Below are 72,089 nucleotides of genomic sequence, written 5' to 3'. Positions count from 1 at the left end.
AATATGCGACCAAAGCTTTTATTAAAGAAAGCAAGTTTTTTTTTAATTATTTTCATTGCATTTAAAAGCTTGTTTGTGTTAATTATAAAAAAAAATTAATATTTGTTTTAAAACCTTTCTAGGACCCATCTACCCGCACACAATTACACCCAAAACGTCATCACCATATTGTGCTCAAGATACATGGAGCCGCACGACATATTATAATACTTTATAAACTTTTTTAAATCCTGAAATCACATCACTTCAGATAATTTAGCTTGTTACATCTCTAGTTATAAATTAAGGGCAGTGCTTTATACCAGCCTCTATTCCATATGACACAACGGTAAAAAATTACAATCCCCCTGTGTAATATTATAATCAATACCAACCCACATTAAAATTTGTTAATGCAAATATAGGCCTTAACCACCTGGATCGTTATACTTGTGTCCGTCTTTCTGGAAGTTTCTAATGCCCCTCCCCCTCTCCTCACACTTGAAGAAAAATATCTGAAAGAGAACCTGTCGAAAAGCTACTTCTTAGAATGACAGATAAATAAAGTAACCGATAGAAACAATACTTGAGCACCCAGAACCTGTATATTTTGACAGTGATAACGAAAGAAGAAATATACCAAGGAGTACGCAGGATGTGGACTAAGAGACTTTTAAATAAGTCCCGAGAAAAAAATGTCTCAATGCTGATGACGCAGGTTCTGGCTCTATAACTTTAAACAAATCCAGTTAGACACGTAGCGCCCTTGGCGGGAGACTAGTCACTTCCGATCAGTGACATAGTTTGCCGGCAAAAGACCGGTCACTCACGGCCAGTGGCACAGTTTGGAAGACCACGTGATTTACTGTTTACTTAAAAAATGCCTGAGTCAGCGAAAATGGACAAAGTTTGAGAAGCTATCGATCTATCTCGCTGAGATAAAATTGATAAGCTTACCTCACTATCGCTATAACAACCGGGTGATCGGCGTATCAAGGTTCTAAAGATGTATTGGGGTATTGGGCAGAGTTTCTTCCAGGCATCTACCGCCCCCCCCCCCCCCACCCGAACGAAATGGAATTTATATAGAAAATATATACTTTTAACAGTGTCCGCCCCCCCCCCCCCCCGAGAAAAAAGTCTGGAAGAAACACTGATATTGGGGGCTGGGGGGTAGGTTATTATCATTCCCACAATGACTACCAGAACGACAGTGGTGTAAAACATTATTCTGAAATTTCTCTATAACGGTAGACAGCGCAGAGTTCTCTCGATTTGTTAGTTAGTATGAAGAAGATGACGTGGAATTTAAATGAAATTGGGAACAGTAGTGTACCTTGCCAGCGTTAGTTCATGGGCAGGACCAAGATTACGGGGCGGGAGAAACAACTGGTCGCTATAGGTGACCGGAAGTCATATTTATATGAACATGCGATGCTTTACAATATATATATATATATATATATATATATATATATATATATATATATATATATATATATATATATATATATATATATAATTGATCTCCATTAATTGATGGCTAAACTTGTATGCTCTCAAACAGGTATTTTTATAGGTTATTATGTTAATGGCAGCTCACAACATAATAAAATGAACAAGACATGAGATAAGTTGAAATGTTTCGACTTTACTTTTCATAATTATATGAAATATATGACTCATTTTTCCTCATGAGACATGGATGCACCTTCAGAAGTGGAATCCTAGACGCGTACCAGGGCACTAGATGAAGAGATCATGGGTTGCTAATGCTACCTCTCGACCTTTGCCGCTACAGTCCAAAGGTATGTAACGCAATATGTTTGCTACCAGAGGCTGCCAAAAGGAAACCAGAGTTGCTAATCCTATCGCTTAAGGGGCGCCACTCCTGTTTGATTTCGGAGTTTTCTTTCCAGCATGCTGTACCCAACCAACGAGTCTCATCTACCGGGGGGTTCCAACCAGAGTTTTTTCCAGGCATCTCTTCGGGGGGCAGAGCCCCCCCCCCCCCTTCCGAAGAAAGTCTACCGCCCCCCCCCCCCCGCTCCCACCCCCCGAACGAGATGGAATTTATATAGTAAAAAATATTTTTACTAGTGTCCGCCCCCCCCCCCCCCCGAAAATATCAAGTGACCCCCCCCCCCCTTCCCCGGAGAAAAAAGTCTGGAAGAAACACTGGTTCCAACTCTGGAATTTCGAGTTTTCCCACCCAATATACAATATTGAACTACTTGTGATTAATGGTTTTAATTACGTAACATTATGTGATTAAAACTATAATTAAACAAGTCTAATTTTAAGAACCATCTTGTCCTTACATTTCATTAAAGCCCAATTCCGATAGAAGGGTGCCCTATAATCGACATCACTGTAGATCAGTGGGTTCAATCAACGGTCAATGGTAGTCAAGTGGTTTGTCGCATGTACATAGACCTAAATGACTGGAGTTCCTGGTCGATTTTCTCAAGCTTAAATTTGAAGTGTTTTGTTTGGTTACCTCAACACTAATCACGGGACATGTTTGAAGAAGGCCTTTGGTCAGCTCTTCGTCTATGTTGTGTCCCTTGACAACTGGACAACAGTTTTATGTCAGCTACAGAATCAGGGGATCGCTTGAAACCACGTGGGGCGTATAATGTAAAAGTATATAATTTTATGTTATATTTTCTATTTCGTCCAGGGACAACTCAAGTCCCTGACGTGCTCTACCCAGTGTTTCTTCCAGACTTTTTTCTCCGGGGGGGGGGGGGCACTTGAAATTTGGGGGGGGGGGGGGGAGACACTGTTACAAGTATATATTTTCTATATAAATTATATAAATTTCATTTCATTCGGGGGGGGGGGCGGTAGAATTTTTTGGGGGCGAAGCCCCCCCCCCGAAGAGATGCCTGGAAGAAACTCTGGCTCTACCTTGAGCCTCTATAGATATAGCGATGTATTGTAAACAATATTTAACATTGCAATAGGGGTCAGCATTGTCGGTATAGCTAAAGATGGTCGTTAGCTGGGGACAGCAACCCCAGGGGCGTAGCGACCCTTCCGGCGCCCGGGGACAAACTTTCGATTCGCACCCCCCCCCCCCCCCTCAAAATTTCGATTTGCACCCTCCTCAAGCTTTCATATTTATTTTTCCAACCCATTTTGGCGCCCCTAAGGTCGGCGCCCGGGGACATATGTCCCCCCCCCCCTACCTACGCTACTGAGCAACCCATCCGGAGAGAAAACTCCAAAATCAAACAACTACTGCCTTGCAGACTGTTCTTGGGTGGATAGTTAAAGGCTATGGAAGCAAATCCAAAATGAAAATCAGTCTGAAATAGACAGCAATACTTAATTGTGTTGGAGGAAATCATTACAATTAAGAACGAAGAAGTAAAAAGAACTTGTTACTGTTGCCTACTATTTCCAACTATTTTAAATTGTGAATGAACTCAATAACATAGTAACAGGTGCGGGCTGGTTGTGCCCAAGAGATTCAAGAAATTTTTGAAAGGGGTACCAATCGTGATTGAAATTTTATCCATTGTGCATTTTTTCTCTACATCAAAGCCTGAATTGTAAGCCTTGGTATAAATACTAATACTAGCATAGAAATACTAATGAACGTGTTTGTCAGTTCAAATGAAAATAAATTTAGCTAAATTTGAGAATGGTATTACAAAAGATTCAAATCGTTTTAGTTAAGTTGGCACTGAGTAGAAGGTTGAGACTTCTTTTAATATATTTTTAGGTTGCATTAAAAAAAAACAATTTTATTTATTATTATTGTCAAGACGTAGATTATTTGTTTGATCGCACACACTTGAACCAACAGAGTCTTAGTGTGTGTGGTAGTCGGTCAAGAGACGGCGGCATTAAACTATTAGTGCAGCAATCAATGAAACTGATGGTGCATCCATCAATGGAAAGTTTAAAAGCGCGGTTATTGTCACAAGATCAGCGTCACAACCTCGCTAGATACCAGCTGACGATAAGATTGGCTGATTCTATCTGGCTGGCTATTGTCACGCCACTGTCTGCTTTTGGCTATCGTCACGACAGCCACTCGTGCTCAGGATTCATATCATGGTCATCAATACGTGCTAGTAAAATTTATTAATAGTCTCTTTCAGACCAGACGATCCATGTGTCAGGTGAAGTAGATTTCACTTAGTTCTATGATAATGGCACACGAAGGAAGAGTAAGGTCATTGCTCTAGCCAAATGTCTTTACTTTCTCCGGCTAGTTTACCAGTATTTGGTACTTTCAGACATTTCGGTGGTGGGGAGACGCGACGGCAACGCCACTCTAATAAAATGTTCCTAAACGCAACAATTTTATATTAATACCCCCCCCCCTCCCAAACCCTGAAAGAGACTGGTTATACATAGTTATATCATTTCAATTACGAGTCAAAGTGAGTCAATGACGTCATATTGCCCAGCTGGGAACTTAACTCCAGACTTTCGGATTATCAACAGTGCACTGGACTTCACTAACCCTTAGATTTTCTTTAGGCTCTTTAAAAACTAACCTTTACAATGGCAGCTTTCTTTTAATACTAATATATGCTTACATCTTTAAGCTACGAACATTCTAGTATTTATTGTACAAAGTGAAAGTTTTTTAACTGTGCAGATTGGTAAACAGTGAATGGAAGATGTGAGAGGGCCAATTGATGCCCACCATCCAAGTGATGTGGGCTTAGGATCTCTACAAAACCCAACTAGACAATGGATGTCCACCATCCAAGTGATGTGGGCTTAGGATCTCTACAAAACCCAACTAGATAATGGATGTCCACCATACAAGTGATGTGGGCTTAGGATCTCTACAAAACCCAACTAGATAATGGATGTCCACCATACAAGTGATGTGGGCTTAGGATCTCTACACAACCCAACTAGACAATGGATGTCCACCATCCAAGTGATGTGGGCTTAGGATCTCTACACAACTCAACTAGACAATGGATGTCCACCATACAAGTGATGTGGGCTTAGGATCTCTACACAACCCAACTAGACCATGGATGTCCACCATACAAGTGATGTGGGCTTAGGATCTCTACACAACCCAACTAGACCATGGATGTCCACCATACAAGTGATGTGGGCTTAGGATCTCTACACAACACAACTAGACAATGGATGTCCACCATCCAAGTGATGTGGGCTTAGGATCTCTACACAACACAACTAGACAATGGATGTCCACCATACAAGTGATGTGGGCTTAGGATCTCTACAAAACCCAACTAGACAATGGATGTCCACCATCCAAGTGATGTAGGCTTAGGATCTCTACAAAACCCAACTAGACAATGGATGTCCACCATACAAGTGATGTGGGCTTAGGATCTCTACACAACACAACTAGACAATGGATGTCCACCATCCAAGTGATGTGGGCTTAGGATCTCTACAAAACCCAACTAGACAATGGATGTCCACCATCCAAGTGATGTGGGCTTAGGATCTCTACACAACCCAACTAGACAATGGATGTCCACCATACAAGTGATGTGGGCTTAGGATCTCTACACAACCCAACTAGACAATGGATGTCCACCATACAAGTGATGTGGGCTTAAGATCTCTACACAACACAACTAGACAATGGATGTCCACCATCCAAGTGATGTGGGCTTAGGATCTCTACACAACTCAACTAGACAATGGACATCCACCATACAAGTGATGTGGGCTTAGGATCTCTACACAACTCAACTAGACAATGGATGTCCACCATACAAGTGATGTGGGCTTAGGATCTCTACACAACTCAACTAGACAATGGATATCCACCATCCAAGTGATGTGGGCTTAGGATCTCTACACAACTCAACTAGACAATGGATGTCCACCATACAAGTGATGTGGGCTTAGGATCTCTACACAACTCAACTAGACAATGGATATCCACCATACAAGTGATGTGGGCTTAGGATCTCTACACAACTCAACTAGACAATGGATGTCCACCATACAAGTGATGTGGGCTTAGGATCTCCACAAAACCCAACTAGACAATGGATGTCCACCATCCAAGTGATGTGGGCTTAGGATCTCTACAAAACCCAACTAGACAATGGATGTCCACCATCCCAGTGATGTGGGCTTAGGATCTCTACACAACACAACTAGACAATGGATGTCCACCATCCAAGTGATGTGGGCTTAGGATCTCTACAAAACCCAACTAGACAATGGATGTCCACCATCCAAGTGATGTGGGCTTAGGATCTCTACACAACACAACTAGACAATGGATGTCCACCATCCCAGTGATGTGGGCTTAGGATCTCTACACAACACAACTAGACAATGGATATCCACCATACAAGTGATGTGGGCTTAGGATCTCTACACAACACAACTAGACAATGGATGTCCACCATCCAAGTGATGTGGGCTTAGGATCTCTACAAAACCCAACTAGACAATGGATGTCCACCATCCCAGTGATGTGGGCTTAGGATCTCTACACAACTCAACTAGACAATGGATGTCCACCATCCAAGTGATGTGGGCTTAGGATCTCTACACAACCCAACTAGACAAATGGATGTCCACCATACAAGTGATGTGGGCTTAGGATCACACAACATAATAAAATAAACAGGACATGAGATAAATTGAAATGTTTCGACTTTACTGTTCATAATTATATGAAACTAAACAACTTGACATTAGTTCATTTCAAAATAAAATTAATTTCATCATGTCAAATTAAGAATCAATTCACATGGATCTATATATCATCATGAAAATAAAACACGCACAAAAGATAATCCATTACAACAAATTTCAGATTTCTTTGTTACTTCATTTTGAAAACATAATGAATAAGCCTTTTAATATAGGATTAAATAAATACAATTGACCAGTTTCACTTGAACTGGCTATGTCAAACAATGTTTTTGTAAATTTACCAAGACATACAAGAAAATCTTTAAAGACGATTACTCTAAGGACTGAATCAAATCTTGAAGTCTACGTCGAGCTAGCTGAACACGTTGTTCTTGTCTATGGATGTCATCAGATGATACCAAAACCTAAAACAAAACACATCAAAAGTATAACATTACAGCTGAACTGACTATATTTTTAGAGATAATGCACTAATGTGTTTTCATTTGATTTTAACAAACAAATTAAGTCAATTAAGATATTTAACTATATAATTGTGATCACTATGTATTAATAATAATACAATGTCCACTGATTACTTGTTGTCACTGAACATTAGTTGTGTTTAGATAACAGAGAAAAAACAATTTGTTTACTTCTATTAAGCTAGATATCAGGTACTAATAGATAACTCAAATTTTCTATGAGACATTTTTAATAGCTATTTCTTAGGTCACTGTGTCCTGATGTCTGTCTGTGAGTTTGTGGTCAAACTTCATAATGGAAATTAGACCAATTTCTAATGCAGCTATTTCTTTCAAGCTTACAATTTAAGTTGACTTCTATAGACAGCACAAAAACTTATTATTTTCAGTCGAACTGAACCCTGAATATTAAATTAGTCATTAAAGTTTATTTTAAAGACTTAAAAGATAATTTCTAATAGCCAAAGGGGAGATAATATCAAGTAATAGCCATCACTGGATAAGATGGTGAGTTGTATTCCCAGGTATTTTTAAACTAGAGAGACAATCATGAGGCAAAAAAATTGTTATTGATCAAGTTTTGAAGAAAATATTTCAAATTTTTATTCCTGTAGGGTGTCAACTAAATTAAGAATAAACAGAACAGAAAAAATAAATAGGAGATTAATAGGATATTAAAATATAATTGTTTTTATAACTAAAACATGAGCTTACTACCCTTATATTGTTATAATATTTAGATATTAAAACGTGTGAGTTAAATCAGGGCAAAATGTAATCAGCTGTGATAGTGAAAGATTGCACAGTTCTAACAAAAGAAATCAACTAGATCTAGTTACATCAAACAACAATCTCAAGCTATACAACATATTGATGTTTTGAAATTGCAGAAAGTACTTTGGTCATGCCTACTAAAATCCCAAATATCAGTTAAAAATAGGTTGATTACCCCAAATAGCTGCACTTTTTAGCCTATGTTTGCACTAAATATAAAGCTACAATTTTAACAAAGCTTAATAAATATCTCTTACACACTACACTAAAAAAAGATTATTATATCCAAACACTTTCCACACACACTCATATCCTATCTATACTTACTTCCTAAATTCTAATCTGCTAATGGGAGATAACTAAGAATAATATTCAAGTGGTTCTCATGGTAATCTACTCCTAAAGTAATGTAGTACTGACTAACCTGCTGAATGTGGGGTTGCTGAGTGTCCATGTTGATGCTTGGATTCTTCATGATGGCTTGTTTGCTGGCACCCTGCCCAACCACAGGTCCTGTGTTTATATGTAACGCTGCAGAAATACTCTGTAAAACATTCTCTGTGGACAGCTCTGGACCAACACCTGAAACAGAAAAGCTATTTATTATCATAAACAAATTATGTACATTAGTACTTGTGGTCTATGTGGCAGATAAAAAAAGGCAGGCTGTTTATGTTTTATTCACCAATACATATGAAGAAAGTTGATGATGAGCGATATGCCCCGCCAGCCTGCCACTTTTACTTTCCCTGTCTCATCAGGTAAAAGTTTCCCTTTCAAACCTGACGGTCTATGGGGCAAGTGAAGTAGAGTTCACTTGTTTCTGTGATGAAGAGATAGTGTGGTCAGCACTATGCCCACCCGCCTTTACTCTCCCTAATGTGAGTTAGGTACCCATCAGAGTTGGGTGGACTCAGGGACGGTCTACTGACTTGAACCCGGATTCGAACTCGAGACTTGAGGGTTAGCAGTCCAGCTCTCTACCACTAGACCACTCCGCCCCATGTCTCATCAGGTACCCATCTCATACCAGCTTAGTTGAAAGAGGTCAAGGCTAGTTAATAGAATACAAATACAATAGAATGCTGTATGGTTTACCACTAGACAAACCATCATATTCGAGGGACTTCATATTAATTTTAAATTAATAAAAAAACATGAAAAAAAACACCAAAATAAATAAATACAATGTATTAATATAGACAAAGAAAACATCGCAAAACATGCATTGGAATTTGGATTGGAATCCCCAGGGGAGGAGGAGGGTGGGCCGGCCAAGGAGAACGTGGAAGAGAACGGTTGAGGAAGAGGCAAAAACAGCTGGGCTCTCATGGGCACAGATTAGAGGAGCAGCCCAAAACCGAGTCCGCTGGAGATGTGTGGTTGCAGCCCTTTGCTCCCCAGGGGCCATAAAGGAGTGATGATGATGATGAATATAGACAAAAATTTAAATAATAGTTTACGTAACTTTTCAACATTGGAGTGAAAAAAACAATAATTCTTTCATTGGGTACAAACTAAAGTAAAAACATAGTCTTGGAATATTTTTTAACACAAGATGCTAGGTTTACAGAAAACACCAAAATTTGTATAGTTCATGATTGCTGGTTGAACCAATGCTTAATTGTTAAATTTAGTTTTTGCAACATTAGCCATTGATTTTTTAAATAACTAATATCATACACATGGAAAAAATTTAATCTCATGAGTTGTGAATTTAAAAATCTGCATTGACCTAAAAAAAAGCATCGGTGAAATTAGTCATGTTTATCTATATCATGGGGAACCATCCTGTGATTAGATATCAAGAAAAATTAATGAGTAAATTTTTGTTGAAATAATTAAACTTACTCTGCATTTGTTTGGGTAGTTCCATAGATGGTATAACTTCTTCACTACTGTCACAAGCATGAAGACCGTGGAGACGTTTCTCCCAAAATATCTATAAAAAAATTAAGATACACATATACATTGTTAGTCATATAGAAATTCTTAAAACTAATAGCTCAATGAATAATAACAACAACAAAAATCATCTTCATAATTATAAACATGATTTTCATTTAAATTGTATATTTGATTTCCTTTTTTTTAAAAAAAAGAAAAATGCATAATTAATCTGAAGATGTAAAACTAACCTGCTTGGGCTGATCCTGAATTCCATGCTTGAGTTCACCTTTAGATTTACTCTCTTGTCTGTTCCTTATAACTGTGACAGGTTGTTTGAAAATGGAAGCTGTTTGTCTAATAGGTAGTACAAGACTGGCATCATGGCGCACACCTAGAATGTAGTTAGTTTGTTATTCTATATGCTTGTATCTAGTCACCACAGCTTATAAATATTTTACAAATAGAAAAACTTTAATATAGCTTTGAATAGGTTCTTTTTAACTTTATTTAAACATTAGGTCTACCAAAGATGTATGGTAAATAACTAAAGAATTAAAAGATGGAAAATTTATTTTTCAGGCAAAAAAAAAGATGCCTGGCCCAAGCTCATCATCATCTTTTCAAATTTGTGCCCAAGACACATGGGGCAGATAGAGTTCCTCTGTTACAATGATCTCAGCATACAGGGGATAATGTGGTCAGCATTATGCCCAGCCGTCTTTGTTTCCCTAATCAGAGCTGGGTGGACTCCTCACGGATGTTCGACTGACTTGAACCCGGATATGGGTTAGCAGCCTAGTGCTCTACAGCTAGGCCATGCCATTCCCGTGATTCCCTGGCCCAAATTACCAGTTACTGAACTATGTAAGGTTTAATTCATTATTCTCTTATAATGAAAAATGGGATTTACTTAAAATTTATAAATGTAAATAATTCACATTTCTGGACTATTAAAAAAAAAACCTTGGAAGATAATAAACTTGGCCAACTTTTTTAACACAACTGTTTGTCCTAAATTTGTATGTGGTTTTGTTTTATTGTATTAAACAACATGTACCTACCTCTAGCAAAGTCATAGGAGGAACCTTTTTGACGTTTACTTTTTCTACAAGCACTGTACACTGTACGTCCAGTACGGAAATCAAATGCACTTAAATCAAAGGCTTCACCAAGAATTCTGGCTAACTGTGGTTTACTCCGAATCTTTTTACCATCTGGCCTAGAAAAATTAATTGTGATTTCAAGTATAAGCCAATTAATCAATATGCAGGTACTGATTTTTTTAATTACATGTAAAAATGCATGCACTGAAACTATTAGGTTAATTACTTAATACGGATAACTATCGCCTATAGATCTATGTATGTATAGACTAGAACCAATTATGTTAACCATTGTTACAGCACTTAGTAATTTTATAATAGATTTTGATTTGTATTGAATTGCCCTTCTTGCTGTTTAGATTTTTAAGAAACTCCACCCATTTTTTAATAAAATAAAAAACTGATCTAATTAAATTTAAATAAAAGCATAGCCTAGAGAGCTTGAGATGATTAGAGTAGAGAAATAGCAAAGTTTTGCAGAACTGAGAAAAAAAAAAGGCTACCAATGAGATATAGAGTAGAGTCTAGCTAGATTCTAGTTCAGTGGTTCAAAACTGTGGTTTTGTTTAATTGAACCCTAGATCTAGCAGAGGCGTAGCGACCCTTCCCGGCAAACTTTCAATTTGGCGCCCCCTTGGGAGCAAATTTTCAATTTGCACCCCCTCCCTCAACTTTTTGATTTACACCCCCCCCCCTCAAACTTTTGATTTGCACCCCTCCCCCTGCAAAAATGCAGCTAAATTGACATTTTTATTTGTTTTTACAACCCATTTTGGCACCCCCTTAGGTCGGCGCCCGGGGACAAAAGTCCCCCCCCTGCCCCACCATCGCTACGCCTCTGAGATCTAGTAGGTTCACACCGAGTATCATACTCATAGGATTCACATTTGATTTCGCCAATGCCTATGGACAGCCTATTGGACTATTATTATTAAGATGGATTCTGTGAACGCATCATCATATGAAACTGGGGGGGGGGGGGGGGGGGGTTGGTATCTCGTTTGTCTAAAAGATTAAGAACCGCTGTTCTAGATCTAGCTGATCTAGTAAATCTTGAATCGTTCTGGATTTAGATCTAGATCTAGTAAAAGTAAAAAACTAAAAAGTAGTGAGTACAACAAGAGGACTCGCGTGAGGCCGTGAGGAGAGCTGAACACTCAGCCTGAACACTCTGAGTGACACTCGTACAACAGCGTAGATGAGTGATAACTCAACATTCCAAACTACTAGATCTATATCTACTACATCTAGATCTACTAAATAGAACTCTTAAACTACAATAATCTCACGTGAAATAATAAACATCTGTTTTTCCGGCAGATAAACCCGACTGTCTTACAACTTCTTCTCTTTTCCATCCCGGAGGCAAAGCCATGTTTAGGAAATATCAACAAAATTTTGGTTTACACATTACAAATGGGTTATTGCAATACTAAATCTAGTATCGATACTTGTTACATACAATGAATTTAAAACTAAAATATAAAATAACAAAATTGTATTAGTACATGAAGATTATTTGTGATTATATATATTATAATAACTTTCAAAACATGTACTCGCTACACATCATATAGTATTGTAAATGAGAAGCTCACGTTGATTGAAGTATTGTTACTTCATTATCGTTAATTAGCTTGCAGATTCGGCCACCGACGAGCTCGCTAAAAATAAAAATCTCAAACAAAGGTTCAAATGGTTCCGATAAAGATTATGATTAGGCCTAGATCTAAATCTAGATAGATTCTACATTTTAGATCTATTTTTTTAACATTTTCAAAATAGCAAAAGACCTGAATAAAATACAAATATGTACCATATAAGAAATAAAATATGCTTTATATTAAATATGTATGCTTTCAAATGTCAAAACAATGCTAAATCAATGTTGTTTATTTTTTTTTTAAACTAGAATCTAGATCAAACCCTAACCCAAAATATTTTTTAAGAAAACGCAGTAAGAGTAATGATTTTTTTTTTTACATTTATTAAAAAGCTAACATTTATATGAGTATAAAGTTGGAAAATTCTGTTTTTAGATTCTTATTACCGAGGAAAGCCATTGCTAAAAATAAACGCTGTTTGATTGGCATTTATAAATAGATTTCCTAACAGTTATAATATTAACCAAAACGAATCGAAATGTACGGTAGTTTAAACTAGACCTAATAGGAGCTTGGGTACATTAAACTTACTAGATTAACTATCATTTTTAAAATGTTTTGGTTCATTAGTATTCAAATGTTTAAAATAAGAAAAAAAAGTTTTAAAAACGTTAACCACATAGTTAAACTGATAATATCAAAAGAGGGTTTTAATAAGTTTATCATTTGTAACTGTGCACTCAATGCATCTACTTCAATTTCTGTTATTCTATTAAGAAATAAATTACACTCTTGGCTTTATTGATAGGTCAACTTCTAAAATGTTTTAATTTTTGTAAAAAAAAAATATATATTTCTCAGCAGAAAATGGCATCTAATACAATCGATGTGTATGTCAAGCTGCCCTCTGGGCGAAACACTTTTTATTCGACTGTTGGCTCTGCTAATCTTCACTCTATTTGTGAATTGATAGCCAAAGAAGAACATATTAAAAGTAGCCAAGTCATTTTAAAATACCAAGGTAAAATACTGGACAACAACAAATCGTTAAATGAATATGGAATAAGAGCGGAAACTATTCTGAAAGTTGAGGTAAGATATGTTAATTCGAGTATTTTGCTTTCCATATTTAAATAAGAAAACTTGTTTTTAAAAAAAAATAATTAAAAAAAAATAATATGCTTATTCGATGAGTTGTAGTTTACCAATTTGCACTTTAGTGCCTAAACAATAAAAGCCTGACGTACGTAAATGGAAAATAGGCCTAAAAAGTTTTTAAAGTAACACTGCGGTCAACCGTTATATGCCTTAAGTTTCAGCATGTATTGGCCTCAATTGTTATTAATATGATATTTAACGCACTTACTTAAGTACATGATGATTAAACTTAGCAGTACGAATCTGACGAGTGTCCCTATAAATTGTCTCGTAAACGCGTCTAGGCACATTTAGCCTCCATATGCATGAACTCTACTTCATCTTCCCTATTTGCGCCCTTGTCTAGTAGTTGTTTTCCAGCTTTTCGTACAGATAATCTCAATTGCGCGTTCAACTGATCACCGGAAAGTCTCCTCGAGTCCGTGAAGGTCCATGAGCCCACACAGATCTGATGGGTACCTGCTCACGTTAGGAAAGTAAAAGCTGATGGGCATATTGCTGACCACATCCTCCCTTTACATGCCGAGGTCACTGAAGTAGATAAACTCTAATTCCCCTCCTAATTAGATTTAAGGTTCGAAAGAAGGGTTCTTTACTTACTAATACTATGTGCTGTCACAACGAAAAAACAAAAGCGTAATGTATATCATTCTCTCAGATCTTGGTGCCACAAATGCTCGACATTCTCGTCAGTTTTCCCGAAGGCACGGAACAAGTTGCAATATCCAACCTAGAGCCTGTGTCGGCGCTGTATGATGCTGTGGCGACCAAATTATGTTCTTCTAGGTCACAGGTAGAAATCAAGGTACGTGATTTTAATGGTAAAATAAGGGACAGACACAGGCGTTGGTATAATGTCTGGCTGGGGTATAGTAGACTCTTGAGAGCAGAGGCGTAGCGAGGGGGGAGGGGGAATATGTCCCCGGGCGCCGACCTCAGGGGGAGGCGCCAAATTGAAAGTTTGAGGGGGGTGCAAATGAAAAGTTCGAAGGGGGGGGGGTGCAAATCGAAAGTTTGAGGAGGTGCAAATAGAAAGTTTGAGGGCGGGTGTAAATCAAAAGTTCGAGGGGGGGGGGGGGGTGCAAATCGAAAGTTTGTCCCCGGGCGCCGGGAAGGGTCGCTTCGCCTCTGCTTGAGAGTAATATACTGGACAAGGTTGTTGTGGTGAAAGAAGACCCGTAACTTCAAAATGTTAACTTCATTTTTGTGGTTTTAGGTCGAAGGAAGACTGGTAACTCCTTCCTCTTACACGCTACACAAGACGGGTTTTACACATGGGACCTGCGTCACAGCCGCGATAAAGAAAGGTAAAGTCTCAAGGGAACATTGACGCTATCTCATCTTCTTTCTTTATCGGCAGCCATCATTTTACCTTTATGTTATACTGCAGGCATGTTTGAAAAAATAAAACCTCAATACAAAGTGGGGTACACGTCCCCAATTCTTAAAGTTAATACATCCACATAGATAGATGAGATCGAGTGGGAAGTCACTCAGTCCACGAAGTTCTGATGATGTGTGGCCATGAGTCTGTTCAGAAACTCTGGGTACCTGGAGTTAGTTGGGGGTTGGGAAATGTCTAGACAAAGTGCTGCCTTAACTGAAGTAGCCACAAATATAGCTCACAGCTAACTACACGTCATCTTCTCCACACCTCACGGTCGCATTTGGAATAATATTTGCGTGTTCCATTTCTTGAATTTCAGAAGTTCCTAAAGCAACGAGTTGTGGGGACCAACCTGCGCCAGTAATTGACGATGAAACAAAACAGGTATTTAAAAATTAGTTAGTAAGCTTTATAGAATTCATTATTGAAAGTGTTGTCTAAATCTTTTAAATGTTGAAACTGTTGTGTTAAATATTTTTATTTTAATCTGATGGTAGATGATAAGAATAAAGAATCAACAATGTAATGTATAGCTTATTTTAAATAAATATCTTTTTTTTTATTACACTTACGCTGCGCTTTAGCTGAGTTGCGTTAGTATTTTGTTTTAATACTTGTCTGTCGTGACATGTGACACATGTCCTGCTAACCAGTGTTTCTTCCAGACTTTTTTCTCTGTGGGGAGGGGGGGGCACGATAAATTCCATTTTGTTCGGGGAAGGGAGGGTAGCCTTTTGGGGGTGGGGGGGGGGGGGGCGCTAAACACCCCCCCCCCCCCCACGAAGAGTTGCCTGGAAGAAACTCTGCTGTTAACGCCGTCCGCCGATGACGTGGTTATTAATGCTGGCAACTTTTTGCGTATGCTTGGCAGAACTGGAGGGGGGAGAGAAGATTACCTCAAGGATCACTGTATCTACTTAGGCATCAAAGAGGCGAGGCAAAGACTCGTACCATAGTCCTGTCTAAATAGATATACTTTAGATCCACTTCCACAACAACAAATAACCTGTTAATTGTTTCTCAGAAAAGTGTGGCAACTGACGACAAAATTTTTAAAAAAGTATTCAACGACAGACTTTGAATCACGAGACATATTTAATTTCTACCAATCACCAGACTAAAATAACTAACTAAGTAAAAACAATGTATATTGTGTGTTCAAATTCAATGTGATATTTAATAGGCCAAACTACCTGGATTTATTTTAAAATATTTTTTTGACATTTCAGTCCGTGATGAACAGCTTCGACGCAAAAGGCCGCCGTGTTGAAGTGGCTTTCTCTTTCGACACAACGGGAAGCATGTACCAATATCTTTCAACGGTAGGTTTAACGACTTTTAAGTTGTTGTTTTTTTTAATGTATTTTTCAGTTTTTAAATAAACGCCCATTTTCGAGTTTATGGTTGTATTTCGTTACTAATATTTGTATTTGCCTACATCTTTGTGTTTAATTTTTTTAGTTTTAATTACACAACTGATCTACAATAGAAGGCAATTATCAAATTATTTTTTACCACACATCTTCTATCCAGGTCCGGCAAAAGCTCCAGCAGTGCTGTACACGTCTGCTCCAGGATATCCCACAGATTAGGATTAGTTTAATCGCTCAAGGCGATTACTGTGACTCCGAGTCTTCGTACGCTGTGAGGTAGGCTCGGGGTTTGTCTGAGAACACATGGGTGGATTGTGGATTGTTAGGTCCAGGGTTTATTTGTTTGTGAACACCTTCATATGCCGAGGTCACAGAAACAAGTGAACTCTACTTCACTTGCCCCATAGACCGTCAGGTTTGAAAGAGAAACTTTTTACTTTTACACCTTTGAGAAGGGTGATTACATGGTCATTTTTTGAGAGGTGACGTACATTGCTCCAGCATAGTATCAAATTACAGTCCTAAGGGTCAGAAAAAGAATATTTCAAATGTGTAAATAATAAATGTTGTTTTGTTGTTGTTTGTTTTTAATTAATAAAACTACTACTACTATACTATTAGTAAAATTGCTCTATTTCAACAACAAAACAAAATGAATACTGGAATATATCTTTTTTTTATGGTTCGTCTGCCGCAGATCTGTTGACCTTACTTCTGACGTGCAGACACTTGTCCACTTTGCTCAGAATGTTCCAGCCACTGGTGGAGGCGATGCACCAGAGGTAAGTGGGCAATTTTCTAGCCCTGTCAATGTCTTTAGCCCTGTCCACGTCCGGCCTTGTGTTTTTTAAATCTAGTGTTTAAGTACTTGAGTACTCCGCTAACTCTGACTTGAACCCTGTACAAATACCCGGCTCTCTCAGCTGTTGTGTTGACACTGACAAACGTTGTATTTTGGGTTGCTTTCAGACATATTATTTGGGGGGGGGGGGGGTGAAACTTCAAGTGTGGGGCGGACAATGTTTAAAGTATACATTTTCTATCTAAATGTAATTGTACGTTTTTGTGTATGCGGGGAGGGGGGGGGGGCGTTGGACGAGAGACGGCGGACATGCTTCGGTGAGGGCAGTGCCCCCCCCCCCCCCCCCCAACACACACAGAGAAGCCTGTAAACGAGTGTAAACATACTTGATGTTTTCAGTGCTACGAACTGGTCTTGAAAAAAGCCCAGCTGTTGGACTGGTCTGAAGACTCGGCCAAGGCTCTGGTCGTTATAGGGGACTTACACCCCCACCCTCCGTCATACACCGACCAGCGTATCTGGTGGCGAGACGAGCTGAACGTCTTGACGGGCATGGGGGTTAAGGTAAGGCTTATATATAGATTTACGTTAACTTGGGTTCGTTAACTAGTTACGGTAAGGCTTATAGAACTTCGTAAATTAGGGGGTTAAGGTAAGGCTTATAGAACTTCGTAAATTAGTGGGTTAAGGTAAGGCTTATAGAACTTCGTAAATTAGGGGGTTAAGGTAAGGCTTATAGAACTTCGTAAATTAGGGGGTTAAGGTAAGGCTTATAGAACTTCGTAAATTAGGGGGTTAAGGTAAGGCTTATAGAACTTCGTAAATTAGGGGGTTAAGGTAAGGCTTATAGAACTTCGTAAATTAGTGGGTTAAGGTAAGGCTTATAGAACTTCGTAAATTATATATAGATTTACGTTAACTTGGGTTCGTTAACTAGTTACGGTAAGGCTTATAGAACTTCGTAAATTAGGGGGTTAAGGTAAGGCTTATAGAACTTCGTAAATTAGGGGGTTAAGGTAAGGCTTATAGAACTTCGTACATTAGGGGGTTAAGGTAAGGCTTATAGAACTTCGTAAATTAGGGGGTTAAGGTAAGGCTTATAGAACTTCGTAAATTAGGGGGTTAAGGTAAGGCTTATAGAACTTCGTAAATTAGGGGGTTAAGGTAAGGCTTATAGAACTTCGTTAATTAGGGGGTTACAGTAAGGCTTATAGAACTTCGTAAATTAGGGGGTTAAGGTAAGGCTTATAGAACTTCTTAAATTAGGGGGTTAAGGTAAGGCTTATAGAACTTCGTAAATTAGGGGGTTAAGGTAAGGCTTATAGAACTTCGTAAATTAGGGGGTTAAGGTAAGGCTTATAGAACTTCGTACATTAGGGGGTTAAGGTAAGGCTTATAGAACTTCGTTAATTAGGGGGTTAAGGTAAGGCTTATATATAGATTTACGTTAACTTGGGTTCGTTAACTAGTTACGGTAAGGCTTATAGAACTACTTTAACTAGCTTGAGTTAAGATTAAGCTGATTATATAACTACGTTATCTATGTAAAGTTAAGATTAAGCTGATTATAGAACTACGTTAACTAATATGTGTTCAACACTTGATATTTGCAGGTATATGGCGTTCAGGCGGGGACAGACTCGGTTAATTCCCATTTTTACAGAGAGTTGGCTGAAGTGTCTGGAGGATGTTACCTTAACCTTAACCACATCGACGTCATCACAGACATGTTCCTAGCAGGTAACTAGGAGGGTGAAGGTCATGTGTCACATGGCCCCCCACATTTAAACTAACCACGTGGTCTACTTAGGGTCAGTGGCGTCACTAGGTGGGGTGGCAGCCAGTGCGGGTTCTTGGGGTGTCTTATTGTATTCCCCCACTACTCAAGTTCCCTTTTCAGACCTCACAACCCATAGGGTAGATAAGGGTTTATCTATTTCCAGACCACGGCATATGAAGGGATGGTGTTTTCAGCCCTATGCCCATTCGCCATTACTTTCCCTAACTAGTGTAAGGTACCTATTAGAGTACCTATTAGAGCTGAGTGCTTTCAGAGACGTCCTACAGACTCACATCCGTAATCCGAACTAGAGAATTTCGGGTAGGCAGTCGAGCGTTATCACCCGGATTCCATCATTCCTTTATTGATGTTAAAATATCATTAAAGATGTATATGAATTTTATAAGTTTAAACTTTTATAATGTAGATAGGATTCTATGTAGGCATATATAATTTATAAAATATAATACATTTCAAATGAGACTTTGCAAATTTTATTAAAATAAGGTTACTTCCGGTTTCGGCTATTCGTGCCGATCCCACACACTGCATTGTTTGAAGTTATAAACACTACCTTGTAAACAATTAACAAGATTGTAATTCGCGTACGCGACGCTTAGAGACCATTAAATGACTGTGTAGAGCTGTGTTGAATGACGAGTAGAGATGTGCTTTGTGTGACCTCCAGTAGAGTTGTGTTGAATGACGAGTAAAGATGTGCTTTGTGTGACCTCCAGTAGAGTTGTGTTGATTGACGAGTAAAGATGTGGTTTGTGTGACCTCTAGTAGAGTTGTGTTGAATGACGAGTAAAGATGTGCTTTGTGTGATCCTCCAGTAGAGTTGTGTTGAATGACAAGTAAAGATGTGCTTTGTGTGATCCTCCAGTAGAGTTGTGTTGAATGACGAGTAAAGATGTGCTTTGTGTGATCCTCCAGTAGAGTTGTGTTGAATGACGAGTAAAGATGTGCTTTATGTGACCTCCAGTAGAGTTGTGTTGAATGACGAGTAAAGATGTGCTTGGTGTGACCTCCAGTAGAGTTGTGTTGAATGACGAGTAAAGATGTGCTTTGTGTGATCCTCCAGTAGAGTTGTGTTGAATGACGAGTAAAGATGTGCTTTGTGTGACCTCCAGTAGAGTTGTGTTGAATGACGAGTAAAGATGTGCTTTGTGTGATCCTCCAGTGTGTTACAACGAGACGAATGACGACATGCTGCAAGACTTCGAGGAGGAGCTGGTGGCACAAGGTCACATGACCGAGCTGAAACAAAACATGATCTCACAGCTCAAACAAAAGAACGAGAGCAAGTCTCGGACTCACACAGAAGCAACCAATACAACAAAGGTACTCACTGAAACTCTGGTTGTTGGAGGAGACATTAATGTGTCCTTTTAATTTTTAAACATTTAAAACATTTTTATTGGCCGGCAACTTATCTTCACATTATCCACTAAACACACACGCATTACACACATACACACACTCAACGAACACAGTAACTGAGCCAGATAATTCCTACAGCATAACGTCTGCCAGCCTTGGTGGGACCTAGCCCTGGACACCGGAACACCATTTTACACATACGACGGTCAAACGGACAAGTGGTCGCCAGGTAGGTTTTTATAACTTTTTGTGTTGCTGAGTCGGACATGATGGGAGATGATGGTGCGCTGTTAGCGGTGCTTGCTCTGAATGTTTCTATCATTTTAAATAAACATTTTTAAAATGTCTTACCAAATCTTGACGTTTTGGTCGTCTAACTAAAAGCAAAGATGATTGTTTTTAACTTTACTGGCAGCCTCTCGTGAGCCGCCCAAATAGCACTCGGGTAACAATGGTCGCAATGGTGTAGGAATAGATGAATGATTAACTTGATGATTTAGTTTGTATTGTTGATGTAGTTTGTTGTATTGATGATGTAGTTTGTAAGAATCCTGTATGCTACACTATTATTTTTAGATATATATCAAAAGTAGTTCGCCATGATCTTGTTAGACCTTTGAATCTGTCTTTGAAATAGCAGTTCATGGGGTATTGTAAACATACACTTTGGCAATTTGCAACACTGTGTAGCTTATTGTGTGTTCCCAAGCGATATATTCCTCGTAGACCTGCTACAGTCATGATATAAATAACAAAGACATGTTCCGGGTATTCAAGTGACGCCGAGAATTCCCGTCAAAATTGGTTATATTGCTTAACTTATAAAACCAGCTATACCAGTGAGGTAAAAGTTAACTAACGTCCCTTTATATTTCAGTACTGCAAAGTACCACAAGCGTGCACTGTGTTCCTGCAGTGAGCTCGGAGGTCATACCAGTTACCAGAAGTTTACGAAAAAAATATCAGAAATGTAAATGTTCAGTTATGTAATATAGCACAGAACCAATGACTGGTAGCCTACTCTTCAAGTCTGCGACTGCTCAATACAAGTACAAGTAAAAAAAATTAAAAAGTGTACAATTTTGCAATGTAATTATTAATATTTTACTACTACTAAGCCTTATTACTTTTAATTCTTTAAAAACACGTGCACATATTAATATTAATGTAATATTCCAATTCCAGTGAAGGAACGTGGGATATTTTATTTTAAAATGTTTAAATAAGAGTTTTAGGCCTGTATGTGCTTAGCGTGTGTCAGTACGTGCGTGCGTGTGTGAGGGATGTGTCATTGTATAAGTGCAGCAATGCGTTTAAATGTGCGTGTGTTTATGTAGGCTTATTGTGTAGACATAATAAATCATGTGATTTGATATAAATCATGTGATTTGACAGTGAAAGGGATTTTTATCCAGTCATCTGTAATGATTGTATGACTGATTGGTTGATTAAATCCTGGTATGATTTAAGTGGATTCAACCGTTGTGATACTGTCAATCAAAGACTTTACTACACAATTTGAATAAAAATGAATGTCAGAAAAAAAAATCATTATTATTGTAAATTTGTATCATTCCTCACAAGTCGATTATGAAAACTAATACTAAAACCGAAACGAGGATTTAGACGAGCTTTCTCCTGTTTACTGTGCTTATTACAATACAGCTTGTAAACAAGTCTCAAAGCCAACTCAACTATGCATGTCACACCCGGTTAGAAAAAGGCTATATAAGGCTATTTGATAGCCAGCCTATTCTATTAATAACCGCTACAGACGGACATATCCCATCTTGGATGGAGGTGTAACGACAATGTGCCGAACAATATGTCATCTGAAGGTTCGTGAATGTCATACCGTTAGTATAAGCCTGGCTAAAAGGCAGGGCCGGCGCCCCCACGATGATTTAACGAGCTTTCGCCTGTTTTCTATGCTTATTACAATACAGCTTGTAAACAAGTCTCAACGCCAAACTGAACTAGGCATGTCACACCCTTTGAGAATAAAAGGTTATATATAAGGCTATTTGATAGCCAACCATTATCCATTAATAAACGCAACAGACGAGACACATCCTATCTTGGATGGGAGTGTAACAACAATGCGCCTAAGCAACACGCCATCTGTAGGTTCGTGTATGTCATACCGTTAGTATAAACGAGGCTACACATCAAGTCAGAACTCGTTGCCTATCAATATGCCCAGTTGGCTTTAAAAAGCAGCCGGACGACTGGACAAAGGCCGAGTAGAGAGACCGGATGGAGCGCTAATAAATATATGGTCAGTTAAACGGAGTTCCGATAAACAAACTACATGCATACCACATAGATTTTCTAGATCGTGTGGTCGTTTACCCTTACCCTGAATGCCAAATTGGACTTAAAAGTCTTAATGGACAACTGGCGGATGTTACAGGACGCACATACCAAGGTAGATAACACTGTTCGCATTCTCCACGGGCGTCTCAGAAGGCACATACTTACTGTAATGAGTCAGTTGCACCCTATTTATACAAGCTTCTATTTAACTTGCTTCCTCTGTCTTTCGACAGTCTATCTTAATTTGACGACTAATTAATTTTTTATGAACTAAGGAATATTTTCTAAAACTAGTAGGTAGGCCTATCCGAGTATTCAGCACTTATGTACGCGCATTAATCAAGCTTTTATGTAACGATGCACTAAAAAGTAGAAAATAAATTATAGACTACTATTTAAATAACTATAAAGAAAATCGTGGGTGTCTTCCTTAACATTAGTAAAGGTATCCAATAGATACTAAAGTGACCCACGCTTTTCTTTATAGTTATTTAAATTGTAGTCTATAATTTATTTTCTACTTTTTAGTGCATCGTTACATAAAAGCTTGTTATTAAAACGTTTTTACAAGCTTTTATTTAACTCACTTCCTCGTCAGTCGACAGTCTGTCTGTCTAGACGGAAACGCAGGAGTGAAAATTCGGACAGTTCTACTTGACCGACACGATTCACAGTTGGCACGTGGATCAAGACATGAAGACAATGCAATCTGAAACTAAATTTGACTTAATTGGATGCCTAATTGATTTTTTATGAATTAATTAAAATTTGGACCGAATTAGTAGGCATGTCTAGCCAACCACACCACACGCGTCATCAATAGCTGCGCCATCACGACCACGTAATGGCTGCGTTCAAAAACCATTGCGCGCCTACTGAACGTGATATTCAGTAGGCGCGCAATGGTTTTTAGTCATGTAACTCTATTGTAGATAAAACATGTAAAGTACTGAAAAAAAAATTCATAAAAAACGTTTTAATAACAAGCTTTTATGTAATGATGCACTAAAAAGTAGAAAATAAATTATAGACTACTATTTAAATAACTATAAAGAAAAGCGTGGGTGTCTTCCTTAACATTAGTAAAGGTATCCAATAGATACTAAAGTGACCCACGCTTTTCTTTATAGTTATTTAAATAGTAGTCTATAATTTATTTTCTACTTTTTAGTGCATCATTACATAAAAGCTTGTTATTAAAACGTTTTTTATGAATTTTTTTTTTATGAATTTTTTTTTTAACTCACTTCCTCGTCAGTCTGTCTAGACGGAAACGCAGGAGTGAAAATTCGGACAGTTCTACTTGACCGATACGATTCACAGTTGGCACGTGGGTCAAGACATGAAGACAATGCAATCTGAATCTAAATTTGACTTAATTGGATGCCTAATTAATTTTTTAAGAATTAATTAAAATTTGGACCGAATTAGTAGGCATGTCTAGCCAACCACACCACACGCGTCATCACCTTCAATAGCTGCGCCATCACGTAATGGCTGCGTTCAAAAACCATTGCGCGCCTACTGAACGTGATGTTCAGTAGGCGCGCAATGTTTTTAGTCATGTAACTCTATTGTAAATAAAACATGTAAAGTACTGAAAAAAAAATTCATAAAAAACGTTTTAATAACAAGCTTTTATGTAATGATGCACTAAAAAGTAGAAAATAAATTATATACTACTATTTAAATAACTATAAATAAAAGCGTGGGTGTCTTCCTTAACATTAGTAAAGGTATCCAATAGATACTAAAGTGACCCACGCTTTTCTTTATATTTATTTAAATAGTAGTCTATAATTTATTTTCTACTTTTTAGTGCATCATTACATAAAAGCTTGTTATTAAAACGTTTTTTATGAATTTTTTAAATTTTAAAGTACTGGAAAAAAACTGCTTAAAAAACGTTTACACAACATTATGTTATGTTATAATGCACTAAAAAGTGAGAAAAATTATTTTATTTAAATGTATATAACTAGCTGGCCAGGACCCAGTAGCGTAGCTAGGGGGGGGACAGGTCATATGTCCCCGGGCGCCGACCTTAGGGGGCGCCAAAATGGATTGGAAAAATAAATTGAAAGGTTGAGGGGGTGTAAATTGAAAGTTTGAGGGGGGGGGGGGCAAATCGAAATCTTGAGGGGGGGGGGAGGGGTGCAAATCAAAAGTTTGAGGGGGAGGGGTGCAAATCGAAAAGTTTGTCCCCGGGCGCCAGGGAGGGTCGCTACGCCTCTGCCAGGCCCTGTAATGGCATATGTGACGTGTATGTGTATGTATTGCCCGAGTTTAGGAAATATATTACTTTTCAAATTAAATGTCTATATGCAAATATGGAGGTTTGATAAAATAACACATAACCCTAACTCTAAAATTAGCCCTAACCACAACCAATCAAAACACAAAGGTAAACACACACGAAAACAAATACAAACATAATTACAAAAGCAAACACTAAAGTAAACGCAAACAATAACGCAGAAAATACTGCAAACGCTAACATAAACACAAACTTAAATGCACACATAAACGCATAGTGCTCGCAGTATAGTCCGGAGCACCAAATCGCACCATGTCAGGGCGCCGGCGGACGCGCCAGATTTAACTTAGTAAACATCTAAAACACTCCATCTTATTCATAGTCTAAGGACATATTAAATCGCCTGACAGCTTATTGTTCACAGATGGATTATGGATTCTAGAAATTACATACGCTGAAAGGAGAAGTGATATTTTCAGTATTTATTCTTTGTTCTATATTTCTTCTAATCTATCTGACGACCCGTTTGAATTGATCATCATTGTTATAGAAACATGGCCAAGTTGATTTATAGTTATGTTTTGTACTATTATGTTCTTTTAAAAAATACGCCCTCATTATTGCGATGCGTAATGTGTGATATCAGTAATAAAAAATTCGACCAAATCGATGTATTTCGTTTTTAATGAATTTATTATCGTGGACTTGCTGTAGGACATAAGCAGGGGCGGATTAAGCTTGGGCGGGGCCCCGGGCTGAAACATTTTTCGGGGCCCTTGATATATATATATATATATATATATATATATATATATATATATATATATATATATATATATATATATATATATCAGCATACTATTCAAGATATTAATGGATTATTTATACCTTATAGGAACATTCGACACCGATATTCACAAAACTGCTAATTTTTAAAAGCAGTCTATTGTGTTCAATGAGCGGTAATGTGGATGCAAACATTTAACCTTCTTCTTCTTCTCTTCTTCTTCGTTCTTAATTTTAGTGTTGGAAGGGATCCCCTCCAACACAATTAAGTATAAGTGTCAACTGGTCATGCGCTTTTGAGACCATTAACTCCGATTTCAGCCTGCTTTTCTTTTTTAATTTGTTTCCATAGCCTTTGTCCAACCAAGAACAAACTACAGCAGCTGTTTGATTTTGGAGTTGTCTCTCCTAAAAGAGTTGCTGTCCCCAGCTAACGAGCCATATCTGTCCGAGGGCTTGAACTCGAGACTTTTCGGTTAAGCATCCACGAACTTTACCTATTCAACCACGCTGATCCCCTGACATCTAACCAATATGTACTCATTTTTAGCATGATTATATGAATTGTTGCCCCCACCCACTGCCACGACACACACACACACACTAACAAAATACAGAGAGCCTAAATTCATCCGCTAAGTGAGCATTAATAAATATATGACTGTTTACTTTAGGTCTGTAGAAGCTTTAGACCTCTGACCATCGACCTAGCCGGGTACCAGACGGTAGGACGATGTCCCACGTCTGTTGGTTGGGAAGGTAAAGCCTGGTGCAAGCCTACGGAAGAATAAGTGACCATCATGTAGTGTTTCAAACCATCATCTTCGTGAGACTGATTTTGTCCACAGTTTGCCATTTAGTTGAAGTTCACTACGTCGAGGCCTGCCTGGCTAATGGGAGTCAAACTCCTGAGCCTGTATATCCGTGTCACGATAGTTATTGAACTGTCATTCAAGTATTTATATTGGGCGTGAGAAAGCTGGAAATGCAGACTAACATTGAATAAACATAAATATCCATGCGAATATTATATTGTCGTTATAGAGCAGACGATAAAGGCTGTTGGCGCGTGTTTGCTTGCAGACGCGAAGAGAAAAAAGAGAATTTCAAACCACTCTATGTAGGAAATTATTAATAACATACAGAGGTTAAACTAGTAAAGTAAAGTTTCCCTTTCAAACCTGACGGCCTATGGGGCAAGTGAAGTAGAGTTCACTTGTTTCTGTGACCTCGGCATATGAAGAGATAGTATGGTCAGCACTATGCCCAGCCGCCTTTACTTTCCCTAACGTGAGTTAGGTACCCATCAGAGTTGGGTGGATTCAGGGACGGTCTACGAGGTTAAACTAGGCCCAACTAAAACAGTAAGCACGGTATAAGCATAACAAATAAATTAAAAAAAAAACACACCTCCATCCCTTAGGTGTCATCCATTTATGAGGCCCACAATAAAATGGATTTCCACAGGCGTCCATTTAAAGAACGTCATCCCTGGCCTGTAAACCCGATATTAACGTTCACTAAAAGTAAAGGCCCATAAATGTTTTTAAAAGTTTAAATCATAGAATGTTCACACCAGATGCATGTCATTTATGTGTCAGAATTCGAACGCTGTTTATGTTTTTAATTCTAAAATTAACCCAATTTATTGTCATAAGCAAACGCTGTCCGGGCTAGTATTTATACTAAAGTGTGTGCTCGAGTTTGATATTTTGATTTAAAAAAGTGAAATAAACTTGTGATTCAATTATTAAAACATTGGCTTTTATAGTAAAAAAAAATCACTTTAAAGTGAAATTTACTATGATTGAAAAAGGAAATTTGGGGGCCCCTAAAAATCGGGGGCCCCTGGCTGCAGCCCCCTCAGCACCCCCCTTAATCCGCCACTGGACATAAGGCAACAACGCCAGTAGCCATAACCCTTCAGCAACATCTGTGTGCTTCATTCTTTGGGTGTGCCTACATACTACTATTCTATTTTTCAATATGTTTATGCTTTTTATTTAATCTACCCCCCCCCCCCCCAAGCCTACGCCAGTAGATTTTTACCTATCAATATATAAATGTTTTTTAGTTCAATATAATAATGTTACTTTTTGTCAATATGTACAACGTCAGTTTAATAAAAAAAAAAATAGCCAGTTTGCCTTGGATTAAAATGACAATAATGAAGTAGGTCTCCCGAATATTGGATCAATGGCGTAGCTAGGTAAGGGTGGGATGCCAACCATAAGAGGGGTAGGGATTTTTTTTTAAAGCTGGGGTATTAAATTATTAAGTCTAAGTTAAGAGAGTAAACTGCTATAACTTACATACTATAAGGCTTTACTGTACTTTACACCTGTTTTAATTGTGTGGCACCAACATAAAAACTGGTTTGGGATTGTGACTGATAAAAAGCGCCACCAACCTTTGCAACTATTGGGGAAGGGGCGCTTTTTCATCTACTTGAATAATAACTACATATATAAATGAGCAGGGGGGGTGTAAACATTGATAGTTCGCCTGAATGTTGTTTACCCGTTCCAATTCATGTTTACTTGTTTACCCAACACCTTGCACAGTAAACAAAAACACCCTCACTCAAAGATTATATAATAGATTTAATGACGTCTGTTCAGTCTACTCTATAGACACCACCCAGAACACAGCATTTTTTCGTTGTTGTTGTTTTTTTTTTTTTTTACTTTTCGTATTGACTCAACAAGTACAAGCATCTGTTAATTCTTCCGGTGATGGATGAATAATTTTACCAGCAGTCCAGTTGATTCTGATGACATATGTGCGGCTACCGTGTAAAGCTTCTAGTTAGCAGATGTATTTATTTTAGATTAAGTGTATAAATCGTTCGTATAACGTGAGTGCATATTATAATAGATTGACGACAGAAGCCTGTGGTTGTATATAACACGTTTATTGGGTCTAATTACATCACGGTGGTAACGCACAGAGAGGACGGAAGGAAGTACCCAAGGGACATCACTCAAGATAACAATATTATAAATATAACTAATACAGAAGAGTGAGTTCCCTTGACCTCACAATTATTTCAATCTATTACATCCCTTTACCCTTAGAACACAATAACACATCTCTCAATAGAACAATTGATAGTATCCTAAAATCACCAATTATATTGTAACATGAACACTATGGTAGATTACATCCTTACAAACAATGCACAATATGCTACAACATAATCAAAATACAAAACAATAATGTCAAAGTCCTTTTGACCTTTAGAATCATAGGTCTAACTTATTTGGGACCTTGATTGTCCTGCTTGACCTTCTCAGTGGCTTTTGATTTGGTGACTCAATATTCTGACCATCTGGATTCTCTATCTCAGGAGGTCTAGGATTTAAATCATTAACTCCAGAATTTACATTTTCTGACTCCAGACAACTTGGTTCACTCATATCAACAGAACTTGGTTGTGAACAAACTGAGTTGGTGTGAACTGATCAGACTTGGTGGGATTGACAGATTCACACTTATTATCTGCACAAGTTATTTTTAACTTTATAAGACACAGGTCCTGTACATTGAACAATTTGACCTGGTATCCATTTTTCCTTTCTCCCATAATTTCTTAGATACACATTCTTATTAACTGCAAATTTTCTTTCAATGGATGATTTGTCATGATTTACTTTTGATGTTACCCTTTCTTTTAGTTTCTGTAAGTGCTAATGATGTTAGCAAAGTTGTTTGATGATCACATTCCTTCTTACTAATGTATTCTCTTTGAAAGCATTTGAAATTGCCATATCACCATAATCATTTATTAAGTTACAAATACTTTGTTTAGACAACTCTGACTGATAATGGACTGCATCTTCTCCATCTTTTATATTATCTTCACAAAGGTTTTTATTTCTTATTTAATATGGCTTTAAGTCATCATTCACAGACTCTTCAGGCCAACCATTCTTACAGTACTCATATACTTTTATTAAGCACTCATCTTTTTGTGTTTCTCTCTTAATATCATTCACATTTATATTGGAGTTATCCATGATAGTGAAGAGAACAAATACATCTTCTGGTACATAGCTCAGGCTTTGGTTTTTTTAAAGGTAATCTACTAAGACTATCTGCACTATTCTCAGATCCAGGTTTGTATTTCAATTCATAATTGTATGCAGTTAGTGTGATAGCCCATCTTTGAATTCTTGGAGAGGCATGCTCAGGTAGGGTTTTGTTTTCTCCAAATAAACCTAGCAATGGTTTATGATCTGTAAAGATGGTGAACTTCCTACCAAACAGAAACTTATGAAATTTCTTAACACCAAAAATGATGCCTAAGCCTTCCCTATCTAACTGAGAATAATTTTTCTCAGCCTGGTTCAAAGATCTACTGGCAAAAGCAATGGGTCTGTCACCCTTCTCATCCATGTGGGACAAGACTGCTCCTACACCATCTGGTGAAGCATCACATGTCAATACAAGTCTTTTCCCTGGGTCATAGTGAGTTAGTAAGGTGTCAGCAGACAAAGCCTCTTTTGCTGTATTAAAAGCAGCTTCTTGTTGTTTACCCCAGTGCCAAGTTGCATTTTTCTGTAGCAGCTTGTACAGTGGTGATAATTTACCAGACAGATTTCCTATGAACTTTGCATAGTAATTTATCAAGCCCAAAAAAGCTCTTAGTTGTTGGGTATTTTCAGGTTTGGGTGCTTCTTTAATGGCTTTTGTTTTCTCAGGTTGAGGTCTGATGCCTTGTTTGCTCAATATATAACCAAGAAAACTAATTTCTGTCAACATGAATTGACATTTATCTTTGTTTATCTTTAAACCTTTTTCACCAACAATTTTTAATACTTTATCAAGTGTTTTAAGATGTTCAGTGTCCTTCTTACCAGTTATGTACACATTGTCAAAGTACACACAAACATTTGGAATATCCTTAACAATACTGTCCATGACAGCTTGGAAAATTCCAGGGCTAGATGATATGCCAAAACATAGTCTTTCATATTGGTAGAGTCCTTTATGTGTGTTTATTGTCGTATAGACTTTTGAATCTGGATGCAGTTCTAGTTGAGTGTAAGCATGACTAAAGTCTAATTCAGTGAATTTGTCTCCTCCTGCCAAATTCAAAGAGATTTCCTCAATGTTAGGAATAGGGTACCTATTTAGCTCTATTTGCTTATTCAGTGTAGTTTTGTAGTCTCCACAAATTCTTATAGAACCATCCTTCTTTAACACTGGCACAATGGGTGTCGCCCAATCGGAATAGTCTACCTTCTTTATAATGCCATTAGATTCCAATCTACTTAGCTCATTTTCAATTTTGTTCCTCATTGCATAAGGTGGAACTCTAGCTTTGCAGTATCTTGGATTTGTATCTTTAATGCTTAACTTCACTGTTCTATCATTTAGTAATCCATGATTACCAAAAACACATTTATTTTCAGATATTACTTTATCTAGTGAAGTAAGACTAGATTCTTTTACATTCTTCAATGAACAAATACTCTCCCAATTTAACTTAAGATCACTTAACCAGTTCCTACCTAGTAATGGCGGTCCATTTCCTTCAACCACAAGAAGAGGAAGTTTAACACTTTGACCATTATAACTTACATGAACCATACACTCTCCTATTACCGGAACATTGTCACCAGTGTATGTTGTTAAACACTTGTGACATGGCTGTAGAGGCACTGATCCTCCTGTGACAGCGTCAAAATCTTTCTTTGTTATGACTGTTAGAGATGCTCCAGTGTCAAGTTGGAAGCTGATGCTCTTACCGTTGATATTAACTTGTACACTGATGGGAGCATGACTTATTGATTTCACAGAGAACAGGTTGAAATCCGGCTGCGAATCAGTTTGAGCATTTTCACAGGTAGAGTGGTTCATTGGTTGGGTTAGGTAGTCTTGGTGAGAGTTAACATCGTGCTGCCTTTGGTTGCGGTACTGTCTTGACTGGCTAGATTTAGCAACAGACGAAGACTTTGCAAAGCAGGCCTTGGCAATGTGACCTTGCTTACCGCACTTATAACAAGTTGCTAACTTGAACTTGCACCGATGAGATGCATGGGGACCCCTGCATCGATGACATTTTTGATAATTATTACTAGATTTAGATCTAGGATTTGAACGAGCAGGCTGTTTAGCATAAGTTGGAATGCTCTGATGGGGTTGATGTTTATTGACTAACCTGCTGTTTACTGCATGGATCTCTGAAGGTGCTAAAGATCTCGCCGCATCTGATGACTGCTGGAATGACATTGCAAGTTGTATTGCTTTTTCCAATTTTAGATCTGACTCGAGCAGCAACTTTCTTTGAATATCAGGGCTGTTTACACCTGTCACAAACTTTTCACATAATCTGTCAGACAGCGTGTCTCCGAATTCACAAAATTCACTTAAATGACGTAAAGCAGCAACATATTCTGATATTGACTCGTTTGGTTGACGAGTCCTACTGTCAAATCTAGCTCTACATAAAAACTTTGATGGGGTAGGCGCATGGTGGTCTGTTAGCAATTTGCTCAGCTCGTTAAAGCTCTTGGTAGTTAGACTAGCTGGTGCGCATAAGTCTTTTAGTAGCCTAAATTGTTGAGGCCCTATGACTGTTAACAAAACAGCTCTCTTTTTGGCTTCTATCGTCACGTTGTTTGCTTCAAGGTAAAAGCTTAACCTCTCTAGGTAATCTTGAATGATTTCATCATTCGCATCAAATTCTTTTATTTGGCCATACAGCGCCATAATTCTAGAAATAATTAGCTAATAAGCTCTAGCAAACCTCTTTTTTGCGTAAGTAGGTGCTCTTTCTAGTAGATGTTTATCCTTCGTCGCCAGTTATAATAGATTGACGACAGAAGCCTGTGGTTGTATATAACACGTTTATTGGGTCTAATTACATCACGGTGGTAACGCACAGAGAGGACGGAAGGAAGTACCCAAGGGACATCACTCAAGATAACAATATAAATATAATACTAATACAGAAGAGTGAGTTCCCTTGACCTCACAATTATTTCAATCTATTACACATATCTTTAAAACTTTAGAAATAAATCCATCCATAATGGATTATTTCCTTTTAAATGCAAGTAGCCTTACCCTACCTGTGTCTGTGTCAGTCTGTGAACTCGGCATATGAAGGGTAGGTGTGATCGTCGCGTGATTCATCAGAGCTGGGTAGGCTCAGAGATGCTCTACACACTTGAACCCAGATTCGAACTCGAGACTTTCGGGTTAGCAGTCGTATTCTCTACCATTCGACAACGCCGTCCCAAAATCGATCTATATCTTGTTAATACGTTTTATTGTTTTACCTCTAGGTTTCTATTTGCTATCGTTTAGTGGTACGCCACCACAGGACGCACAGGTTTCACTAGTCATTGTTTTATTTACAATTTGTTCGAAAAAACATTTTTAAAAAAAAAACATAAAATAAATGACACAACTTTTAGGTAAAAGAATATTTTAAGCAATTTAATTTTCACAGTTAAAACAGAACAATAAAAAGTATAAAAAATGATGTAATGTAAGTGTCAGACTGTAATGGTTGAAAAAGATGACATTTGAAGGTCAACCCCAGCAACAATTAGGCCATTAATTAACACGTTGATTATGCAGCTTTATAAACTTCGCTCTCCTATAGTGTATGGTAGACCTCGTTGATTTATGTTTGTGTCAGAGATGTGATTGGTGAATGTTAACACTGCGGTTTGAATGTTCTCTTGGTAGGTTGTGTCACAATGGCAGCCTACAATTTTTGTGTCACAATGGCAGGTACCGGTTTTGAGTCACAATAACAGGCGCAGTTTTCGTGACACGATGGTAAGTACAGTTTTCATGTCACAGCAGTACAGGATTCACGTCACCATACGATGACGCCTCATGTGTTTTCACGTCATCATACCATGACGCTATGTTTTCACGTCACCATACCATGACGCTGTGTTTTCACGTCACCATACCATGACGCTGCATGTGTTTTCACGTCACTATACGAAGACGCTGCAAGTGTTTTCACGTCACCATACCATGACGCTGTGTTTTCACGTCACCATACCATGACGCTGTGTTCTCACCTCACCATACCATGACGCTGTGTTCTCACGTCACCATACCATGACGCTGCATGTGTTCTCACCTCACCATACCATGACGCTGTGTTCTCACGTCACCATACCATGACGCTGCATGTGTTCTCACCTCACCATACCATGACGCTGTGTTCTCACGTCACCATACCATGACGCTGTGTTCTCACGTCACCATACCATGACGCTGTGTTCTCACGTCACCATACCATGACGCTGTGTTCTCACGTCACCATACCATGACGCTGTGTTCTCACGTCACCATACCATGACGCTGCATGTGTTTCTTGAGATGGTCGACCCTGTAGAAGCGCGCATGACAAACCTGACACAGCATCTCCCGCAGACCTTTGCACTTCCACTTGTGTCGGGACAGCACGTGGGACAGCGTGTACACTTTCCCGCAGTTATCGCAGGCGTATCCTCCCCCTGCCACCCTGTAGCACGACTGTCGTTTGGATGGTGCCATCAGACGACGTAGGACTGAAACAAACAGCACGGGATTCAGATATGGATGGCATTGATACAAAATAAAATGAGGACCTCGGTGATTAAAGTACGTAGGTCATATTGGTCAAAGTCAAAACAATCTTCGTTACTGGGGTTTTCTTCTGCTGTGGGTCCCTCCATAAATGTCGTTACGCTTTTTGGACGACTTTTACCCCCCCCCCCCCCCCCCCCACCGTCCCATAAAGCAAGACCCCATAAAATAACATCATACCTTAGCCTTAATAACCCACCCACCCCTCCCCCTCCTCAAAATTGCAGTTTAATTTTTTTAAACACCGATTTTGTTCTAGAATATTGACTTACCGCGGTCAACATAGAGAGTAAAATTATGTAAGCAATTTCTATTAGTTTACAAAAACTTTCCAAAGCAACGGCTAAAATTCAGTTGTTAACACTACTTTTTAAAATGCAAAAAATGTGACGTCACGCGATCTGAACCACTCATCACACTACGGCACAAAATTACGACCAACCCCCCCCCCCCCCCTTTCCCTTGGAGTGTGACATCATTTATGAAAGACCCCTGTGCAGAGTTTTTTAAAATATCGAAATAGTTTATTTCTATATATCTCTCTCAGAATATATTAAAATAAAAATGTTCCCCTAATGATAGCCATTTTGACTGCGTGAACTCCGTAATCTCCAAATCTTTGTTGTTGTTTTTTTTTTTTACTTAATTACTATAGTATAACTATGTATGTCTTTGATGTGACATTATTGCTGTATACAAAATCACAAAATAGGTATGCCCATACGTTTACAAATAAATATGTATGTTTCTTGCAATGGATATTTTATCAGAAAATGATACAAAAGAAACAAGCAAGACTAAAACAAATACGTACCGTCCAGGACGAGACAGATCAATGACAGAAACTGACTGGAAAAATCCCCGGCTTTAATTTGGTTTCAACAGCCAAAAAAAAAAAATGACTTGGAAGTTTTGTGACCAACATCTAAGGACTAAGACAAGCCTTTTTCATGGATTGATGTAATGCCCCGTGTTGGAGAAAGTAAGAGAAGAGCTGGAGAAAACATGTGTTTGTCTACCAAGCGACAACTAAACATCACAATGACTTTGTTTAATGCATACCGTACTGTTCACCACAACACCCCCTGTACAATCAGTTGCTATGTTAGGTTCAGACAAACAAACAGTAAGTATGGAATTGAAAGAACTTAGTTACTCTTAATCAACATTGAACAACCCCACCCCAACCCATTTAGAAAATAAATTTCAAACGTTTTTTTTTTTTATTACAATAGTTTAGTTTTTTAAACAACCTAGCAACATCTGACCTAGAGCCACTCGTCTTAATAACGACCATGCATAATTATACTTGTAGAACAAGGTATACGTTGACACTATGAATCATGGTTATCAAACTCTATACATATTTTACTTTAAACAAATAGAATTCTGATAGTTGTGTAAGTTTCGTTGGACCTTCGCAAATCAAAATAAATCTTCGAGAAATCACATCAGTTTTGAGAACAACAATTTAAAGCCTATACTGTAAGTAGTGGATCTACAAGTACACATTGGAGGAGGATACAACGAATTGGCTGCTGATATGTGAGTTGGTGGAGTTGTAGGCCCTACACCTACATGGTATTTATATGCTTGTCCATTTGCCACAGGGTCGTCCGTTATCAAATGACGTCATGTCATTTTAAAGTAAATTAAAGCAAGTTCCTGAATTCATGCTGTATGTGCAACAACTAGATGTCCTTCCCTCGCCAACTCGAAATCTAAGCATGATTAACATGTTTTTTTTTTCATACAAAATTCCGTCATTTCATTTTCCCCTTTGGTGAGACTTAGTTCTGTGCACTTAAGCGACTTAGGTGTGTGATTTCTTTAATGAACGACCTCATCTTTTTCATGGGCTAATTCTCCACAAAAGACAACTCAAAAGCATCTTGTATGTATAGGGGGAGGGGTTGTGTATAAATTAAGATAATTATTTTAATATTACAAACTGTAACTTAACCAGTTAAAAAGTAAGCAATGACCTGTGGGCTAAATCAATAGAGAAAATTGAAAAGCAAGTAGAAGAAAATAATATGTGAACTTGCATTTTGATTTCAAATAAAAAGGCTACTAAACAAAAAGCTTGACAAACAATGGAAACATTCAGATATTTTTAACAACTAATATTTTATTTGTTTAATTAAATTATCATCATTTACATTTTCTCGTTTTGTAACATTAAAATTAATTATGCAAAACATGCATGTTTAAAATCATCAAGTGCTAATGCAATAATGTATGTGTTGGCCCAAGGATTTTATATTTATACAAATACCTGACAATTTTGCACCACTATTTTAATTAAACGAAACTGATAAATTTGCTAGACTATTTTCCTCAGTACCAACATCTCCAAGTTTATGTAATTCATTTGCCTTAAAAACATGACTCTGAGCCTGTAGATGCTTCTTAAACACATCTTTCCTTGCAAAACTAAGACAACAAATATGGCAAAAAAACAGCTGATTCCTGTCTCCTAGTCCATGTGAACAACGTTTGTGTCGGGCCAAATTTTGCAGGTAGTTGAAACCAGCTGAACAGATATCACAACGATAAGGAAAGCTGATTAGGTGTTTCATCAGTCTGGTAGCTACAAGTGAGGATTAGATCAGAAGGTGGCAATTAATGGATCAGTCATTTGTTTAAGGAACAATGGATTATAAAGTACTGTGTAGTTTAGTCCCAGGCTGTAACTTTATATAAGGCTGTAAGCACAATTTTTTTACTAGGAATTTATCCACTTCTATTTTTATGCTCAAGATTCTACAAGTTAAAAATATCTGGCTAAAAAAAACAACACAAATAGTATTCAAAGAAATAAAGAGGAGGGATCCAATGTATTTTCTTTTATGTAAGCAAATGATTCTCTTCACAAAGTTTTACTCAATAAAGAGAAGTTTTAACACACCAACAGAAGAAGAATTTTTAAAAACATTCTAAGCAGCAAGTTAATCAATTTACAAAATATTTGTATAACAACATTAACCTAAAAAACCATGGGAGATAATCACTAGTTAGATACAATGTCTTCTTCAGTAAAAGTAAAGGTTAGTAGCGAAATAACTGAAAAGTTCAAATATTTGAAGGTTAGAAAATTAAATAAATTAATGGTTTCTATTTTTAAAGCTAATAAATTACAGGTGTTTTATTCTGAATTGATGTTATTTGTAAAATGCTCAATCAAACTTAACACAGGTTTTTTAAAAACTTTTTAATATAATAAAATAATCTTTAAAAAAAAAAGAATTACTTAATCAAGCTCAGTTTTAAATATCAGTTCATCTAAAGGAAGAGATCGTTCATATGGCGTGACACTATCTCCTAAAAACTCCAAGCTATGAAAAGTTTTTTGGTGCTTCCTAAAAACATCATCTCGTGAGAATCTTTTATTACACTGTTCACACCAAAATGTCACCCCCATGACTTTGGCCAAATGACGTTTGAGACCTTTCATATCACTGTATGTGTTATTGCAATGGTTACATCTAAATCTGTTGCGCACTGGTGTTCCATTTGTTATCTCCATGTCAGATAAATCCTGATTAGTGTCAAACTGATTGTCTTTGCTGAATTTGCTGGGAGAGAAATTATACTTCAATTCTTCATGCTCATTGTCCAGGTGGTATTTAAAGAGTTCTACAGAATTTGATTCAAAATTACAAATACCACAGTGAAAATTGGTTTGAATAGTTTTACTGTAACATGAATTTTCAGCACTATTAATTTGATCTAAATGCTGAAGAATATCAGGGTAGTTAAAAAGTGCACTTGGGCAAAACGCACAAGTAAACTTTGCGTTACTTGGGTTATATTCCAAATCCGAAAGCAATACAGAAACCATATGGACTGACTGGACATGAGTTCTGAGATCAGAAGCAGATGGAAATTTCAAATGACAGAGTGAACAAGACTTAGATTTATTCAGCTTGAGACTGCCTTTCATTGTTAAATTGTTCCTGGACTCACTTAAGACACTGCCTGTCTCAGGCAGAAACTCTTTTAAGCCACGTCTTCTGAGCTTCTTCCGAACTGCAAAAAACAAAACAGCAACTAAACTAATGTCTAAAGTGGTTTGTTTTTTAACATCAAAATTATTTTTTTATGTTATCTAGGGTTAGGCTGGGTTGTTTTTTGAATAGTTTAACTTAAACTTATTCACATTTACCCTAAAATATCTGAAATGAAAAGGAATATTTTCAAAACAGATATCCCATCATAATTAAAGAAACACACCTACTACTTATCCGAAAACTTTTTTGGCATTGAAATATTAATAAATTTAACCACAACAAACTCATTAACAATTCATGACATTGAATGTTTAATTTTTAATAGTTAACTAAATAAATATTGCATTTGTATTAAATTATGATTCATGTATAAAATAAATACTTAAAACAGTATATGCAAATAAGACAATTAAAAATTCTATTCACGCTGTTATTGGAAAGGTATAATCCCATGTTACATTTTGGTAAATGGACAACACTTGCCATTCAGGTTTTAAAAATGCTAAATATCTACTGCTTTTCAAATGTGTAAATGGAAGCTTAAAGAATAGTCAAAGAATCCTAGGGATGAGTTTTAGTATATACAGTACCACAGTAATCAATTACAAAACTGTTAATTTCACATTAAGACCTACAAAATGTTACTGACAGTGACACCAATGAGAGACAATATTTATGTATAATAATAATAAATAACAAATGGGACATTTCGTGAATCAACAAGCACAGCTTATTCGGTATTCAAAGAATTTGTATTACTGTTTTTATCTGTCCTTGGTTTTGTTTAATTTTTAAAAAATTGAGTCTCACAAACAAAATAATGGAAAAATGGAATGTAAGTAGGAAAATATTTTATTGTTTATTATTCTAGCATTTTGCTTTAAGTTGTTTGTTTAAAACAAGCAAAATTTACCAATTTAGTTAAAAGAAATCAGTGAAATTATATGTGGCTATTACTATTACATAATATGGGTAAATTGCTGTTAGCAGTTTATTCAGTTTATATTTTAATAATATTTATATTACCATTATACCAAAATTATATTTTTATAATTTCAGTTTATATGTAGTACTAGTACCACTCAAATAAGTTATCTACCCCTTTTTAAAAAAGATGCTAATTATGAATAAAAGATCGCCTTTATATATACAGCATTTCTACGAATTTTAAATGACGATAACTGTTTTTAAATTTGCTGGATTATGAATAAATTACAAATTTTTTTTAAATCTGTAAGATTATGAGTGAATTGAAAGGTATTAGCGATCTTAAAAACATTATTTTAAATTATATAAATACACATAGATAATGATTAATATGCTTTTAACTTATTTTATCATAGGGCATTCCACTTTCACCTAGGTGGTAATTTTGAAAAACAATTGAAATTTGTGTTATTTCTGTTAATCAATTACTTTCTAAAAATATTTTTACTGGGTTGTGATTTTTGTATTTGATGCCATAATATAGAAGACGGTGTAAACTAATAAATGCCTATTCACAAAATGACAAAGCCTATTGTGGAATGGCATCCTGATATGTATACATTATCTAATGGTGTATTGGATCAGATTGTTTCAGTATGTATTTCTGGATTAATAGGTTAGCTGTTTCAAGAAAAAGATTTAGTTGAAGCCCAAACAGACAAAAACAGAATGAAAGTTGTTTGACCACAACACTGCCTGATAAATGGATAAGAGCCAAAGGTTAAATTCTTTACTAAAGCCAAATCTTAGTGGCAAACAACAACTCTTAGGCAATTGAGGATTATCAGATGTACAATATTTATAAGGGCACTATTTTAGCTCCAAGAAATAATCATTTAAGTCACATTTTTTAAAAATTAATTACAAAATGTTGCAAATACTACCATACTAGACTATATAAGTGGAAAGATAATTTTTTTGCTTCTTGGAAAATATGTCACTACTGTAAATAAATGTTACTAAGTCAAATATTAACTGTTTATTTAGCAAAACTTCAAATTTTGTATGAATTATTTCTACAGTTCGAGTGTACAATAGTGAAAAATGTTGAAAACACCTTTAACATCACATTATTATTATCTTATATGTATTACAACATTTTTTATCAAACACTATAATCTAATGAGATTTGGAGATCTCCTGAGACTTAATAATTTATACATTCCATTCACCCAGAAATTAATCCATAAGGTCAAATTTTATTACCATTAGTTTTTTTTTTTGCTACAGCAGTATATAACAGGTCTTTTATCTTAGAAATGCAATTCAATACATATTCCATTTTTAACTTTTTTCTTGCACCACAATTTTGTTTCATAAAAAGTTTTGTTTGAGTGGGAAAAGAAGAGAATATTTTAAAATCCAATTTAGGAAAATATCCTAGTCTTTTACAAAATGCTTGCACTATGAATTTCTCTAAAATGCTTTGTGTATTGTTCTTTCAGGTTAAATGTCAGCTCACAGAATTCACATTGAAACCGCTTAATATCTGAGCAAACCCACTTATGACGACGTAAACCTCTTTTATATGAATATTCCTTTCCACATTGATCACATTGAAAAACACCTTTGGCTTTTGATGGTTTTTGCCTTCTTAAAATCCCTCTTGAGTCTATAAGGGAATTGTGTAAAAATGGAGATACATTATCTAGAGGAGAGGCGACTGACTGGATGCTGAATTCTTCATATAAATTAGTAAAATTCATGTGTGGTGAAATCTTTGGAGACAAAATTGATTTCTGTGTAGGTGTTTCCATTCCTGGAAATAGAGGCCTGCTTGCAGTCTGAAACTTTAACACATCAAAATCTTCTTTCTTCATACTAGAGACCTCCACTAACCTCAGGAAATCTTGAGCTATGTCCTCTTTTAGATCTGCAAGGACATATATTAAGAATATGAGGAGCTCCTCTTAGGAATGCTACACTTCAAAAACAAAAAGATCAAACAGAAGAGTTGCATTGGGCTGGCTTATGTACTGTACTGATATAAAAAACTTCAATTCGTCCAAAAGCCTCTTAGTAGCCTACCAAGGACTTGTATTATTAAAATTAACTATTTCTTCGAACAAAACTATATAAAAAATTTACTGAACATATGGATATAGGTATTTTACTGAATTTTTCTTTAATATTTTATTATTTTAGTGTTCTATGTGTAAACTAATGATTTAAAATATGTATTTGTATAAATATTTCACTCTAACAGCAACTGGATGTAAATGAGGTTTTGTAAAGCTTGTGTAGTGTAAGTAACAAATTTCTTTTTCCAATCCATTCAGTCTGTCCATCAAAGCCTTAAAAAACATACTTTTAGTTTAGAATATTCATCCTGGTGAATTATGATTTTTTTTTTCTATTTCATTTTTTTTTTGATAATTCATTATTCTACCATAGCATTATTAAGTGAAAGATGTTTATTTCACAAATTAAATGTATGTGTAGTTACTAGTATAAAAAAAAATTCATTAAGTCTGTAGGCCAATTTTATTTTTAAACTAACATTAACTTGGGAGTGTGGTTATCAAAACAATTTTAATCACTGTTAGCATGAACTTGATAGTCTTATAACACATAAGATTCTACAAAATATACAGAATTGAAATAGATTCAAAATCTTGTGAATAGGCTTGAAAAGCTGGTTCCCAAATGGTTGTTGTCAGAAAGCATTTTTTTCAATCGAAATTGAATTTTTTTAACATCTGAGAAGTACAAAATGACTTCTGGCTTTCAAAGGTTAGGAATATTCATACAAATAATTACTTGTAATATAATGGTAATTTATCTAATACTTTTATTTTTAATTCAGATTAGTAGAGTCAGGGTGCTGTGATGATAGGGGATGTTGTATTATTTATCATAAATAAATTACAGGCTATACCCCATTGACCGCTATTGTGTATTTTATCATTGTAAACAATTTTTGTGCCTTTCATTACTTTCATTGTTTTACTTTCCCTGGCCACTTTGGTTAACTTGGAGGGGTTGAGGGCGTTTTTTTTTAAATTTGAATTGATAAAATAATTCTAAATAAAATTATTTTCAACAGCTTACATTCAACACAAAAATATGAAAATAAATTTAATCTATGGTTCCCAAACGGCTTTTATTTTTAAAAATGCAAACATAATTTTATCGCTTGCCATATTTTTAAAAAAACTTTGTAAAAAAAATAAGCATGATTACATAGACTTTTCAAAGAATAGATTCAGCAACATTTTTTGAGCAAGGTGCCATTTTATACATAATCCCTGCTAAAATTAATTAGGGAGACTTATTGACAGTTCCTTAAAGTTCTAATACTTTAAATACAAGAAGCAAGTCTCCATTAAAAATGTGACATGTAAACCACAACTTCATGTCTGACCAAATAGCAAGCAAGATTCTAATAATATATTCTTTTAAATATTCTCCACAAAGTAGACCTAATCAAACAGATTTAATTCTAATAAATGAAAACAGAAACAATGTAAGCAACCCTACATACATTTTTTTAGTATAAATTGTCTTCATCACCATGTCTACGTGTAACCATGAACTATGTATTGCAAGAAGGATTTGGCATTCCTTCAAACTAAAAGATAAAGAATTGAGATCTAAGGTGTTGACATGCTAGGTTAACATTAGTTGGATATAGTTAATACAATTTGTTCATTTTATTAAATATGTTAAGCTTAGGCCATTTGGGGGAATAGTCAGTTATCTCTTCTCAAAAGCAAAATAGCGAAGAGATAGATCTGCTAAAGTCTTCTACAGGTAGTAATCATTACAACCAAAATTATTTTAAAAGTATCAGATAGTTAAAGTAAAAAGACGATAGTACTGATATGAGAATGGAGCAATCTGAGAGAGTTGCAATAAATTTTAATATACTTAACTGATTCCTTTTTATGTCTCAACAAGGGACAGAGCTTTTTTTTCTATACATTAGAAATGCTTTTAAGTCTAACACTTCATTAATTTATTTGAAGAGTTTGTGCTGATTCTTAATACTTTTCTGAGTTTCCCTGATTTTTGCTCTTTTTTTAATTCAGGCAAAGTGCAAAAGAATTTCTAATCAGACTATTCTACATCATTTTTAGAAAATAAAAGCAACGAAATAAAAGTTTTTACCATAATTTTATAACAGTAATTCAACATTGTAAAAAAAGAGTTACATAATTGTGTCATAATTAAAAACTTTTCATTTTTTTCAAGCACATAGCATTGATTTAAAAATGTTGAGTTATTCATTAAAACAATTTCTATAATCAAGAAACAAATTTTTTAAAATTATAGCGTAACTACTATCACACAACTTAATTCTAGAAAATAAATTTAATCAAATTATATAGATAAAATTATGTACATATATTATGATAACAATGCTTTGGTAAGGCGAGTAGCAATCAATACATGAGCTCACTGGCTTAGTCATTACTCATATTACAAGATTTTATTTCAGTTTTAAAATATATAAACATCTACATCACATTAACGACCCAAAATAAAAGCACAATTGTAGTGGAGCTTTCTATTGACTCACCCTACTTATGGAGCTAAACTACACTAAATAATAAAGATGATCTTTATTAATTATTTTCTATCAAATAAATATTTAGTATATCAGAGAGCCAAAAAACATTAATAATGGCATAGAGAAACTTATTCAATCCAAATTAAGCCTACAAGATGGTCTTAGTTGTGATGCTACAGAAACATCAAATGCTCTATTTTGTTACAAGAGTTATTTCTTATAAATGTCCAAGTAGATAATGAAAGCTCTTCTGTTATAAAATGTCAAGATCTATAACAAGTCTAAGTAATTAATTTTATAACAAAAAAATTATATTTGTGCATTTAGTTTAGCTCCATTTTTAAAAAGGAAGACTGTATGGTTGTCTTAATTTATCTAGAATTTTAAATGCTTTAAACTAGACCAAGATGACGTTCTGCAATATGTTGAGTTGCAATATGTCCCTTTAAATTATCAGGACGATGAAAAATCTTTCCACAAATAGGACAAGGTTGTTGTCTAATGCCTAAACATTTCCATCTATGTCTATCCAAATTGCCCTTAATGGTAAATAGTTTCCCACACACATTACACTGATTTCGTAAAGATTTTCCATCAAGTGAGAAAGATGGCAAATGTTGATCATGTTGATGAAGGTTAGAAGAACATGTCAGTCTGTTTTTCCTATGCCAATTGTAATCAGATAAGTGTGGCAACATAATGTAATTTGATTCGTCATTTCCTGCAGATTTAAAAAGGTCTGTAGGTAATAATTAAATCAAACGAAAATAAAGCACCAAAGATTTTTTGTATAAATGTACAATACTCTGACATTTTTGAAGCACCAAAGGGAAAAAGCAACTTTAAAGAAGCTGATAGAGTGAGAGCAAAAAACAAGGGAAAAGTTTGTTTTGTTTTAGTTATATTGGTAATGAACTATAATCATGTGTTGCTTGAGACTATCATGAGTCATAAAGGTTTTCCCACAAAACTGACAGGACTGTGCAACTAAGGATCCACACTTTTTCTGGTGTCTTTCCATATTAAACTTTGTAGTAAACCGTTTCCCACAGCAAGGACAACCATAGATGTAACGTGTAGTAGTAAATTTGCCACTTGCTCCAGTAACATGTGAAGAGTGTTCTGCAAATCAAATGGGTAACAAATAAACCACCAAGTTAAGTTCATTACTGTCTTGCATGATGCGGTACTATCTCATGATGTATTTCACTGCTCAGTTTATGAAATATGGCAAACTGATTTAAAAATTATGGTACAGTATCTGAGTTGGATGTCTCATTGCCATATGAATTTGCAACTTGTCTGTCCTGTAAAATATCTTGTTACAGAATTGACAGTTGTACATTTTAGTACCAGCACACTTTCCCTTATGCCTAGTAAGATTAAAATTTTTTGTAAACGTTGTACCACAAATGTCACATCTGAAGGCCCCACTTGAAGGAACTTTATTTTTAGAATGTGAATAAAACTGCCTTCTGGAAGGTAACATATTCTTCTCTCTCATGCCTGGTACCAAAAATAAGGCAGATTCTTGGCATGAAGAATAATGTTGAACATTATCAACTGGGGGCAAAACAAAGTGAAAAAAAGCAATTGAAAATTACCCATCAGAATTTAAATCATACATAGGACCATGCTAAGTTGTTTGGAGAGAGCAAGGCGAGCCTACAACTCATGGTGACCAATACTTTTCTTTTTAATTGCATTTCCCCATTGCACTTTTTAAAAATTAATTATTTAGCATGTCTGTAAATACTGTTTGTGTAGATGCAAATTTGACTTATTTTGTGACTTCTTAAAATTGCAATTTATCTCTAAAAACAGAAAATTTTCAACATTTCTAGATTTGGTACAAACACTGATTCAGTTACATTGTATTATTTGATTTGACAGTGTAGAAGTGGATCAAGATAATAAGTGTCATTCAGAATAGGTTTTTAAAGGAAAAAACTACTTAATAACTTAAAAGTAATTAGTTATTGTGTTAAATATCGTTGCTGATTGACAATTGAATCAGGATTTCATAAATATTTGTGACTATGACTTTCAGTAAATATTTTCAGTTTTGTTTAAACGCAAATTCAATGATCATCGAAGTGAAATAACCAAATCTCAAACTCAAGAATGCATGTGGATGGATGGGGACCCCAGAGACTGAATTTCTTTTACATTTTTGAAAAATTTAAAACTAACACTTTTCTGCTCATTTAATGCTATATGGGTATTAAAAATAGCCCCTAATTACATCTAACAATAATTAAGAAAGATTCCATGTTTCAATACAGACAGTTTTAAGCAATCAAATGTGTTTAACTGGTGTGTCAAACAGTCTCAAATCAAGGAAAGGTTGGTTACAGGGTTTTTAAATATGCCTTTCTGTCAAAGAGATTCAAGCACCACTCAATGATATGACTATATTGTTAAAGACTTTTTAAACATCAAATGCTATCATATAAATTGACACATAAAGCTAAAACCTAATATTGATTGAATAGTTAATATACTTAAATTTTAACTATATGCTTAGTTCAAGTGATTTATACTACCTAGCCTTTGAAGTTTTTATGACAATTGTCATGGGTCTGCTAAATGTAATTAAACATTAAATTAACCCTCTTGGGACGACCGGGCCGATCTACCAGCCTGGTGTCAGCAGTGATAGTAGAAGCCACATGATTGGCTTTCTAGTATCATATCAGCCAATCAGATTGCTTCTTAGTATTTTAGTTCATTCTAGCACTTCAGTATGGCAGCTTCCATGGAAAGTTTGCCGCATTTTTACATTTTTTTATCAATTTTTTTTTGTGATGCAAGTGCAAAGCTTAATAGTAGGCTCTGTCTTTTTAGCACTGGCTTTCAGATAAAGCTGCGTCTTAAGAGGGTTAAATAGTTAGTAGAATTTTAAGATTAGCCATTTTAACTGTACCAACTACTGGTACAAGCTGCTGGTTTCAACCCATATATATATATATATATATATATACATATCATGATCTCATACGTGACAAAAATAAAGACTTATCTCTAAAAACTTTAAATGTTTCAGCATATTTTAATAATATTCATCAAGTTGACCAGGATACAAAAATTATAATTACATAACATAATAATTTTTAGTAAGACAAGTATATAAAAACTCGCAGTGTGTAATCAATTAATATCATAACTTCATTTTGGTACTTAAATTAGTATTTTACTACTAATAATAAATAGAGGCGGCCCCATATGTCTTGGGCACAAAAAGGAAAAGATGAATAAATAGAGATAAAAAATAAGCTTCAAAATGAAATCAAATTACAGCAAACCGCAAGTACAAACTTGATTATCAATTATGCCAAAAAAAAAGCTATGATAATGGAAACATTCAGCATGAAACGCAGACATAAAGAAAGACATCCATAGGAGAAGGAAACTAGAGGATTCAGAAATTATACTCTACTAAAATAGGAATGGTATACATTCTGACGGTTTTAAGAATTGCAAAACTACATAAGCTCTGAAGTCAGCCTGAAAGTTCATGGTATCTCACTTTAATTTTTTTTAAAAGAGCAGAGGAAGTGGAGTGCTGTATATCTATACTGTCTTTGTTAATTCTCTGGTACTCATCAATTTCTCTTAAGACTTCTAATGGGACAACCATAAAGAACAGACAACTATAGCAGTCAAAAATGTGTTGAAAACAATGCCATTTCTGGAACTATGCTCTCATGAAAATTATTTTATACCAGTATAAATTTATGATGTTATGCAGTATGCATAAATAAGTACATAATATTTACAATCTTTCTAATTCATTACTACGTCAGTCAGACACTTCAACTTATGCAAAGGTGCTATTCTAGAGTAAATAATGTAACAGGGGACAATTATTGAAAATAAAGGAAAATTTATGGTGCGTACTAAAGTTGATCACTACTGAAATCATAATACAACATGATTTTGCCAATGTTCAACGGAAGACAAATTTGGTGGCACTTGCCACACTGTCCAATAGAGGAAACAACTATATAACTTTGAATTTATTTTTTATTTCTATATTTAGGCTGAGTTACTATTAATAAAGAATTCAACATATTATATTATACACAAACTATTGCTTTGTAAATATTTAAGTTAAACAATGACCAAATATTATGAAGCCATGTTAAAATCCACACACACTGACACTCAAATAAATCCTACATTCATAACCAATAAACTCAATATTTTGTTTGAAATATATCAATTTATTACAAACATAACGACTAATATGTGGAACATCCATATCAAAACATTGTTTTCATAACATCTGAGTAACTCATAAGAAAATCAACTTTAAAAAAATATATTCCACAAGAACAGCAATTTCACTTTATTTAGCCTGTAACTGCTGGTAAGACTGGTTTAAGAACAAAATTACACTTTTTCAAAAGCCAATTTTTAACACATCTCACAGCTGATTACTGTTCATTATTTAATTTTAATAATTGTATTAACTAGTTTATTGTATGTCTTTAAAAAACCTGAAATCTTGGTTATTTTAGTTATAGTTTAACTTACTTTTGAATTAACTATGTTCATTGCAAACAGCACAATCATGTAAATATCCACAGGCCCTATCTCGCAAAAACACTTGTTTAGAAAGAATAAGTGATAACAAAAAAAATACAATATATAAAGGATCTGAATTGTTCATATCTTACTTTATAAAATGAAAACCTTAAAACTATTTCATCCTGCAAACCCAATTTTTAATGTTAACAATTATGATATCTTAGAAAAAGTTTTAAAATCCCATAAGCTTACTACAAATAAAGACCTTTTCCTTGAATCAAATTATCATGATATGCCTTCTCGTGAATTTTAAGGTGGTCTGAACGGTAAAAGAACTTGTCACAAAAAGAACATGGCCAGATTCGAGAACCTTCACATTTCCATTTATGTCTACGCAGACCTTGAGTGTAGGAAAACAATTTGTTACAATGTTCACACTCAAGCCGGCCCGGACCAGGAGTTGTTTGTTTACGTGATCTTTTGTGCAGTAACTGTCCAACTCCACTTTTTTTCTTCAGACCTGATTGTAATAATATTAATAGGTACAGAATGTACAAATTTGCATTAACATGACAGAGGCAACATGCTAAGATACCTTAGGGAAAATAAATTGTGACAAGGAGAGGGCCTTTAAGACTACAAGCTTTATTTGCAACTCAACTGGAAGTTAATAAAAATGGTATAGAAGTAAAGGAATTTTTTAACAAGTCTTCTTGTTTACTTTTGATTAATGCCTATTGATTTGATTGCTTAAGTTCAAACTTCCCCATCAACAAATAATTTATGGATTGCATAACTGTGAGGTTTAACTGAGATTAACACTAATGCTTAAATAGTGATATAACATGTTCTGTTTACTTAAGAACAAATCTACAGTCGCAGCTTAATATTTTTAAATTTGCCAGTGCCGAATATGGCTTATTTCATGTTTTCTCAGATAATCTACTCTATAAAAGACTTTTCCACAAACTGAGCAGCTGAGGGTGCGGGTTTGTTCACATCTCCACTTGTGCCGTGTTAAGCTCTGGCTGTAAAGGAAAGTCTTGTTACAACGCTGACACATGTAAACCTGATGGCCAAGGCGGACAGAAGTTGGGTGTCTACCTAGTGACAATAAGAAAGTACCAGGACAAGATTTTAATTTATAAGAACTTAGCGTATACTAGCTCTGTTATTTACCCAAATCACATTTTTTAAAATGCAAAATAATAGCAAAACACTGGGGCAAAAAAAAAAAAACATGGAACATTCCAGTTCTCATCTCCAATATTATTTAAAGTTTTTTAAATATTAATTTCACATCTACCCAAAGGCAATTAATATCAAGCTTCACAGGATATAACTGACTGATAAAAATTGTGGTATCTATTTACAATGCTAACTTAGCTGACAAATACTGCACTTCTACTACTACTAGAAAAGAGTTTCCAGTTGTGCTTGTTAATTGAGAATAATTATGAAACAAAAAACTTTATAATCATAAGATTACATAATCTTGTTCCAATTTTGGTAAGTTAATGTGATGGTAAATATTATATTTGCTTTCCAACAATAGCCTGATGCACTAAGAGATGTTCCTTAAATTTATCAGCACGAAAAAATTCTCTGTCACAGACTGGACATTGCATTACACGAGACCTTTCACATTTCCACTTGTGACGATTAAGGCTTTGACTGTACAGAAATGTTTTGTGGCAGCGCTCACAAATAAACAAGTTCTGTGGGTTGTGAAGGTTGGCTTGATAATGAATCAACATCCCGGAAGTGATTGCAACCTTCACTGTGGGAAAAATTGAGTGACAGAACATGGTCAGTCTATTACATGAAAGGAAAAACACCACCTTATTAAACTTCAACAGCCTTTATGCTGTAGACAAAACAAATCTAGAGAAACTTGAAATATGTCAAAATAAATAGGAACTTTCTTTTCATAATATGGATACCACAATAAAGTAGCTAAAATATGCCTTCACTTAAACATGCAAAGATATTCTTCAACACAAATTTTTAAAATAGTTTTTATAACAAAATAAGGGGATAAGCTTCTCTGGGCAGGTGGTAACTTAGCACAGTTTTGAGATTCCATTATTCAGTATAAAAAATCAACAGGTGAGATTTTGTGTATAGAAAACATGTGTTCCTTAAGAATATCAACACGAAAGAACTCTTTATCACATAATGTGCAGTTTAGAACACGTAGTCTCTCACATTTCCAACGGTGTCGGTTAAGGCTTCCTTTGTATGAAAACATCTTACTGCAACGCTCACAAGCATACTGTTCTGAGCTTTTATGGTGTTGGTACAAACCTAATAAAGGACAAATAACAAATGGAATGGTAAACTACTAGAGACCAAGAAAATAGAATAGGATGAAGACTTGACATGTTATAATAATCTGAGTGTTTGTAAATAAGGTTTACTCTACAAAATACAGCCCCGAGCGTAAAGGATTAACATGATTCTATTACAAAAGCTTTTGAATTGACATCTAAAAAACTAACACTAACAGTTACTACATACTGTTATTTGTTTAAAAATAAACTAATGCACAAGAGAAAATGACTTCACCTAAAGCTGATGTCAGCTATACACAAAGTTTGTGGTGGAGAGGATGTGGGTGGCTGAACATATTTTAGAACACTAAATAATGCCTGTTAGATACTGTTATGCTGTGAAAGCTGATGAGCTTTAAGCCTGTCTGGACGATGAAATAATTTTCCACAAATATTACAATGCATTACACGTGTGCCTTCACATTTCCATTTGTGGCGTGTTAAGCTCTGTTGCATATTGAATACTTTGTAACAGTGTTCACATTGAAAACAACCTTTCTTTCTTGGCCTTGAGCGCCTTTCCACAAGAAACTGAATATCATCTCCATATAATGTGGATGCTAGGGTAAGATCTCTGTACAGGGCACCTGATGATAGCACAAAATAAATAGAAAATTTCTCCTCCAGACAAAAAGAATAAAATACTTATGGCAAGAGTGACCTCAGCTTTAATGAATACTAAAACAAGTGAAGCAGGTTGAGCTTGGCAGGTTTTTTAATGTAAAACCCAAGTAGACATAAATCCCACGAAAAAAATTCTATTGAATCACCTCACTAAGAACATTGCTGCAAGCCTTCTTCGCCTGAAATCTTAAGATTTGGCAGGGAACGCCCCAAGCTTTAGCCAAAAAGAAGATACAAGTTGGGACATAGAATAAAGGGTTAAAAACCAGAAGCTTGTGGAAGCTTCTTCGGTAATGAAATTTTAGTGTCTGAATATTCAAAAGACCACATGAATTAACAAACAATGCAACAGAAACATTATACTTTTAAAAAAATATTTAATTACTTTCAATGTATTTAACAATGTATTTTGAGGTATACGTGTTTAGGTATAAAGAGTAATTTTGTGACAATGTGTTTAAACCATTTATTATATTATGAGAAATACATTATGCAAACTAACTGTTCTAAATTATACAACTTAACAAGAATCTCACAAACCATTCACAATTAAACATTTAGAAAATTAATAGGTTTATTGTTAAACCATTGAAATAAATAAATAACATGAATGGAAGTCTAAACAAAAAATATGCTACAAGGTAATACTGCATTTACAAAAATTTGTTCAATAATGAAAAAATTCTTGTATTTTAAACATCTAATCCTTGTTAATTCTCATTTTTCCTAACCCGAATCATATCTAAACCTCTTTAATGTCCATGTGTCCTAAATGCATTCTTTGCTATTTATTTGAGGGTTTGACAAAGGAGCTAATCATTATAGAAATAAATATTACGTTTCTCGTTCTGAGTCATAGGCATTTAAAATCTTAATTGGTTTGTAAAAAAAAATCTGTAAAATTTATGTTTCATTCAAATTCCATAAGAAAACACAAAATCTGTCTTTTTTAATTATTTGAATTACTTCCCTTTTGTAACTTCTTTCCTACACTAACTGCACAGGAGATCTCTAATCATTAGTTCTCATTGAAACTGCTAATATTTGTTTCATTTTAGTTAGGTGTGTCTTGTCCTTTTTTCATGGGCTAAGTGTAAAAAGTTGGCTGTAGCATAATTTTAAAGTTGTGGTCATCCACCACAGCTATTTAATTAGATCTATAGTTTTCGTTTTTTTATCCTATGTATATGATTCATATTTTTTTTTTTATATCTATAGGTGCTATTGATAGTTTATTCAGCTCTAAAAAAGTACTTGAAACAGAAATAGTCTATGCTTTTAAAGTTATAGAGTACAGCCTAAAAACAATATCTAGAACCATAAAGAAGACCATTAAGAAGAAAATCTATGAATATGCTAGAGAATATTTCTTTCCAGTGATTTGATCAATAAAAGGTATTCTATTGTGTGAAAAGTAACTTAAAATGTCACTTGTTCTTATTTATTGCATGCAAGTTAAGAATTATAAATATATAAATAATAGGTCATTCATACTGAGCAAGAAAGTAAACAGTTTCAAGATGGTATTTTACCCAAATTTGAAAAAAAAATTCTATGTACCATAACAAGCTGCTTAATAAATTTAGGCCACAAGTAGCAACCTGTTTAAGTAAGATCCTATTTTTTAAGATGACCCTAACAAAAGATTGCTTAAGTAAGAAATCTCATCTTTCTTTGCTATCATAATTTTGATAGTGCAATTGGATTTTCAACAGGAATAAATTTTTAAAAGTATTAAAATTCACATGTTAAATTATAACCATATTGCATACTTAAAAATAATTGAAATTTCTTAAGTAATCAAACAACAACACCTTACTTAAAGGGATCAAATTATAAGTGTATTAGTTTCAGTCTGGTGTAGTTATTAAGTATTAAACTGGAAGAGATGTAAAGGATTTTAAATACTTTGCCATACAGTTTGCAGGTGAATTTTTTTAGTTTTATCAGAAGACTCAAGATCATCTGATTCTCTAGAAAGATTGTCTTCCTGCAAAGTATTAATGAAAGTTTGACGCTGCTTTTCCTTAGTATGTATGCCAGTACAACTATGGTCATAGAGCTGTGGTTTGTATTTAAAGGATCTGCCACAATGTTTGCAGGACAACATTTCCCCAAGGCCATGTTTACCACGAAGATGCTCTTTCAGTGCACACATTTGACTGTAAACCCTTTTGCAAATGTGACACATTAACCTATTATTGCCATTGCAATTCGCCTCATGAGATGAGCACATTCCTGGGTTTGTGTATTTCCCACCACATTTGGAACAGGTGGAAAACATAGGATTGCCATAAACATCTCGAGAGAGTCTTCTATAAGATGTAGAAGAATTGGAAGAATATGTAGCAGAAGACCCACTAGTATCTGGTATAGAAAAATTGTTCACACTTTTTGTGCTTTCCATTAAAGAAATTGGAGGGTAAGACATTCTACGCTGAGTCCAAGTCAAAAAGCTGCTTCCCCCTGAATTAACACTGAGCATATCAGAGGATTGCAGGGCTGCAGGGGCCCCAAAGATGTTTCTCTCAACGCCTAGGTTCAGGGGCCCTGGGGAAGCATAGAAACATGTTAAGTGACAGTAAGGTTTATGATTATAATACAGCATGCAAGAGAACACAGACATAGAAGGATAAGGGCCAAGCCTAGCAGATAGTTATGCCTGTGTCAAAGAATGTTCACTCAGAATTTAAAGATGGACCCCAGCATTGTAGAACGTGAAAAACTGAACTAATTTAAGAAAATGACACTATTTTTTTAAAAGTTTTGTAATGTCACTAATTTTGATTTAGTACCTCAACAAAACGTAACAAACAAAATACAAAAAAAAAAGGGTGAATTTTAAAAAAAAAAAATTTTTCTAGACTTGCATCTTTTTAACATTTTTAAGTTATTGTTTAAATATATATTTCTTTTTAATCATACTATAAATAAAAACAGTGACATCAAATTTAAAATAATAAACAAATGAACTCATCTTTGAATTGATTTATTCATTCCTACAGTTATTTACATTTTAAGAGAACAGCACTAAAACATGTATTCATTAAATAATACACATTTATAAAAATATCAACTTTCAATATTTATGTTCAAATAATTATTTTCAAACTTTGTTACAATAATTACAGAATTGTGTAAAAGTAATTTTTAACAATGAAAGAAAACTAGACTAAAAAAAATTGTACAGCTGTTAAAAAAAACAAAAATCATAACACTAGTTCTAAGAAGAAAAACTTTGAACAAGAATCTCACAACTGTTCATATGCTCATTTAATCTCAGATATGATCTAAAATACATGCCGCAACCTTTACACACAGTTGGATTACCAAGATTGTGCTTGTTGCGCATATGTACACGAAGATTATCTTTTCTTCTAAAAACTACACCACATTCGGGGCAAGAAAGGATTTTACTTCCTCTGCAAAAACGTTTATGTGTCATCAACTCTGGAAGTGAGGAAATTAATTTGTTGCATAGTCCACATGTACTTGTTTCAAATCCTTCTTGATTTGTACTTTCTGAATAAGAATTAGGATTTGTCTGTCCTAAATCTGGTGCACGTTGATTAGCTGAGTTTTGAGTAAGGGCCAGAAATTCTGGAAATTATAGGCAAATATTGATACTCTAAGTAGTAGAAAATCGAAAAAATGAAATTGACATGGTATCATATTTTTACCATCTCGTTTTATTCCACATACATTCTAAAAATAAAACATCCCTAAGGCTCATGCTCTTAAAGGTAAAATTAATAAACATCTGCATAAAAAACATTTCCAAAAAGTCATGGAGCATAATAAATCGGACAGGGGAGCTGGCTTGTGTAATTTAAAATGTAATTAGTATCTTTAAGGGAAACTGTTTTATTGTAAAAAGATTAGCAAAATATTTTATCAGACAAAGTTAAACAAAACTATTATCAAGTACAAATAACTATTGAGAAACTCATGAATATCAACACAATGTAAACCAGATGAGTTATTCTATTTAGAAGAGTAAACTAAAATGCATAGGAGAGATTCCAACATCTTTGGTGACAAATTTAAATTTGATTGGTTAAGCAAGCTGCCAAACTTGTATCATACAATGCAAATTTTCCAGATATTAGTGGTTTATGTTGTGCATTAGTCTATAATAAATGGTGGTTTTATTAAGTTGTGTATTAGTCTATAATGTCGCCTAAGAGAATCATTTCGATTAAAAGTTCGACCACAAACATTGCATGAAAAGCGACATGTTGCTGTTGCTTCATGTGTATTCAAATGTCGAAGAAGGGCATGCCTGTAGGCAAACATTTTTCCACACACACTGCATGTAGACCATGTTAAATTGTAAAGTATTTGAGAAACTGGAACAGCGGTGTGCTTGTCTGTAACTGAAGATGACTTTTCTGATGGGGGAATGCGAATATATAAAATATGTTAATCTGCACATGGTTATTATTGGTGGAAAAGGGCCTCGACTGACTAAACCCAACATACTTCTTGGGAGTTAAAATAAGCATGGAATTTTTTGTCAATGATTATAAACCCAAAATACTAATTTAAATATCAGAGCATGGTTTGGTGTTAAACATGTGTTGTGAAATACAATCCATATTTACAGACATGGTTACATCATAGGGAAATGATATTTTAGATTCTATTTGCTCCCCAAAATTATCAAGTTTTGAAGAGGGATAAGAGATATCCATTTCCACCTTTAAAGGCCGCTCCATACAAACTGTTTGATGCTGATACATCTGAGGGCGATATTTAAAGCTTTTACCACAAAATCGGCACTGTACTTTATTTCCAATCCCATGAATTCCACGCATGTGCTCAGCTAATGAATCATAGCGACTAAGGACTTTAGAACAGAAAGTACAGGTTAAATGTTTTTTTCCATTGCATGTTTTTTTGTGAACTGACATAGCTAGTACATCTTTTGACACAAATGTGCATTTTTTACACTCCAGATCATATGCAACCAGCAAAGAGCTCATGGTAGGAACTGAGCTTGCATCATATGTTGTTAAGAAATTTGATGAGCTCCTGACACTAACACTGCCTTTAGTTCTTTTCTGTTTCCAACATGCACCAACTTGAACTGAGAAAGAAGAAAGTTGTTAGACACAATGTGTCTTGAACATGCTTTAAGAGCTACTGGGCAGACAGGTGATTGGTTTTTTTTTCAAATATACTGAATATAAGGCTTTACTTTTAAAACTAATTTTTATTGCCTAAACAGATGTAATGAATTAACAAAATAACTGCAAAACGGGATAAGAAAATGGAAATAGGACTAGCTTACGAGAATCTGCTTAATACATTTTCAATCATTACACAATACTTTGAAATAGGGATCAATGGTAAAGAATGAAATCACAGCAAATGCTTAAAAACAAGGAGTTAATTACAGGCTTATAATACCATGTTTACTACGCATATGTACTTTCAAAACATCTTGTCTATAAAATACTTTCTCACAGTACATGCACTTTATGTCAAAGTTACCCTCACAAGCTTTACGGTGACGAGACAAATTGCCAGGATAACTAAATGACTGATTACACTTTGAGCAAGAGTATCTTTTGACAAGTAATGGTTTTGAAAAATATGATGCTAAGTGATAATTCTGATTTACTGGAAGCACTTTTCCATAAGACGACTTTAAATAATCTCTTTCTCTGTGTGGATGCTCTGAAGCTGTCACCTCTTGTTTTAAAAGTGACTCAATAATAGCTGGAAAAACAAACATTCATATGTATACAGACATAATTGCATCGTGGTGGATTTTTTTTTAAATTTAAAAGACAAGAAGCAAAATCAGAAGTTCGAAACTTATTCCTTGAATGATTATAAAGTGGAAACTTCAAAGCACTGAATTCAAGTATTGTAGCTGGTTGACAAAGTGATTACACAGGACATCTCAGTAAACTGTTATATATTGTTGCAATCAGAATGATTTTTTAAACATTTTCAGCCAAGAAAAACTATACTACACTCAGAACTTAAAAATCTGTGACTATTCTCTCTTGTTCAATTGGAGATGTTTTAGTGAGGTGACCATACATGTGTGTACATTTTTTTACATGTTTCTGAAGTTCCCCCCTATGGGCTGAGCTCCATGAACAGATATGACAGCGGAATGGCTTCGATTTAAGATGAACTGAATTTATGTGACCTTCCCAATCTCGCCTGACCACAAAGGCTTTCCAGCAGAAGTGACAGGTGTACTTGCGTGCACGCTCTGCCCACCTGACTGGTGTCTTTTTGGAATCCTGCTCTTGTTTCACTGACTTTTGGCTAATTCCAACCAAACTGGATATAAGACTTTGAGCACACAGTGAATTGACCTCCTTCAGATGAAAAATTTCTCGAACTGGAAGTGATAAAGTAATAATAGCAATACAGAGTAAGAAAGGTTTCATGTAAATTGGGCCAGGGCTGACATTAATTTACTTAACTGGTTTATTACAGCCCACACTGCGTGGTATATTTAGTACTTGAAACTTAACAGAAGTGTCTACCCAATACACTGAGTTAAAACAAACTAGAAACTGAAACAGGAAAATAAGGCAATTCACTTGGTAATTTTAGAACTACATGACAAGCTACAAAATATTCAAGTAGCAGGTGAAAAAACAGACTTGTGGGAAAAATAATTTTATTGTACATTGCATTATCAGCACAAATATAACATTAGCATGAAGAAAAAATTAACATAAAATTATGCTGCAAAACAATCTCTTTTACAACTATATTAACAGATAAAAATGATCAAGCACCATGTTCACACAAAAATTCAGTGTGCAAATCAGCATTTGTAACTTGTATTTTAAAATCTAGACAAACGGGTCAATTTTTTTTAATCTGCCCACTTGATTGCATGCTGTGTATTGATCAAAGCAGGACATTTTCCATTTTTTTGATGAAAATCAACACTTCGTTTATAAGCAAATCCATTGCCACAAAAACTACATAAAAAGGGTTTTACATTTAAATGTCTAGCATTTTTATGGCCAATATAGTCTCTGGTAGTTATGAAACTTTTATGACATATCTCACAAGACAACCTGTGCTGGTTGGATGGAAACCAAGCTCGTTTCACAGGTGAATTTTTCAATCCAGATGATTTCCTAAGGGTAAATGCTGAGGAATACAGCAAGATACAAATTTTTACTCAGTGTTACATGGAGAGACCTGGACTTAAGATTGGTAACTTCACATTTTGAATGATTTTTGAAATTCAAATGAATTTAATATTTTGCCATTATAAGAAGGAAAAATATTAGAAGGAAAAATTACAATACTTGCAAGTTATTCACTAAGTAAAAAAAGAGGTACATTTGTTACAGTTGTATATCTTAAATCTCATTCAAATTCTGTGTCCCATATAACTTTTGTGTCGGGCCAAACTAGTTTTATGAGAAAAACTCAGTCCACATACAGCACAAGAATAAGGTTTGGTCCTCAAATGATGAGTGTTGATATGGTCAACACGATACTGAGATCTAGAAAAAGATCTACCACAGTACTGACAAACATGCCTGTTACAATTTGAAGATTGTTGACCATTGTTGAAATCTCTACTGCTAGCACTTTCTTGGATGTTAAAAGACACAACTGCTGGAAATGAATAAAAACTTGCAACAGTAACTGAATGTAAGATTTTACCGCAAGGAGGAAGTCAAATTAGGTGTAATAAATAGGGCTGGACAATTTTTTCTGTGAACATGCAAATTCCTGTTATAAGAAAAACCTCTCCCACACAACTGACAAATGAAAGGTTTTATCTTCAAATGAACAGCATTAGTATGACCATATAGATCACGTCTAGATATACACAACTTCCCACAGTGCTGACATGAGAATCCAGAGCGTGGTGTCTGAAACGAGGGCATAGTCCACAAAGTACTTCTTGTGTTGTTTTCCAGCCCAGGTTTTACTGAAATAAGGTAGATATTGTCTTCAAATTTCTTACAAGTATAAAAGCGGAGGGCCTAGTAAATGGGCAAGGCAGAGGGGATCTTTTATACTTAAGCTGATTTATTTCGAGCTATAAAGCAGTGAAGTAATGTCCTAAAGACCCCATGCAAATCTTTTTGTGTGCATGTAAATGTTGACTGTATGAAAATGCTTTACCACACTGTCGACAAATAAATGGTTTTAATTTTAAGTGCACGACATTTAGATGGCCTTCTAAATCACGCCTAGATGTGTGTTTTTTCCCACAATACTGACACATAATCTTTGAACGAAATGCCCGAAATCTGAAAGGATTCCTAAACTTTGGATCTTCAAGGGCATCTTGAAACTCTAAGAATGCTGAAAAGGGAGAGAAAAAAAATCTTACTATTTTGTGACTAACCCTAGGCCTTTGGTAGGCATGGCAGGAAACCCAGGTGTTTCAATTATTTTAACACATTTCAAAAATATAGAAAGCATGGAAACTAACTAATGAGTACTTTCCATTTTCGGTTTACACAGTCTCTTGTGAAAATACAAGCTTGTCTGATGCGCAAATGATTTATCACACCACAAGCACTGATATGGTTTTTGATGCAAATGAGAAGAATTCATATGGCCACTAAGGGATCTACGTGAAGTGAATCGCTTTCCACAGTGTTCACAACAGATATTTCCAACTGATTGTCTTGGTCCACTTGTGCGTGGATAAACTAAACTTGATGTCAGGGGCCCCTTCCATATGGCTATTAAGAAAGAAAAAAGGAAACAGGTGGAATTTTGCATATGACAACTTCATTTGACAACCTGGGCTGACATACTAAAACAGTATGTTTAATGAAGTGGTAACTGTAAGCTACACATTTTTGAGTGAATATCTAAGCTGTTCTTGTAAGAAAATGATTTTGAACAGTGATTACACTTGTAGGGTTTGATGTTCAAATGTATGGAATTAACATGTCCTATTAGAATTCTTGAATTGACAAACGCTTTTGAACAGATGTGGCACACATGGTTTTTCTTTTTACGAAGACTAACTGCAACAGGAACCAGAGTGCGATTTCTGTACCATTCAACAAACTCTGTAGTGATAAAGAAATAATATAAATTTTTTTTAAATTGCTTTAAATATTATGAAAAAGCCTGGTCATAAAACCATGTTCTGTATGACATTCCTACACACAATATTTTATAGAGAAAACACTAACTGACATGTCTTTTTGTGGTAATCCACACTTGTTTTATATGAAAAACCTTTAGAACAAAATGGACAAACATAGGGCTTGGCCTTTAGGTGTTTTGAGTTCATATGACCAGCTAACAAACGCCGACTGGCAAAAGTCTTTTGACATAGTCCACAAATGATGCTTGTTTTCTTAAATCCATGAAATTTTAGGTCCAAAGGAATCTGCTCTTTAGAGAAAGATGAAAGATCTGGCCATTCTTCATGAGGAAATTCTGAATTAAAAAAGTTAAACACAGCTACAGTAACTGAATCCTCCATTTTTAAAGATACCAAAGAAAAAAAATGATTTCAATCCATGCCAACGAAACCAGCAGTCCACATGACTAAGCAAATTATAAAAATACCCCAGAAACAAATTTGGTAACAACCTGTGGGATGCAGTGTATATCACAGACTAAAAATTCAAAGCACATTTCACTTGGATCATTTTAAAAACTATTTTCAGTTCCTGTAATTCTTTTTTGCTATGGCGAATGAAAGTATGGGAAATGTTTTAATTGCAGAAGTACAATTCTAGATAATAGCCAATATTGCTTCATCTAAAAAAATATGTATCGAACAAGTGGTTACGGTTGTGTTAATTAAATCTCAAAACAAAACAGTACCAATAAATGAGAGGGATATCCACAATTATCACCCAAACATTAAATGAAAACATTTTGGTATTTACTAGTCACTTAAGTTTCAAGGATATTTCTTTTTGGGAGGTATAAAAGTAAATGGCTGCTAAACCTGCTTCATACTAAATTCTATGTAAAACAGTTAAGACCATTGTTTCAGCAGCACAGTTTAAAATCAAGAACACTAGAATAAATATTCAATTGTCCTGCTTACATTAAACCTGATTATATTAAAATGCCATTTTTGCAAACTAAAGAAATTACAGGTAACATTTTACAAACACAAGTTGCACATTAGAGAAAGTTCATGACCAATGAACAAAAAAATTATTGTTTTAAGAATGATGTTATATTTAAAGGCACATAATTTACAGATTTTTTAGAACCAAAAGTATTTTATTTGTTATAATTAACTTTCATTTCCAGTAAAAAAAAAAACAACTAAATCCTTATATAGAAATCCACAAAGTTTGAAAAGGGAAGTTGTGTAAAAATTCAACTTAAAAAAACTAATAATAATGAGACTTTCTCATATGAAAGATTAAGCCTTTTTTATAAACAAATGATTTTGAACATAAACTGCAGGAAAATGGTTTGACATTAAGATGATGATTGTTGATATGACCTTCACACTCTCTTTTAGCAGGAAAAGTTCTATTACAAAATTTACAAATATAATTTCCAACCAAGCCACAGTCAGCTGATCTATAGATCTTGGTTTTCTTGAGCATCACTCTTGTAAACCTGCTTCCTGTTCACAATTGATAAAATAACAGCTGAAAAAAAATAAAATAGGAACAGAGGACCTGGACTTTCCAAAGAAACCAACAAGACCAAGCTTCAATAGGCTACCCAACTGCATTTGAATACCCTAAAACGCATTATTTATATTGTAATTTGTAATAGCTAGTTAAGTCCAAGAATTTTAATGTCATTCAACTGATTAAAGAAATAAAAATCGCACACATTTTCACTAACATGTCTACTAAAAAGTATGACTGCTCCGTCTATGATGTTGCAAGCTTCGCTTGTAAGCAAAACATCTGCTACATTCTGAGCACTGGTATGGTTTACTGTTTAAATGTCTAGCATTTTTATGTCCTTCATAATCTTTCCTTGCAACAAAAGTCTTCTCACAATATTCACAGACATAAATTCCAATCCTACCAACTTCAGAATTTCCATGTCTGAGATATGTTGACTGAGAGTGTAACATCTCAAAAGCATGGCTACTACCTGTGAAACCTGGAACAAATAAAAATTATGCTCCAATAAGGATAATTACAAGCGCTTTCCACATTGCAATCCTGATAAAAATACAAACAAATCCAGTATGAAGCCATTATTGACTAGGCACATGTCACTGAAAATACTATGAAAATATACCATCAAACTAAGAAATTGACTTCACACGTTACCTATCTTTTCTTAACAATTAAAAATCCTAAAAATTCAGAGATGTGCCATTCGCAAATGACATTTTAAAGTTTTTTCATAAGCAAAGGCTTTTGAACAAACAGGACACTGAAACGGCTTGCAATTTAAATGCTGAGAATTAACATGTCCTTCCATATCCTGTTTAGCAGCATAAGACTTTGAACAAAATTGGCATCGAAAGCCTTTAGAATTCATATTCTGATGATGGTTACTGCTGATGATATGGTGCAAGGTGAATGATCCTGAATTTCCTTTACCCACATCTGGAACAGAAGTTATAACCAGGTGTAAATTAAGACTTCACCAGATGTACTAACATCTAAATGAATAACAGACGTGACATGAACAATGGTGAATGCTTCAGAGAAACACTAAGAAAAAGCTTATACTCCCAGGCCTATCTACCCTAATCCTCAAATAACAATATCCATTTTATTGTACCATCTTTAGTATACTTCAAGTACAGTCTAAAAAAGGTATAGAGAAACCCACAGGACAAGAAATACCATAATACCTTGAATATTTTCAAACAGGTACAATTTAATTTTAAGGTCAATAGAAGAATTTGCAGCTGAAGTTAATTAAAATAATCCACTAGCGTAAATATTTCGCAGAACATAGACTTTGATGCCGCCTTTGAGTTCGCCTATATGGAAACTTTTTTCCACAAAAGTCACACGGATAACTGACTTGTAATAGATGAACAGCATTCCTGTGGTCTCTGCAGCTCATTCTTGTTGTAAAAACTTTTCCACAGAATTCACAAGTGTTACTTGATGACAAAAATGTAGCATAACTTGTTTCACTGGTCAGTGAGCCTTCAATGTCCACATTCCAATCAACTGAAAACAATAATTTACTCTGATAAGTGTCATACTTATACTGAACTTGGAATGAGCACACTTCCTTTGAAGAATTATCAATGTGTACTGTAAGCTATGACTCCAAAACTTGGCAAGAAAACTGATACCAATTCAGATTTTGAGTGATAAGAAAAGATATTGCAGATTTATGACAATTCTAGATCAACATACTGTATTTTTTAATGTTCACACATTCTTTGATGCCTCTTTAAATTCTGTGAGTAAGAAAAAGATTTACAACAAAATAAACAAGTGAATGCTTTGACTCCATAGTGCTGGCTATTAATATGACCACCCAAATCTGATTTGTTGACAAAGCGCTTTGAACAATGAGCACATTGATATTTCTTGTGAAACTCCAATTCAATAGCAGTCACTTTGCTACTTTTACACCAACCTGGAGGAAAATAAAAGTGCAGTTATGTTCCTATAGTCTACATTTGATGAGGGCCAAGCTGGCAGATGTTTCTTGCAGTTACCAACTTGGAAAACAAATATTCATCCCAAAAAATTTTTCTTACAACAAAGAAGGTGCCTATTTAAGCTTTGTCTGTAGGAGTAACTCACTGCACAATGTTTGCAAACATAAGGTCTGGTGTTAAGATGAACACTGTTGATATGGCCCATGCAATCAGATCTATTGTGAAATTTTTTCCCACAAAAAGTACATGTTGGATTACAGACCATCTGCTGCCTCCCAAGGTTATATGGTTCAACTTGTCCAAAATATGTACTATTCTCTGATAATTCTGGGAAAAGTATGGATGAAAAACTTTCATAAGGCGAAAACATTCATTATTTGGGCTGGCAGGATGGAAGAAATTTAACTTTCAGGGGCCTTGAGAACCAGAGAAATGTAAATTTAAAGTTGATGATAAAGAATTCTGAGGATTATTTTCACAAGTTCTCCTATGCCTGCTAAGGTTAGTGGCATACGCAAAGCACTTTTCACAAAATTCACACTGAAATGGTTTCCTGTTGAGATGGGTATTCAAATGACCAATATATTGGTGCTTAACACGAAAAATTTTTCCACATAAATGACATGGAAATGTTTTGTTGGCTTGACTTCCTATAAAATCAGCCTGCGGGGTGCCAATCATATCCATCATAGTGGAATTGTGCTCCTCTGCAGCTAGGGCAATAATTTTTTTCAAACTTTGTTCATCAAGAAAGGCTGGAGATGAAAAAAGTAGGATCAGTTCAGTTACACAACTGGTCTGGCTGGCACTGCAGGATAAGTGATAATTCAGGAAGAAAGCAAAGGTTCATTTTCAAAATTTGCATAAAGCCTAGAAAGAAAAGTTTACATTTTGAAAAAGTCTTTTACAAAAAAAACTGAACAATGCAAAAATATTTACAATTCTGTTTTAACTGCAATTTTAACCAAGGTGTACATATTTTCAAAAAAAAAAATGTTTGGGTACATTAGCCATACAAGACATCAGTCATAGCAATACAAGGGTTCTATTTTTTTCATAAGCTACAAAAAAAAAAAAAAAAAACCATCAGTCTGCACCAGTTTTAAGAAACTCCCTTACCCATATTACAAAAAAGATAACGCATAGAACTTCACGAACGGCAGCCTGGACTTTTTAACCAGGTCTTTTTTCATGGCTACTCAAAACATTCAATACATGATAAATAAAAAAAATTGTCATACTCTATAGCAAATCTGATTCAGAATACTTTCGATATATTAACAAAATGCCAAAGGCTAGTTCCTGCATGTGATAGCGCTGGCTCCAAGTGTGCATGAATTTGTTGTCAGTTTCAGGCACTGGGCAATCCAAAATAAAATGACAAAACAACTTCAAATCTGAATGCCATTTCTCAATTGTAACATATTGGCATACCAACCAACAGAACAGTGTGAAAAAAGATGTTATCTAGTGCATGCGAAATTGGAAGATATACTGACAGTGAAAGATACTATGATGAAAGGAAATACCTGCACTCTAGAATTGGGGTAGTTAAAAATCTTTTGAAATCTCTTTAATTTATTGTCCTATGGGGATTAATTTTGTAATGCTAACAATTTGTAAGCTTGACAAGAGTCTGTGATACAGTGTGAAGCCTTTTCCCCTTGTGCTTTCAGCCAAATGTTTAAAATATAATAAACAGGAGCATCCTTAAAAGTTCTCATGGTTATACCTAATTATTTTACCCTCTTACTTTCAAAATTTCAGATTCTCTTGTCAACTCCAAATTGTTAAAATATAAGGCCAAAAATATAAATATTGGGAACCATGTGAACTTCTGAGTTTACCACCTGCCAGCCCAGGCCCTCTCCAACAACAATGTGAAATCAAATCTTTATAGAACAAAGATGAATGTAAAATCAGCAATCTATTGATCAAAATTTTGTTGGCAGATTTCAGTAAGTGAGTAGAATTAAACTTGACTGATCTATTTAGTTACATTCATCTTTGTGGCAAATATTTAAGACATTACTATTTTAAAACAATTGTTAAGAATTATGATCCAGCTATCACAAACAATATTGTAGCTTAAGTGTACATATAAGCTTATATGAATAAACAAATAGTAAAAAAAAAAGATTAATTTGCTTCTTTGCATCTTTAAAAACTTCACTTTAACTTTCTGAAATTAACAGTGAGAGCTGAATCACCTAATTCAAAAATTTAAGTATTGAGGATTTGTAGGATGCAAAATCAATACCAGAGTTACTGAGAGATTGGGTGATAAATAATCCTCAATACTTTATTAAAGCCACCATCTAAACTTACCTGTATATTGAAAGATGAGGCTATTATAATTAATCTTAGAAACCCCAAACAAATAAAATGCATTCTTTTTTCATTTTGAAAAATTAAGTAATGAAGTTTAATGCACTATATTTGTCAGGGGAAATGTGTAATTATACAAGTAAAACATTTAAAAAAAGAAATGCTTTCTTCAGTTATGTAAATAATTTAGCCCTAAAAATGTAAAGCCATTGCTTATAATTGTTTAATGAGTAGAGACAAAAATCATTTAAATTTTCATTTTTAGCTGTATTGACATTTACCAAAAAAGAAATTAAGATTTCTACGAACAGATATTTTCCCTAATTTCCGAACCTACACAGCAGAGGATATTTTACCTCTGAGAGAAGTACAAGTGATCATTGCATCGCTTACTGATAGTACAATCTTTGAATATGTATTTAGAAATATTTTTAAAAATGCCCTCTCCACCTTTTTTCAAAAATGGTTACTATTAATAAAAATGAGTTTTATGAAATCATAATGATCTCACAATTCTTTACCCAACACGTCAATAATTTTTATTTTCATTAAAATACTGTTATGGCAAAGAGCTTTAGTCCTATCATTTAAAAACCAATAAGTCACAATTATATTATAGGTTTCGTCTCAGTTAAAATCAAACAAGTGATTATGTTTATTTGTGCCTAGTTTAAAGCTAATTCAGACAGTACATACCTAATTTTAAAAATACATCACTGAATAAGCATTTCACAAAGCAAAAAAATCAACAGCTTGCTGAGTCCAAATTTTCAAACAAGTCATTTTAAAATTTTGTAATTTATTTTCTTAAATTTTGCTGTTTAAATTTGTTTTGCAAAAAAAAAATTATAACTGAAAGCTGTTGGATTTTTTACTGCAATTTTCTACATGTAATAAAGGAACCAACCTGATGGGTCGCCTGAGCTTTCACCACCATCCATTTGTGAAGAACCTGATGTATATATAGCTGACCTATCCCCTGATGTGTTAAAATTAGACCTTTGTGAACCAGATGCTGCACCAAAACTAGCCTGCCCAGGAAAGTTAACAGCAGGAAAAGCAGAATTTGACTGATAAACAGGATATAGTGCTGAATCATCACCATGACTTCTATCACGACCTGAAAATGAATTATATTTCATTTGGTTATAACTGAAATTTCAGATACATTTTCAATGTATACATAAAACAAAATATTAGAACTATTGGTAGCTGAAGAAAAACTTTCTCTGATCAAAGCACAATTGTAGCAGGTGCCTTATAATTAGTTAGCTAACTCGTATCCTTCAAGTATACTGTATGCAACATGAAAATTATTTTAGATCAAGAACTGACAATTACGCTACATTCGTGGGTAAAGATTGAATGTAAAATAATGTCTAGAGCACATATTTTCCACTGATTGCTCATTAGCTAAACTAGTTAAATGTTCAAAAGAATAACTCTGAACGATTGAAGAGGAAATGGAAATACTTTTTTGACAGAAACAGCTAAAATGATAAACTGTTAGCTACAGCGTTACCAGCTTTTCAGTTGAATTTTTATCACTGAATGGAAGTATGCCAATTAAGCATAGTTTTATAAGATACCGGATAAAAATTTGATGATCGCAAAAATTATTTTGACAATGTGAGATAGGCGGAGGTGGAGAAAGGTTTTAAAATCTTGAGTTATTTATGGATAACGTTGTGACAAAATTTCAGCATTGCCTGGATCTTATCATACGAGGAAATTTTTAAATTAGTAGCATAAAGTTTAAATTAAATTGGTCCTTGGTATATGATAACCATATCATAAATTTGGTTTATTTATATGAAATAAAGGCAATGGACAAATGATGAAGTGAGAACATCACATATGTCACGAACTTGTCTGGACAAATGTGCCCTAAACTGAAAATTTCAGAAATTTACCTTATACCAAGAAAACTTGCTGACAAGTTTTAAAGCATGAGTTTGGAAACAATTTAATAGAATGCAAAAAAAAAAAAAAAATTATATATATATATATATATATATATATGTGTGTGTGTGTATTTAAGAAGAAGAATTATTAATTTAAAAAAAAAGGGTGGGAAATTTTATAATTGAATAAGATGTTTATATTGTTGAGAGTAATGACAATTCTACTGACAATATTGGTAATTTAGACCAGAAGCTATGCACAGCACAAACCAAAATGCTTTAAAATTAAGTTTACACAATTTCTTGAATAAAATATTTGAGCAGGTATTAGATATTAAATAACATACAATTCAACAAATGGTAAGAAAGTAGTGCGAGACAAAATAAGTAAAAATATTGGCCAGGGTGTAAAACAAAAAGATAACACTTACTTTGATTACCACTCTGAGAACAGCTTGAAGAGGAGGCGAATTCTTCTTTTATAAACGTAACATCTGTATCTATTGATGGTTTTATATCCCGCTCTTCTGATTCTTCAGCCATAGAATTCTCATCATCTCCAGGATGGAAGAAACTTTGCTGATAAGGTTCATTATAATTTGTGCCATGTGATACATCAGTGTTGGGTGCAGTTAAAGTTGCTGGTGTTACACTTTCAGCAGCTGGACTAGGTTGAGAAGGAATACTGTTTTCACTGGCAGGATTTGAGGTTTGTGAGGACAAATTTTGATCTAATGGTTCAGTTCTAATTTTTTTATGCCTGGGAGATTGTCTTCCAGACTTTGATGGTGATGGTTCACTTTTTAAATTTTTTAAGGAAGGTGAAAAAGATCTTTTTAAATTCTGAGAGTGTGGAGAGTTCTGGGCCCCTCTATGGGGCAATGTTCCATAATTAGTACTTTTAGGTTCTGCTTGACCAAGTATACTTTCATTTACCTCTTCAGACTTTGATTCAGCTTTATCATGTGACTTCTTGTGTGGCTTAGGCCTTTCTGCTGGTTGGGCATGAAAACTATTACTTATAAATGTAACACTGTTTTCATCAGTTTTGCACACTTTTTCATTTAAGATGTAGTCTATTGTTTTTCCTGTGTCTACACTTAGATATAAATGGCCTATAACCTGAACACCATTATCAAATTCAACATAACCATTGCAAAGTGACTGTAGAAACTTTGCTAGAGACGATATAAATTTGGTTGATGAATCGTAATCCATTTTTTTCCAACTGCAAAAGATAAAAATAATTTTAGAAATGAAAGCATGGAAATAGGTATTATGTGTAAGTTGTCAAAAATTCACAATATTAAAACTGTAAACCAAATAATTGAGGCAGTTGAGGGTTGGTTTGGGTTACAGAGATGCATAACCAAAAATACCCAGGATGAAGTGTATTATAATAAGAAGGCTGATTCTAGCTGGAAAAAGATACGCATGCGCAATGGAATAAAACTACGACTTGCCTTCGCGGCTCGGCTATGTTTTTGGTGGTACTGCGCATGCGTGTGTTTACAACCGCGGAACCCTAGCTCAGCTATTAAGGTCACTACACAAGCGCTGAACTATCTTTTGCCGACCAAGTGGAGATGCTGAGGCGAAAAATCTTTTTAAGAGTAGTCACTTCGTAATAAGAAAGGCACATCTTGGCTTCATAAATGAAGGCTTCAAACTTGCCATTTCAAGACAACTAAAATTTAAAAACTGACCAACTAAAGATTTCTGATTAGACCTACTCTTTTGTCTAATGCTAGTCAACTGAAAATTTGTTCTGCTTATTATTCCTTCCATGGCATAACAATAAATCATTTTGTCATAAATGATTTTTAAATAGGGGGGTTGGTCTGGTTTTTTGGATGGAGAGAAAAAACCCGAACTTTGCCAATGTGGATGATTTTATATACAGAGATAATAGACTCTTCTATAATATAGGTGTGTTGGGTTGTTAGTAGTGTTGTAATCTTGACTAATTTTATAGTTTGAAATTAGGATTATGATGCTACGGCCTGATTTTTTAGGTATCTCGATGGTGTGCCGAGTAATTCGATATGTATTTAAGTGTCCGGGGATTATTATTTTCACCTGTCGTTGTAACATATGAGATGAGAATATGCAAATGTTGATATTGTAAAGAAGTATGAAATTTGATGTGGGTACTGAATTACTTAGCACTAAATTGTGTGTTTATAGGATATATTGTTAGGTTAAACAGAATGTATGATGTATTATTAAAGCTAATGGGATTAGCTTAAATGGAGAGGGGGGTAATGTTATGATGCATGGTCGACTGGGGAAATCGGTGCGCATGATTGATGGTGCGGCCGTATGTTGAACGAGTGAATGTGTGACGAGATACGAAAGATAGTGACGTTTTAGGTTAGAGAGTTGGTTGCTATGAGTTTATGTGTGAGGAGTTGAATCCTTATCGTCGGTGTGGAAGGACGTGTGTTGTTGTAGATACGAGATTAAAAGATTCATACACGGATTACTTGGTTCATCTTATCTCTGAGCGTCGTAGATTCGTTTGAATGTGATATAACCTAGGGGTTCTCAAGGTGTAATACTCTCTCCCTGGTATTGGAGACGAGTGAAATGGTAGCTGGCTGAGTCAAACAAATCAAACCCTCTCACTGCACTGCAACATAACCGTAACATGGTGAAGCAGTATAACAGTAGGACTAGGGTTGGAGACAGGGTTAGCATTGACATTAACCAGCCATGACCAGTAATCTAACTTCCCCTTTTTTAAAAAGATTCTACTATCAGACACTGGTATAAAAATTCCCCCAAAATTTGAATTAGCCAAGCATTTCTTTCAAGAAGGGCCAGAGAAGTTTTGATTTGCAGTGAGTTGATTTAAATTTAGGATAAAAGCAGGTTACTAGATTTCATCATTTTTGGCACCACACTTTTTTTTTGTTTTTAACACCAGTAGATCTACATTAGAATCTAGTCTAAATTGGTGGTTTTAGAGATTATGGGGGTTTATTGACTCAATAATTGAGGGAGGTGCCTACTGCTGTTAGGGGCCTCACCACAAGTTGCTTAGATTTTTTAGAGCCCTGCTGTACTCTAAAAACAAAAAGATGTTTAGTGTTTAGTATAAAAATAGTTTTAATTGTTTTGCTCTCTGAACACAATGGTATTGATGCACTGTTCATTTGTGTGCACTAACAATACTAAGTTGGTGGAGTTTGGTACCTCCAAAAAGGTTAAGAACCATTGCTCCTTGTCTTGACTTGGCGCTTAGTGTAGAGTCTTGAATCATTTTCTACTCTACTGAACTAGACATCTAGAATAGTCAGGTCTTCTAAGTTCTAGATCTATAACCAAAAACAATCTAGACCTGAAGGACATATTAAATGTTACTTCGCATTAAATGCTTTAAGTATCTAAATTACGTATTATCAAATTTTGTATATGAATCTAAATACTCACCGTGACTAAAAAGTTTTAGAAAGTCTTCCCCAATTTCATTTCTAGTACAACGCTGACGCCTAAGCCGACCTACTTAAATATTATAATGAAGAGAGCATGCGCATTCATGAAAATGAAGTAGGAAATGTCCGTGATTTTACTCATGGAGCCCCCACATTGTACACGAGATAAAAATAGGCTAGGGCCTAGGCCAGAATATATTTTGTTAGGCCTAAGCTACTGTAGAGTACTGATGGTAGATACTAGATGTAAAATCTTGCATCTCTGATTAGCCTATGGGCAGCGTAGGTTATAGAAGTCTAGATGTAGAATAGTCTAGATTCTATAGAATCTATTTGTTACATTTTTTAAAGCAAAATTCCTTTGGTCATTATTAGATCTAACATGCAAAATAAAAAGAAAGAAATATCTCCACGGGACAGAGGTGCTTGTATGTTTTTGTTTTTTTTTTTATAGTGGAAATTTATTTGCGAATAATCATTCGAAAAATAGGTCCGCTGCTAGAATCTAGGGTGCACCTCCAAAACGGCCCGGGACATATCGGCCCCGTCAAAACAGCCCCGTTAATATGACCCCGTCAAATCG

At 35.0% G+C, this 72,089-nt stretch overlaps 3 protein-coding genes across 21 annotated transcripts; 1 reads left to right on the top strand and 2 right to left on the bottom strand.

The window, feature by feature from the left end:
* Nucleotides 1-6,605: 6,605 nt before the first annotated feature.
* LOC131946540 (methyl-CpG-binding domain protein 2) lies at nucleotides 6,606-12,362 on the bottom strand. The gene is made up of 6 exons (XM_059307386.1): nucleotides 12,136-12,362; nucleotides 10,805-10,962; nucleotides 9,992-10,134; nucleotides 9,705-9,795; nucleotides 8,278-8,435; nucleotides 6,606-7,019 (listed from the first exon to the last, which is right to left on the bottom strand). Exons 1-6 carry the CDS (start codon nucleotides 12,219-12,221, stop codon nucleotides 6,927-6,929), a joined length of 729 nt encoding a protein of 242 aa, XP_059163369.1. The 5' UTR covers nucleotides 12,222-12,362; the 3' UTR covers nucleotides 6,606-6,926.
* A 638-nt stretch (nucleotides 12,363-13,000) lies between these two features.
* LOC131946539 (uncharacterized) lies at nucleotides 13,001-21,377 on the top strand. 2 transcript variants are annotated; one of them, XM_059307384.1, is made up of 13 exons: nucleotides 13,001-13,026; nucleotides 13,312-13,542; nucleotides 14,267-14,413; nucleotides 14,825-14,915; nucleotides 15,315-15,379; nucleotides 16,225-16,317; nucleotides 16,529-16,644; nucleotides 17,066-17,150; nucleotides 17,570-17,734; nucleotides 18,784-18,910; nucleotides 20,134-20,294; nucleotides 20,472-20,562; nucleotides 21,211-21,377. In XM_059307384.1, exons 2-13 carry the CDS (start codon nucleotides 13,318-13,320, stop codon nucleotides 21,321-21,323), a joined length of 1,479 nt encoding a protein of 492 aa, XP_059163367.1. In that variant the 5' UTR covers nucleotides 13,001-13,026; nucleotides 13,312-13,317; the 3' UTR covers nucleotides 21,324-21,377. The 2 variants fall into 2 exon arrangements, with proteins under 2 accessions (XP_059163367.1, XP_059163368.1); XM_059307385.1 differs by having other exon boundaries at nucleotides 13,010-13,026; nucleotides 13,315-13,542.
* An 11,762-nt stretch (nucleotides 21,378-33,139) lies between these two features.
* On the bottom strand, nucleotides 33,140-71,597 carry LOC131946536 (zinc finger E-box-binding homeobox 2). Of its 18 annotated transcripts, XM_059307370.1 has the most exons (5): nucleotides 71,505-71,597; nucleotides 68,501-69,297; nucleotides 67,073-67,285; nucleotides 50,551-50,649; nucleotides 49,462-50,122 (listed from the first exon to the last, which is right to left on the bottom strand). In XM_059307370.1, exons 2-5 carry the CDS (start codon nucleotides 69,285-69,287, stop codon nucleotides 49,875-49,877), a joined length of 1,347 nt encoding a protein of 448 aa, XP_059163353.1. In that variant the 5' UTR covers nucleotides 69,288-69,297; nucleotides 71,505-71,597; the 3' UTR covers nucleotides 49,462-49,874. The 18 variants fall into 18 exon arrangements, with proteins under 18 accessions (XP_059163365.1, XP_059163348.1, XP_059163351.1 ...); XM_059307382.1 differs by lacking the exons at nucleotides 49,462-50,122; nucleotides 50,551-50,649 and adding an exon at nucleotides 33,140-34,238; XM_059307365.1 differs by lacking the exons at nucleotides 49,462-50,122; nucleotides 50,551-50,649 and adding an exon at nucleotides 36,896-38,328.
* Nucleotides 71,598-72,089: the final 492 nt, after the last annotated feature.

Source organism: Physella acuta, unplaced genomic scaffold (genome assembly GCF_028476545.2).
Source record: "Physella acuta isolate Inbredline_101_S28 unplaced genomic scaffold, ASM2847654v3 ptg000562l, whole genome shotgun sequence".
Classification (NCBI taxonomy): Eukaryota; Metazoa; Mollusca; class Gastropoda; family Physidae; genus Physella; species Physella acuta.
This window is presented reverse-complemented; position numbering and strand designations above follow the sequence as displayed.

What these genes read in the sequence shown, in the direction of transcription:
- LOC131946540 (XM_059307386.1), bottom strand. Translation starts at nt 12,221, where the DNA reads ATGGCTTTGCCTCCGGGATGGAAAAGAGAAGAAGTTGTAAGACAGTCG. An exon ending in CTCCTATGACTTTGCTAGAG is followed by an intron (nt 10,135 to 10,804) that starts GTAGGTACATGT and finishes ACTACATTCTAG; the next exon opens with GTGTGCGCCATGATGCCAGT. An exon ending in TTCAGGATCAGCCCAAGCAG is followed by an intron (nt 9,796 to 9,991) that starts GTTAGTTTTACA and finishes ATTTTTTTATAG; the next exon opens with ATATTTTGGGAGAAACGTCT.
- LOC131946539 (XM_059307384.1), top strand. Translation starts at nt 13,318, where the DNA reads ATGGCATCTAATACAATCGATGTGTATGTCAAGCTGCCCTCTGGGCGA. An exon ending in CACAGCCGCGATAAAGAAAG is followed by an intron (nt 14,916 to 15,314) that starts GTAAAGTCTCAA and finishes CTTGAATTTCAG; the next exon opens with AAGTTCCTAAAGCAACGAGT. An exon ending in TTGACGATGAAACAAAACAG is followed by an intron (nt 15,380 to 16,224) that starts GTATTTAAAAAT and finishes TTGACATTTCAG; the next exon opens with TCCGTGATGAACAGCTTCGA.
- LOC131946536 (XM_059307365.1), bottom strand. Translation starts at nt 69,287, where the DNA reads ATGGATTACGATTCATCAACCAAATTTATATCGTCTCTAGCAAAGTTT. An exon ending in TTCTCAGAGTGGTAATCAAA is followed by an intron (nt 67,286 to 68,500) that starts GTAAGTGTTATC and finishes ATTCATTTTCAG; the next exon opens with GTCGTGATAGAAGTCATGGT. An exon ending in AAGCTCAGGCGACCCATCAG is followed by an intron (nt 38,329 to 67,072) that starts GTTGGTTCCTTT and finishes TGTTTTTTGCAG; the next exon opens with TTCGGAAGAAGCTCAGAAGA.